General features: G+C 37.4%; 1 pseudogene; it reads left to right on the top strand.

Moving 5' to 3' along the window:
- LOC120862171 overlaps positions 1–1,092 on the top strand; it is a 1,504-nt pseudogene extending 412 nt beyond the window's left edge.
- Positions 1,093–72,089: the final 70,997 nt, after the last annotated feature.

The raw sequence follows: 72,089 nt of genomic DNA, 5'->3' as shown, positions 1-72,089 counted from the left end.
AAGCCAGCTATTACCAGTGCCATTTTTGTGACAAGGCCTTTATGAACCAAGCTTTCCTACAAAGTCATATTCAGTGCTGCCACCCTGAAGATTCACATCTTGCGTATAAGACAAGGGCACAGATGGACAAGCTCCAAAGTGAGATCAACATGTTGAAGGAGCAGCTGCAGCTCACCAAGTCTCTGCTAGAGGCAGCACAGCATGTGCATGCAGTCAAGTTCTCTAAAGAATATGAAATGCAGAAAACAAGAAAGGAAGAATTTTTGAAGTTATTTGATAGGTGGAAAGAAGAAGAAAAGGAGAAACTAGTTGATTAAATGGAAAAAGTCAAGGAAATATTTATGAAGGAGTTTAAAGGACTGACTTCGAAGAACTCAACATTAGAATATCAACTGTCGGAAATAAAGAAGCCCAATATGCAGATCAAGTCTAACACAGGCATGCTAAAAGATGCACATGAGTTTAAAGAAGAACGTCCTCAGCATCCCCATGATTTCCAAAATGTGATGCAGCTATTTGACAGTCAGGAAAGCAAGTGGACAGTTCATGTTCAGGCTCTTCCTCAAGAACACAAGAAAGAAAAGAGCTGGCTCCTGTCACATAGAGAGAAACTTCGAACCTCAATGATAGATGATCAAAATGCAAGTAATGTCTTCTGCAAGAAAAGGATAGAAGAGCTAGGACAGAGATTCCAGGAGCAGAACAAACTGATCATCACTCAGAGACAGCAGATTAAAGAGTTTACCACTAAATCATTAAACAGTGACAGTGAACCCAAAGGGAAATTTTTAACCTGGCAGACTTTTGAATCTAAGCCAACTGCCCCAATGGTGTCTATGAATGCCCCAGTCCCCCAGACACTGGATGCGAAGTCAAGTCTAACAATGGCACATGTAAGGGAAAATGAACAGAAATTAAATGACAACTAGATACATACAAGGAAAACTGAAGAATAAGCCTTCCCTCACTAAGGAAATAAGAACCGTTTTGGAGCAGAATTTGGTGGAGAAACTGGAAAACTTGGGGATTAATACAAATATACATGGTATTCCGAGTGATCACTTGAATAGAGGGCTAAGAACTGTGGATTGAGAGTATCCACTGGAAATGGAAATGGCAAGCAACTTCAGTATTCTTGTCTGGAAAATCCCATGGACAGAGGAGCCTAGGGGGCTACAGTCTATGAGATCACAAAGAGTTGGAAATCACTTAATGAATAAACAACAACAGCAGCAGTACCATTTGAGTTTGATTGTTAATCTAAGATCAAAAGATGTTAAACACAGGAACTTTCTTTGTCTCCATATACCAATTTCTCCAAACTATTCTGTAGAAGTAGGTATTAATCCTATAGTTTTGCTTCATCACAATTTCTTGCTGTAACTATTATTTTTGTTTGTTTTTAGTAACAAAGAGTGCATTTACCAGATTTTCTTTGATATATTACCTATGATGATCTTATGATCTGTTCTTATTTAATAGAGCAGTTACTTTGGGCTTAAGTAATCCCAGAAAGACAGTGCATATCTTTGGGCTAATAGTTAATGTTTCTTCTATAGTCAACAAGAGTCTGAAATGCAGTACTTGGGTGCAATCTCCAAAATGACAGAATGATCTCTGCTTGTTTCCAAGGCAAATCATGCAATATCACAGTAATCCAAGTTTATGCCCTGACCAGCAAAGCTGAAGAAGCTGAAGTTGAATGGTTCTATGAAGACCTATAAGAACTTCTAGAATTAATACCCCCCCCAAAGATGTCCTTTTCATTATAGGGCACTGGAATGCAAAAGTAGAACGTCAAGAAATACCTGGAGTAACAGGCAAAATTGGCTTGGAGTACAGAATGAAGTAGGGCAAAACTAACAGAGTTTTGCCAAGAAAATGCATTGGTCTTAGCACACACCCTCTTCCAACAACAAAAGAGAAGACTCTATACATGGACAACACAAGATGGTCAATATCAAAGTCAGATTGATTATATTCTTTGCAGCCAAAGATGGAGAAGCTTTATACAGTCAGCAAAAATAAGACTGGGAGCTGACTGTAGCTCAGATCATGAAATCCTTATTGCCAAATGCATACTTAAATTGAAGAAAGTAGGGAAAAACCACTGGACCATTCAGGTATGATCTAAATCAAACCCCTTATGACTATACAGTGGAAGTGAGAAATAGATTCAAGGGATTAGATCTGAAAGACAGAGTGCCTGAAGAACTATGGATGTAGGTTCATGACATTGTACAAGAGGCAGTGATCAAGATCATCCCCAAGAAAAGGAAAACAAGAGGCAAAATGGTTGTCTGAGGAGGCCTTACAAATAGCTGTGAAAAGAAAAGTGAAAGGAAAAAGAGAAAAGGAAAGATAAACCCATTTGAATGGAGAGTTCTAAAGAATAGCAAGGAGAGAGAAGAAACTCTTCCACAGTGATCAATGTAAAGAAATAGAGGAAAACAATAGAATGGAAAAGACTAGCGATCTCTTCAAGAAAATTAGAGATATCAAGGGAATTTTTCATGCAAAGATCGGCACAATAAAGGACAGAAGTGGTAATGGTATGGACAAACAGAAGCAGAAGATATTAAGAAGAGGTGGCAAGAATACACAGAAGAACTATACAAAAAAGATCTTCACGACCCAGATAACCACAATAGTGTGATCACTCACCTAGAGCCAGACATCCTGGAATGTGAAGTCAAGTAGGCTTGAGGAAGCATCGCTATGAACAAAGCTAGTGGAGGTGATGGAATTCCAGTTGAACTATTTCAAATCCTAAAAGATGATGCTGTTAATGTGCTGCACTCAATATGCTAGCAAATATTGAAAACTCTGCAGTGGCCACAGGACTGGAAAAGGACAGCTTTCACTCAAATCCCTAAGAAAGGCAATGCCAAAGAATGCTCAAACTACCACACAGTTGCACTCATATCACATGCTAGCAAAGTAATGCACAATAGTCTCCAAGCCAGGCTTTAACAGTACATGAACTGTGAACTCTCAGATGTTCAAACTGGTTTTAGAAAAGGCAGAGAAACCAGAGATCCAGTTGCCAACATTCATTGGTTCATCAAAAAAGCAAGAGAGTTTCAGAAAAACATCTACTTCTGATTTATAGACTATGCCAAACCTTTGACTGTGTGGATCACAACATACTGGAAAATTCTGAAAGAGATGGGAATACCAGAACACCTGACCTGCCTCCTGAGAAATCTCTATGCAGGTTAAGAAACAACAGTTAAAACTGGACATGGAACAACAGACTGGTTCCAAATAGGGAAACAGTACGTCAAGGCTGTGTATGCAGAGTACATCAAGTGAAATGCTGGACTGAATGAAGCACAAGCTGGAATCAAGATTGCCAGAAGAAATATCAATAACCTCGGATATGCAGATGACAACACACTTATGGCAAAAAGCAAAGAAAAATTAAAGAGCCCCTTGATGAAAGTGAAAGAAGAAAGTGAAAAAGTTGGCTTAAAACTCAGCATTCAGAAAACTAATATTATGCCATATGTTCCCATCACTTCATGGCAAATAGATGGGGAAACAGTGGAAACAGTGACAGACTATATTTTCCATCTCCAAAATCACTGCAGATGGTGACTGCAGCCATGAAATTAAAAGACGCTTGCTCCTTGGAAGAGAAGCTATAATAAACCTTGATAGCATATTAAAAAGCAGAGGCATTACTTTGCCAACAAAGGTCCATCTAGACAAAGCTATGGTTTTTCCAGTAGTCATGTATAGATGTGAGAGTTGGACTATAAAGAAAGTCGAGCAGCAAAGAATTGATGCTTTGAACTGTGGTGTTGAAGAAGACTCTTGAGAGTCACTTGGACAGCAAGGAGACCCAACCAGTCCATCTTAAAGGAAATCTGTCCTGAATATTCATTGGAAGTATTGATGCTAAAGCTGAATCTCGAATATTTTGGCCACCTGATTTGAAGAATTTACTAATCTGAAAAGACCCTGATGATGAGAAAGACTGAAGGTGGGAGGAGAAGCAGATGACGGAGGATGAGAATATTGGATGGCATCACTGATTCAATGGACATGAGTTTGAGTAACCCCAGGAGTTGGTGAACTGTGAACTTCCAGATGTTCAACCTGGTTTCAGAAAAGGCATAGGAACCAAAGATCAAATTGCCAACATCTGCTGGATCATCAAAAAAGCAAGAGAGTTCCAGAAAAACATCTACTTCTGCTTTATTGAATATGCGAAAGCCTTTGACTGTATGGATCACAATAAACTGTGGAAAATTCTGAAAGAGATGGGAATACAAGACCACCTGACCTGCCTCTTGAGAAACCTATATGCAGTTCAGGAAGCAACAGTTAGAACTGGACATGGGACAATAGACTGGTTCCAAATAGAAAAAGGAGTACATCAAGGCTGTATATTGTCCCCCTGCTTATTTAACTTATATGCAGAGTACATCATGAGAAACGCTTGGCTGGAAGAAGCACAAGCTGGAATCAAGATTGCTGGCAGAAATATCAATAACCTCAGATATGCAGATGACACCACCCTTATGGCAGAAAGTGAAGAGGAACTAAAAAGCCTCTTGATGAAAGTGAAAGAGGAGAGTGAAAAAGTTGGCTTAAAGCTCAACATTCAGAAAACGAAGATCATGGCATCTGGTCCCATCACTTCATGGCAAATATATGGGAAAACAGTGAAAACAGTGTCAGACATTAATTTTGGGGACTCCAAAATCACTGCAGATGGTGACTGCAGCCATGAAATTAAAAGATGCTTACTCCTTGGAAGAAAAGTTATGACCAACCTAGATAGCATATTCAAAAGCAGAGACATTACTTTGCCAACAAAGTTCTGTCTAGTCAAGGCTATGGTTTTTCCAGTGGTCATGTATGGATGTGAGAGTTGGACTGTGAGGAAAGCTGAGTGCCAAAGAATTGATGCTTTTGAACTGTGGTGTTGGAGAAGACTCTTGAGAGTCCCTTGGACTGCAAGGACATCCAACCAGTCCATTCTGAAGGAGATCAGCCCTGGGATTTCTTTGGAGGAAATGATGCTGAAGCTGAAACTCCAGTACTTTGGCCACCTCACTGGAAGAGTTGACTCATTGGAAAAGACTCTGATGCTGAGAAGGATTGGGGGCAGAAGGAGCAGGGGACGACAGAGGATGAGATGGCTGGATGGCATCACTGACTCAATGGACATGAGTCTGAGTGAACTCCGGGAGTTGGTGATGGACAGGGAGGCCTGGCATGCTGCGATTCATGGGGTCGCAAAGAGTCGGACATGACTGAGCAACTGAACTGAACTGAACTGAGGGAGGCCTTGGTGCTGCAGTCCTTGGGGTTGCAAAGATTTGAACATGACTGAGCGACTGAACTGAACTAAAATGAACTATAATCTTCTGTGTACCCTCAGTTTCTTTTCTGAATTGATAGAGGAAGACAAAAAGATGTGATTTCTTCTTAACATTGTGTAACTTCATATAATAATTTACAAAGAAATCCAGAAACATTTACATGATTTTGGGTCAGTTTCTGAATAATATGGCCTAATGTCATCGTGTATGCTTTAAAAATTGGGTATTTCAATCAGTCTCATAGTTACAACTCAGGAATGATACAGACAAAATGCTTTGGTAATTTCTTATTATACTAAGATTTTGTATCAGATATTAGAGTAAAACATAAAGAACTGATATAATTTAAATTATATATATATATATATATATATATATATATATATATATAGAGAGAGAGAGAGAGAGAGAGAGAGAGAGAGTTAGATTAGCCCACATTCCTCTAATTACTATCATCCTTTGTCCAGTAAAATCAAAGAGAAAATTCAATCAAAAGGAACATTCTCTGGAGTGTAATTCATAATAAAATCTATTTTTCTGTTTCTATCTTCAAGAAAAAAAACATAGCCACAGAAGATGAGATATTCAAGTCTACTTACTGGAACGCAGTAATAGAATAAGCATGGAAACCAGATTTAAAAAGCTTTTAAAACTATAGTCATTTTTCTTCATTATTTTTTAATGTAATACCAAGGCATAGATTTAGTTTTCGCAATGGTGAATTATTAAAACTAAGGGAAGTTAAAGTTCTCTCTTGATAATGGGTGTGTGTATTCTCTTCAGCAAAATGAGTCAGACTCTGCTGCAATTTCTCCAGGTACACACCAACTTTGAAGGACCAGGTAGGTGGCTTTAATGATTTTTCCTATTCTTTTTTCATCCTATGTGCACCTTGTCTCTTTTCCTTTTTGTTTTTCTTTGGTTTTTGTCTCTATGGCATTGTAATTTTTATTAAATGGTGCTATATAAAAAGTTATACTTTTAAAAACTTAAGGAAGTCAACTGAGTAATGTTAATTGGAAGGACTGATGCTGAAGCTCCAGTGCTTTGGCCACCTGATGCAAAGAGGTGAGTCACTGGAAAGACCCTAATACTGGGAAAAAATGAAGGCAAAAGGAGTAGGGGGTGACAGAGAATGAGATGGTTAGATAGCATGACCAACTCAGTGGATGTGAGTTTGAGCAATCTCCAAGAGATAGTGGAGGAGAGAGGAGGCTGTGATGCTGTAGTCCACAGTCACAGAGTCAGAAATGACTTAGCGCCTGAAAAACAACCACAACAAAATGTAATATTGATTTTGAAGCAAGTAGAGAAAGTGAAAGAACGTGTTAGTCGTTCAGTCATGTCTGACTCTTTGTGACCCCATGGACCATAGCCACCCAGGCTCCTCTGTCCATGGAATTCTCTATGCAAGAATACTGGAATTGGTAGCCATTCCCTTCTCCAAGGGATCTTCCTGACCCAAGGATGCAACCTGTATCTCTTGGTCTCTTGTATTGGCAGGCAGATACTTTACTGTCTGAGCCACCAGGGAAGCACATAAATAAAGAATAGTGTTTCAAATAAATGTAAAATATATAAAGCACTAAGGATATTAAGTATTTGGAGAAGTAGAAATCTGACAACACATGTTCTTGAAGGAAAAGAAACTATTTAATCACATTTTTAAGTTTATACAAAAGAAGATGAAAATAAATATTCCAAAGGTCTTGCTCTTAACAATCTTAGGGTAAATATATAATAATAGAAGAGTTAATCCCCCCAGGGACACTCCTCAAGGAATGGAGAGCAGGAGCCTGTGAACAAGGGTGCCCCAGGCTCCATGCAGCATCTACCCACTGAACCCCAGCTTCCTGTTCCTTTGGACTCTTCCAATAATAAACTAAGACATTGCTAGCACTCTTAAACTTTGTTCACTGTATTATCCTTGTTGATAGATAATGTTAATTGGCATTTTGTTTTTGTTGACAGTACATACTTTACCATATTTTTTACTTCAAATCTTTACAAAAACATAGAATTTAATTTTTTATTTTTATTTATCTATAACATGATTTTTTTTCCTGACACATCCTGAGAGCTCAAAAAAGTCCAGAAATGCACTCTTAAAAGAAACTTATAATATGAATACCACACATCTATCTTATTGAAGCCTAAATCTTAAATATTTAAACTAATTATCAATCTGATTTTCAAATAAACCTGCTTGTTTATCTATACATTCATAGATTCTGTTTTGAAGGTTATCAAATTTCTGTCTGGTGAGTAAGTCTGGCAGTTACATCTATGCCTCTCAAATCGTCTCACAACTATGGACTTTTACAGGACTGTCACAAGACCAGTAAAAAGTGACCTCGGGGATATGAAATAAAGGACACTTCAAAATCTTTCTAAAGAAATGATCTTAGGACACTTGAATTATGGTATATAAGAAGACATATCACAAGTTGTTTGATAAAATAACTCCAGTGAAATGTCTCCACTTTTACAGCTGAACACTTTGTGCTTGTTTGTTAACAAGCAGTGGGAAAGCCTGATGGTTCAGTGGGTAGAGAATCTGCCTGAAATGCAGGAGAGACAGGAGACATGGGTTCAATCCTTGGGTTGGGAAGATCCTTTGGAGAAGGAAATGGCAATCCACTCCATTATTCATGCCTGAAAAATCCTATGGACAAAGGAGCCTGGCAGGCTGCAGTCTAACATGTGGCAAAGCATTGGACATGACTGAGTGACTAAGCACATACACACACAGCAAATCAGTCTGGAAGAGCAAAACCACAAATCCTGACTCAAGTAATTTTGAAAAAAACTGAATCTCAGAAAACTCCAATGATAAATAAAGAAGATTTTGTAAAACAAACAAACAAAAAAGACAACTTTATCACTCACTATAAATAGCCTTGCCAAGTTGTTTCTGTTTATTTAGTTTAGCTTTTAATATTTTTTTTATTTTTGCTATATTAAAATAAGAGATTATCATTACTAAGGTTCTTAGCAGCTAGAAAATGTAATTTTTTTCACTTGTGTAGAATATAGAGCAGCAGATGTTACCATTTGTATTATGCATGCTTAATTTTTCATATACTTAGAGTAAACTCATTCTTGCTCAAAGTGTATTATCTATTTTTTCTAGAAATTCATTATTTAAGCATATATTTATGGAACCTATTGGAAATGATGTGATAAGATGATAGGGAAAAGATAGCATTAGTGAAATTTTATCTTACCCTTAGATCATTAGTAAAAAATGAGTAGAAACTTCTTTCATTTAGTATACACTATGTTGTAACTTACTGAGTAGTATATTTTTCTTTGAATAAACTTCCATACAGAGGTTTTTCTTTCTTTAGAGGATCTTAAAAAGTCTTCCTCAATTTTCTGTAATTCTTTTCCCTAGTTTTGCCTCTTTCTTTTTTTACCAACAGTATATTAATTCAGTTCTCATGGCCTGAAACATGCACTATGTTTTTAAAATCTTTTTATTTTGTACGGGAGTATAGCTGATTAACAATGTTGTGATAGTTTCGGGTGAACAGGGAAGGGAATCAGCGATACATATACTTGGAACCATTTTCCCCAAACTCTCCTCCCGGCCAGATTGCCACATAATATTGAGCAGAGTGGAACATAGACTATTATAAAAGCTTTCAGGCAAAGTATTTGCCTTTCATCTTTTCTACTTCAGGTGTGTCATTCAGCCACTGAATAAACCTCTAAACATTGCTCTTATAATGTCAAAAAGTTTAACATTACATACAAATAAATTACTGCTTAAGAAAAAGAGTCGGACACCTCTGAGCAACAGAACTGAATGAAGAAAAAGCATTCAAGATCCTTGCCATTTAACTTTAAGTTATCATTCTTTTCTTTTCTCCTTTTAAATCTTCTAATACATATTTTTTATCTATTTAGTCATACTAGATGGTCTTTTGTTATATTTTGTATGTATTTCCACCTGCCCATAAGGTTGCCATTGCTTGTAAGCATTATCTTCTCTTTGGCTTCCCTTGTGGTTCCATGGTAAAGAAACCATGATCCTTGGGTCAGGAACATCCCCTGGAGAAGGAAATGGCAACCCACTGAAGTATTCTTGCAAGGGGGAAAATCCTATGGACATAGGAGCCTGATGGACTATTGTCTATGGGGTCCCAAAAGAGTCAGATATGACTTGCTGACTAAACAATAATCATCTTTTCATTCTTAAAATTGAAGTAATACGGCCTTGTTGACTATGTTAAAACATTTGACTGCATATATCACAACAATCTGTGGAAAATTCCTCAAGAGATGGGAAAACCAGACCACCTTACCTGTCTCCTGAAAAAGCATGTTTGCAGGTCAAGAATCAATAATTAGAACTGGATATGAAACAATGGACTGGTTCAAAATTGAGAAAGGAGTGTATCAAGGTGTATATTGTCACCTTCCTTATTTAACTTCTATGCAGAGTACATCATGTGAAATGCCAGGCTGGATGAATCACAAACTGGAATCAAGATTGCAGAAGGAACTATCAACCTTGGATATGTAGATGATACCACTCCAATGGCAGAAAGTGAAGAGCAACTGAAGGGCCTCTTGACGAGGGTGAAGGGGAGAGTGGAAAAGTTGGCTTAAAACTCAACATTCTAAAACTAAGATCATGGCATCTGGTCCCAGAACTTCAAGACAAATAGAAGGGTAAGAAGTGGAAACAGTGAGAGATTTTCTTTTCTTGGTCTCAAAAATCACTGCAGACAGTGACTGCAGCCATGAAATTAAAAACACTTGTTCCTTGAAAGGAAGGCTATGATAAACCTAGACGATGGATTCAAAAACAGAGATATCACTTTGCCAGAAATATCTGTATAGTCTAAGATGTGGTGTTTCCAGCAGTCGTGTACAGATATGAGTCGGAACAGAAGAATCAAACTTTCAAAATGTGATGCTGGAGAAGATTTTTGAGAGTCCCTTGGACGGCAAAGAGATAAAACTGTCAGTCCTAAAGAGGGAATTCAAACCTGAACAATCATTTGAATGATTGATACTGAAGCTAAAGCTCCAATATTTTGGTCACCTGATTCGAAGAGCCAACTCATTGGAAAAAACCTGATGCTGGGAAAGATTGAGGGCAGGAGGAGAAGGGGGCAACAGAAGATTAGATGGTTGGATAGAATCACCAATTCAATGAACATGAGTTTGAGCAAATTTAAGAAGATACTGAATGACAGGGAAGCCTGGTGTGCTATGGTCCATGGGGTTGGGTCATGGAGAGTCAGACATGACTTAGTAACTGAACGGCAATAAGTCTCAATCTGATTGGATGCCCTTACCTCATACTGCAGAAAGAAAAGAGATATAGTTATTAAGGACTTACCACTAACATATTTACTGACCTAAACTTTCTTTATTCCATTCATATCATTAAATATGGTGTTTCAGTTCAGTTCAGTTCAGTTCAGTCGCTCAGTCGTGGCCGACTCTTTGCAACCCCATGAATAGCATCACGCCAGGCCTCCCTGTCCATCACCAACTCCCGGAGTTCACCCAGACTCACGTCCATCGAGTCGGTGATGCCATCCAGCCATCTCATCCTCTCGTCCCCTTCTCCTCCTGCCTCCAATCCCTCCCAGCATCAGAGTCTTTTCCAATGAGTCAACTCTTCACATGAGGTGGCCAAAGTACTGGAGTTTCAGCTTTAGCATCATTCCTTCCAAAGAACATCCAGGGCTGAGCTTCTTTAGAATGGACTGGTTGGATCTCCTTGCAGTCCAAGGGACTCTCAAGAGTCTTCTCCAATACCAAAGTTCAAAAGCATCAATTCTTTGGCACCCAGCCTTCTTCACAGTCCAACTCTCACATCCATACATGACCACAGGAAAAACCATTGCCTTGATTAGAAGACCTTTGTTGGCAAAGTAATGTCTCTGCTTTTCAATATGCTATCTAGATTGGTCATAACTTTTCTTCCAAGGAGTAAGCGTCTTTTAATTTCATGGCTGCAGTCACCATCTGCAGTGATTTTGGAGCCCCCAAAATAAAGTCTGACACTGTTTCCACTGTTTCCCCATCTATTTCCCATGAAGTGATGGCACCAGATGCCATGATGTTCGTTTTCTGAGTGTTGAGCTTTAAGCCAACTTTTTCACTCTCCACTTTCACTTTCATGAAGAGGTTTTTTAGTTCCTCTTCACTTTCTGCCATAAGGGTGGTGTCATCTGCATATCTGAGGTTATTGATATTTCTGCCAGCAATCTTGATTCCAGCTTGTGCTTTTTTCAGCCCAGCATTTCTCATGATGTACTCTGCATATAAGTTAAATAAGCAGGGGGACAATATACAGCCTTGATGTACTCCTTTTCCTATGTGGAACCACTCTATTGTTCCATGTCCAGTTCTAAGTGTTGCTTCTTGACCTGCATATAGGTTTCTCAAGAGGCAGGTCAGGTGGTCTGGCATTCCCATTTCTTTCAGAATTTTCCACAGTTTATTGTGATCTGCACAGTCAATGACTTTGGCATAGTCAATAAAGCAGAAATAGGTGTTTTTCTGGAACTCTCTTGCTTTTTTGATGACCCAGCAGATGTTGGCAGTTTGATCTCTGGTTCCTCTGCCTTTTCTAAAACCAGCTTGGACATTTGGAAATTTAGGTTACTATGTAAATCCAATCCCTCTCTGTACTCTAGAGTTTATTCTTTTTCACCTTTTCAAGGTCTTTGCATCAAAGTCATTCCCTTTCTTATCTGAATAGTAAATTTCTTCCTCTTTACTGTATCATTATATCAGTGTGAAAGATAGAATCCATTTCCAGCACACAAAGTCTGCAAAGTTTTTTTCAATACTTTAATTTATTTCAATGAAGCACATGATGATTCCTGTTAACTGAAAAGAAAAATAAACAGGCATATAGCATATTTTAAACTCAGAGAGGTTATTATTATATAGAATAAGTGAATAATTATGTGGCATATACACCACAAAATTCTGTCATATAATACAAAGGTTAATGTTGACATAGAATTTTCTGATCATAAGAAGAATAAAGTGAAAGAAAGCAAAGTTGCTCAGTTGTGTTCAACTCTTTGCAACCCCATGGACTATAGCCTGCCAGGCTCCTCCATCCATGGAATTTTCCAAGCAAGAGTACTGGAAAGGGTTGCCATTTCCTTCTCTGGAAGATCTTCCCAACCCAGGAATCAAACCCAGGACTCCTGCATAGCAGGCAGACGCTTTCCCATCTGAGCCACCAGTGAAGCTCATGTAGCATTTAATGGATAGTGTGAAAAAAATGAGATCAGTTCAATTTGCCAAGCTGACTTTCTTATATACCTTTTGAAAGAACTATTTTACTTAATAACACAATGATATTCCTAATAAAATAATTTTATTCACCTGAGTGAAATTCTCAAGTTAACTTGAATATTTACAAGGAGGAAAGATATAGTGAATTCTCAACCAGACCTCTATGTTCTAAACATCTGGAGGGTAATCCATGCCCAAGGATAAAAGGTTCAACCTTTAAATTAACAAGTGATAAAGATAAAAGCATGATTCACATATAAATGCAAAATAGCCATCGGTCAAAGATTTTATTTTACTCAGTAATAGATAAGGAAACAGTAAGATGCTAAAACTGGTTTAAAAGATGTGTAAGAATAGAAATGTACAGAAGCAACCAGGAATACCAAAATAAACTTACTAATACATGCAAAATTGCTAAATATAAAAAATAAATTAAAAGATGCTATTTGGAATTCTATCTTACACTTGGGGGGTTCGGTGGAAATCAATTGCATCTCCACCAGACATAATTATCTGTGTGAACAAAAAGGACTTGAATCTTCCAAGTTAACTTCCTTTTGTACAAAGTTATATACCAGATCAGTAAAGACAGTGAAAGGTATACAATCCCAAAGAAGCAAGTTGCCCCAAGTGCCCACTAGCAACACCTAGCATTCCACAGAGAGAGAATACCTAGTAATCATTTATTCACTTCAAAGTTTTTCACTATTTTTCTAATACGAATATGTTCCACAAGGAGGCAGCATAGAGAGCCTTATTATGGAAGATTACAAGGTAACCAGATCTGGGGTTTCCTGATTTTAAAGCCCAAATAAGACTTCCCTAGTGGTTCAGTGGGAAAGAATCCAACTGCAAACAGGGGGCCCAGGAGACGGGGGTTTGATCTCTGAGTCTGGAAGATCCCCTGGAGGAGGAAATAGCAACCTACTCCAGTGTTCTTGCCTGGGAAATCCCATGGACAGAGAAGCCTGGTGGGCTACAGTCCAGTGGGTTGCAAAGAGTCTGACATGACTGAGCACACATACACAGAAATCAGAAATCCAGTTCAGATTTCTGAACTGGAACTTTCTTGATGATCCCTCTACTTCTGTTTAAATACATGCTAACAGAAATATATATTAAAAATTGACATTATAATTAAAATATAACAAAAAAACTCAATTTTAGTGGGCAGTGATACTCATTTTAATGTAAAGTCATCTGGTCCCATCACTTCATGGCAAATAGATGGGGAAACAGTGGAAACAGTGATAGACTTCATTTTGGGGGGCTCCAAAATCACTGCAGATGGTGACTGCAGCCATGAAATTAAAAGATGCTTGCTCCTTGGAAGAAAAGCTATGACCCACCTAGACAGCATATTAAAAAGCAGAGACATTATTTTGCCAACAAAAGTCCATCTAGTCAAAACTATGGTTTTCCTCGTAGTCATGTATGGGTGTGAGAGTTGGACTCTAAAGAAAGCTGAGTACCAAAGAATTGATGCTTTTGAAGTGTGGTGTTGGAAAAGAGTCTTGAGAATCTCTTGGGCTGCAAGGAGATCCAACCAGTCCATCCTAAAGGAAATCAGTCCTGAATATCTATTGGAAGGACTGATGCTGAAGCTGAAACTGCAATACTTTGGCCACCTGATGCGAAGAACTGACTCATTTGAAAACACCCTGACACTGGGAAAGATTGAAGGTAGGAGAAGGGGATGACAGAGAATGAGATGATTGAATGGCATCACAGATGCAATGGACATGAGTTTGAGTAAACTCCAGCAGTTGGTGATGGACAGAGAGGCCTGGCATGCTGCAGTCCATGGAGTCGCAAAGAGTTGGACATGACTGAGCAACTGAACTGAACTGAATACTTACTTTACATTAAAAATACTTACTTTACATTAAAATTAATGACAAGCATTACTACATTATTACATTAAAAATAAGCAAACATTATTTATGGATATATAGAAAAGTCCATAATAACTCTTGTCATCATATTTGTTTTGATATCTTCAAATCTTGAAAACATTAATTTAAATCACAAACAGTACAGATAGTAAGATCTAATTTTACTCAGAAATCAGGTGTTTTCTTTAATCTAGTTCTTTTAATACTTTTCTGATCAGAATCCAGTAAGAGAAATCTGAAAAAGTTTTATAATAAAAAAGAGAATAATTATTATTTCAGTTTTTCAAAAATTATGTCATTCATCTTCATTCCAACTGAGAACTCTTTACTCTTTTCCATGTATTTTCTTTTCAAGTCAAAGAGAAACCTTTCATTCTACTTCCCTTTTTGCCTTTTCTAGTAATGTGAACACTTTTACTGGGCATTAACCTCCCTGAAACCATTAAGCCCTTTGTATTAATTCACACTGGAAAAACCCAGACGGTTCACTGGTGAAAGGGTCCATATCTGTATTGTATTGTTTCTCCATCAGGATTATTAATACTGTAGGAAAATTGCTCACAAAGGCATTCTCCTCCTTACTGCATGTTAATAAGCTGCTTATGCTAAGCAGGTGTCTGCAATTGTTGTGCTGCTAAGAGGGGCACACACATCGATCCGGGGGACAAACAGGTGAATCTGCTTTAGCTGATTCATTTACATGTCTCTATAAAATATGTATGACCAAATTTACATATCAATGTAAATAGCAATAGTTAGATGTTTCTTTTGGCTCGTCCTGAGAGATAAAAGTAAGAAAGATACTAGGGATTTAGAAAGATTATCCTGAAATTCTCATTAAAGCTATACAATACAGGTGCAAAAGTAAAATGCATACAGATTTAAAAAAAGTATCCTAAGCATTTTGAACTCTAAAACCACTCAAAATTTCCCCCAGGAGCACACACATAATGTGTATGAATTCTGGGTCATCACTTTGAAAAAGTTTAGGCACAAATTACTTGAAAATTTTAAGATTTACATAAAATTGGTAGCAGTATTAGATTCTATTCTATAAGATTCAGACTTTGGCTTTTTTCTTTAGATTGCACAGGATTTTTACTATACTCTTGGCCTGAGAGATACCAAAATTCCTCTCCAGAATTGGAGAAGTGATTATAAACAGGGATTGGGCTTTTTAACTTGGATGTACAGAGAGCAATATACTCTCACTCAGTACTTTATGCTAAAGCTTGTGAGAATGCTGCATCTTCGACGACTCTTCCCCAGACCTAAGAATCATGATTTCCATTTAACAAGATGTCCAGGTGATCCATATGCACATTAAAGTTTGAGAATCACTGCTTTAAAGACATTCACGCCTTCTGTCTCCCATGACTTCAACTTCATCCTTCATGAAATGAGTTCTGAATGCTGAGACACTGCAATGTTATCACAATCTATTATAATATGAAAAAAATTCTCAAACAAAAACTAATTAAAAACTATGGCTCAATACTACTGCCATATTGATTTTACTAAAAGATAAGCTAGATGATCTTGCTGCTTGACTATGTATAATAGTTTCTAATATGTCTCTAAAATAAAATCCAGTCCCTGGCAAATAAGGCCTAAAATGATGAGGGCACCACCCAAACATGTCACAATCAAACATAAATTCTGTTCTCTAGGCATAAAAGAAATCAATCATGAATGTTCACTGGAAGGACTGATGCTGAAGCTGAAACGCCAATACTCTGGCTATTTGATGCAAAGAGCCGACTCATTAGAAAAGACCCTGATGCTACGAAAGACTGAAGGCAGGAGGGGAAGGGGACAACAGAGGACCAAATGGTTGCAAGGCATCATCTACTCAATGGATATGAGTTTGAGCAAGTTCAGAAAGTTGGTAATGGACAGGGAAGCCTAGCGTCCTTGAGGTCGCAAAGAGTCGAACATGACTGAGCTATTGAACAACAACAAGGCATATGGTAGACATTGGAATTTTTGGAACTCACGTTATCTTTTTTTGCCCCTGCTTTGCTTATATAAACACTCTTCTGGCAAGGTCCACCTCTGTCCCTCTTTTTCCATCTGATAAGCCTTTTACCAAGTGTATGCACTGTGAAGCCCTGACTAACTTCAGACTCTACTTGCTATAAACTTTTATTTATATTTCTATGAGAATCTCCTTTGGAACTCCAATATATATATTAATATACATGTATATGTTCAAATCTGATTCACATTATAGAGACAAAGATAGAGTTATTCATATTTACATCCCTATGCTATAGATAGTGGACTCTAATATATTAAAGAAAGCATGAAAGAATAAAAGAGTATTCCAAAGCTTCCAGTTTTTTATATTCATGTTTAGTCTTGGAATAGCATACCATGACAATTAGAAGTTCAAGTTTAGTATTTACCTCATTGATAAAGAATCTGAATATTACCTTGAAAGAAAAAAATATCTCTGCTCCCTCACTCTTTTTTGTTTAGTCTCTAAGTCATATCCAACTCTTTGTGACCCCATGGACTATAGCCTGCCAGGCTCCTCTGTACATGGAATTTCCCTGGCAAGAATACTGGAGTGGCTTGCAACTTCCTTCTCCAGGGTATCTTCCCTAACCTGGGATTGAACCCGAATCTTCTGCATTGCAGGAGGATTCTTTACCACTGAGCCGCCAGGGAAGCCCACCCCAGTCTTAGAGCCTCAAAAAAATGAGAACAGAGAGAGAAAAAATGCATATGGTTTACGTCACCATCTCTTATCGGTAGAAGAATTGGGAAGTCTATCAAGATAGAGTATTCAGTACCATCCCACTTCTGGTTTCTCTGTTATTCATAAAAGACCTAATAGTTTCATAAGCAATATAGTTATTAAAAGGAAAATCTAAGTCTGTTTACTGAAAAAAGAAAATAATTGGTGGTTAAAATCCTTTTAAGCACTCTTTCAATCTTGGTATTATATCATTCTATAATGAACTGTGGTGCTGGAGAAAACTCTTGAGAGTCCCTTGGACTGCAAGGAGATACAAGCAGTCCATCCTAAAGGAGACCAGTCCTGGGTGTTCATTGGAAGCCCTGATGCTGAGGCTGAAACTTCAATACTTTGGCCACCTCATACTAAGAGTTGACTCATTGGAAAAGACCCTGATACTGGGAGGGATTGGGGGCAGGCGGAGAAGGGGATGAAAGAGGATGTGATGGCTGGATGGCATCACCGACTCGATGCACATGAGTCTGGGTGAACTCAGGGAGTTGGTGATAGACAGGGAGGCCTGGTGTGCTGTGATTCATGGGGTAGCAAAGAGTTGGACACAACTGAATGACTGAACTGAACTGAACTGATAATGAAATTTAGGTAAGCAAGTTGCTTTGCATAAACAGAATAAATACAAAGAAAATTAAAAAGTAATGCTTATGTGACAAACAATTAAAGTAATTTATTTCTATAATATTTTAGAAATACTGGTTTAGACACAATTTTCAGTATTTCATGACAAACTATGTTATTACAATTGTCTATATCTAGTTACATTAGTACTGGTCCAATGTAAAACCCTTATGTATAATTCAGATTTTGAGATGAAACAATGGGATTTCTGCTGTTTCTTGGAACATTTAAGTCTTCACTTCAGCCTCATAGTCATTTTACATCTAAAATGCCTTCTATTTCCTTTAATAGACTCCCTGACTGTAATATTTACTTTGGTATTTGTTAATGAGTCAATTATTTATTGATTGCTTACAAGCAAAGTAAAATGGGTTGGATATGGAGTATAGATTTTACATACACATATTAAAAGTGAGAACAAAACCTGGAGAAGGAAGTTGATGGTAGATGAAAATACACAGAATAAATATTCCAGGCAGGTCTGAATTTCACAAGCATTCCTCTCTAATTAAAGAAATGATGCTTGATGGAAGCTGGCTTATCTGTCTCCATGGCTCTAATACTAAGTATGGTTCTAAGTTGTGAATCTGAGAATTATTTTTATCTGTATTTCTGACAAAGTAACAGCTGTTATTTTCAACCATTGCTTTTCTCTATTTACACCATTTCTTCTTAATAAATTTCATATTAAATGAATCCCAGAACTTCTCAAGCTGATTTTTCATCTCTCAAGTTTTTTTTTTTTTTTTTCTTTCTTCAAAATGTTTAACTGGAGTAATTTAATTGTGGTAGCATTTATTCTTAAATGGGATAGTTCTTCGTATTGATCTTCCAGCATCTTCATTTGTTTTCTGGGCATGGTAGTCTTCATTAGAGATGATATTTTTCCCTTCCTAGGTCTAAAAATAACAACATATTTACTGTAGTCTCTTCTGTTTTTTTTCCCATATGAATGAAAGTCTTTTCATTATTTCTGAGACTCCCACACGTTTTTATAGCATTTTATTGAAATATAATTGCTTTATAATGTTGTGTATAGTTTCTGCTGTAAAGCAAAGTGAATCAACTATATGTATACATATATCTCCTCTTTTTTGCACTTCCTTCCCATTTAGGACACCACAAAGCACTGAGTAGAGTTCCCTGTGCTATAGAGTAGGTTCTCAAGGTTTTTATTAGTTATCTATTTTATACATGTGCTGTGCCTCATTGCTCAGTCATGTCTGACTCCTTGTGACCCCGTGGACTGCAGCCCTCCAGGATTCTCTGTCCATGGGAATCCTCCAGGCAAGAATACTGGAGTGGGTTGCCATGCCCGCCTCCAGGGGATCTTCCTGACCCAGGAATCAAACTGGTATCTCCTGCATTGCAGGTGGATTCTTTTACCACGTGAGCAACCAGGGAAGCCCATTTTATACATCGTAGTATATATAATCAATCTCATTCAGTGATTAAGTCTTCATACTTCCACTGCAGAGGGCACATGCTTAAACCCTGGTTAGGGAACTAAGATCTCACATGCCACCAAGCATGGAAAAAAAGATAAAAACATTTTTTTAAGTACTTAAAAATGTCCCATACATGTTAACTTTAAAGCTATGATCCAATTTATTTATTAATCATCTCCTTGAGTTATACTTTACTGTCTGTTGATTATTTGTGCTTATTTTTTGAGGTCTGTTTTTTCCAAGTTGAAAATCAAGTTCTGCATCACAGTTATCTTCTGGGCCTGTTTACATTGGCTCCTGGGCTGTAGAAACACTAGCAAAGCATGTAGTTTGGGGCAGTTGAGGGTAATAGTTGGCATTCTCAGGGATAATAAGCACTATAGTTTCTGCTTCTTTTTCTAAACCTACTTTTGATTCACAGATAGTTCCTTTTCTGGTTTTAAGATCTGTTTTGAATTCAATTGCATATTAACAAAACCTGTGTTTTCTATGGGCTTTCTTGGGGATGCTTGGTGTTTCATCAAGCACTTGAAACAGCACTCAGGTATTTAGACTGACTCTATCTTAAAACTAGAAGTACATATCATTTTAAATTGTCCTTGGGAAATAATTTGTATTTTATAGTCAAGGCCAAAATGAAGTCAAAGATGGTGACTGCAGCCATGAAATTAAAAGATGCTTACTCCTTGGAAGAAAAGTTATGACCAACCTAGATAGCATATTCAAAAGCAGAGACATTACTTTGCCAACAAAGGTCTGTCTAGTCAAGGCTATGGTTTTTCCTGTGGTCATGTATGGATGTGAGAGTTGGACTGTGAAGAAAGCTGAGCGAGGAAGAATTGATGCTTTTGAACTGTGGTGTTGGAGAAGACTCTTGAGAGTCCCTTGGACTGCAAGGAGATCCAGCCAGCGCATTCTGAAGATCAGCCCTGGGATTTCTTTGGAAGGAATGATTCTAAAGCTGAAACTCCGGTACTTTGGCCACCTCATGTGAAGAGTTGATTCATTGGAAAAGACTCTGCTGCTGGGAGGGATTGGGGGCAGGAGGAGAAGGGGACGACAGAGGATGAGATGGCTGGATGGCATCACGGACTCGATGGATGTGAGTCTGAGTGAACTCTGGGAGTTGGTGATGGACAGGGAGGCCTGGAGTGCTGCGATTCATGGGGTCGCAAAGAGCCGGACACGACTGAGCAACTGAACTGAACTGAACTGAACCATCTTGGTGGGGCTTCGCTTTTCCCCTTGGATGCAGGGTATCTCCTCATAGCTGCTCCAGTGCCTACTGTCTTACTGGGGTTTTTCTGACCTTGGAAGTGGGAGTATCTCCTCACGGCACTGCTCCTGACCTTGGATATGAGGTAAACATAAAATAAAACATAAAATAAAATTATCAAATATTCACCATATAATTTTTATAAACCTATGAAATATTGACTATATAATGTTAACTTAAATTGCAAGATATTTTGGAAGTTTGAGCACATTTGTAGGAAGAAGGAAGAGTATTCCATCCCCATTCCCATATAAGAAGTAAGTCTATGATAGTAAGCAAGAACTTACTAATAGTAGTTATTTTTGGATTGTTAGTTTTTAGGCAACTTTAATTTAAAATTTTTAATTTATCTTTTTTAACATGAGAATATGTTACATTTTTATCAAGAAAAAAATAATTTTTATTAAATTTTATCATATGTGAAATGAATTGCCAGTCCAGGTTCCATGCATGATACAGAGTGCTTAGGGCCGATGTGCTGGGGTGACCCAGAGGGATGGGATGGGGAGGGTGGAGGAGGGTACAGGATGGGGAACACATGTACACCCATGGCCGATTCAAGTCAACGTATGGCAAAACCAATACAATAATGTAAAGTAATTAGCCTCCAATTAAAATAAATAAATTTATATTAAAAAAGAAAAATAATAATTTTTATATTTTGAAACATGTACACACAAATACACACATGACTGTCAAATTGTAAGAGTTCTTGTAATGAATTGAATTATCTATTCATATTTGTTCTGCTTACTTGAGAAGATGAAAGAAAATAAAACCTACATGCTTAAAACATCTATATTAAAAACTCATAATGGTTATTAATATTAGAGTATCTTGTTTTTTTCTCATTAACACAGGGCATGATCCATAAATAGTAGTGAAATTCCAATATGTTACTATTTAATCTGTTCAAACACAAAACTAAATAGACTAATAGCAATTTTCCTATGAGGGGCTCAGAATAACTATAAACTTGGTTTTTAAATGTTTTTAAAGCAGAATGTGACTTAAATTAATTAGAATTGGAGAGTTCTAAAGAATAACTTTATGAATTTTGTAAATTAAAGTCTATTGATATAATTGACAAATATGGTTTATCTTACACACAATAACAAAAATATTTAATTCTCCTGCACATAAACTTAGCAGCAAAATGTCAAATTTATATTAGATTTATTGAGCTTTCAGAATTTTGCAGCTCCACTGAGTTACATTTTATTAAATTATTTGCCAAGTGTCTTTGGTGCTGTGTTTTAAAATATTATTTTAAAAAGTAGTTAAATTTCAGGTGAACAAAGAATAACATTTTAAAATTTAAGCAGTAGCAAGAAGTAGGGAAAGTTAATTATCATGAACATTGTTCTTTACTGTCCCTGAAAAGTCTCTGAGTCATTCTAATTAGTAAATACATGTCCTTCCAAGTGTGCATTTTTAATAACACATGAAGTGCCAGAGGTCAGCCATTATTTACATAAAAATGGGAACTGAGATGGCAAGGCAAAATCAGATGTTAATACAAAAGGCAAAATGTTAATAAGAGAGACTTCTGAAACAAAAGACATTATCCTAGTACACTGAGTTCTTTTGATAATTTATTCTGTACATTTGTAAGTAGACTCAAATCACAATTACAAAAAAAGCTATCAAGGGCTTGAAACATCAGGGAGCAATAATGCTCAAACTTTGCCAGTCTTAATGACTGGAGATAAGTTAGAGGACCCATTGAGTATGAAACCTGTGATCAAGTCACTGAAAATGGTTAGGTCATAGACATATCATGCCAAGTAACATTATTGAGTTAAAGGGTCTATATATGTAAGGAATAAGTTGGAAGAATACAATGAAAAGTTCAGTAAATATCAGTTCAGTTCAGTTCAGTCGCTCAGTCGTGTCCGACTCTTTGTGACCCCATGAATCATAACACATCAGGCCTCCTTGTCCATCACCAACTCCCAGAGTTCACTGAAACTCATGTCCAAAATATAGAAACTGAAAATTTCACATGTGATATTCTATTAAGTAATAGTTTTTCTAAAATTAACATTCTCGTAGAACTTCAACAATGTCCTGACCATTTCACTGTCTCAGAATGCTGTTTTATTTTTTTATGGCTAAGCCTCTAGATTTGGGAAATACTTTGGCCACCTGATGTGAAGAGCTGACTCATTGGAAAAGACTCAGATTCTGGGAAAGATAGAAGGCAAAAGAAGAAGAGGGTGGCAGAGGATGAGATGGTTAGATAGCATCACTGACTCAGTGAACATGAATCTGAGCAAACTCAAGGAGATAATGAAAGACAGGGAAGCCTGGTGTGCTGCAGTTCATAGCAACATAAAATTTTAGTAAGTGGCTCTAAGCCACTTTTTAAATGAAAAATCTTTTTCTTCTCTAAGTCACTGTGGTGATGATCTTCTTTGATCACTGTTTTATAATAACTCCACATCCCCCCAAAAAGGTCATGGTCTAACTTAGTTATATTTCATAACTTAAAGTGATTTTACAAGTTTCATTAACACAGACTCCCCCTTATTCACATAGTGATATTCTTCAAATTCATTAAAATCTTATTTTGCTTCAATAGTAATTCTATGTTCAAAATGGTAGGTCTAGGAAATAATTATTAATGTGTGAGTATACTTATGATATTATTGTTATTATTAAAAAAAACAAACCCCAACAAGTCTCACATCAGTAAACTAAGAGTTAACACCTGACCTAATTTCAGTTCTAGCCTCTTACAGCAATGTGACCTTCAACCAGTCATTCTGGAATAACCTGGTCAGCACTAGTGAGGTCATCTGCATGACTGACCACAGCCTTTCCCCAAAAGAAGGTGACCAGCCTGAAACAATCCACTCTGCGCTACAATAATTTCCTTGCCTGTTTCCTTCTGCCTGCAAAAGTCTTCCATTTTGTGTAGTTCCTTAGACTCTTCTAGTTTTTGGTAGCTGGGGTGCTGTGCAGTTCATGAATTGTTGAATAAAACCAAATAGATCTTTACTTTTTACTCAGTTGAATTTTGTTCTTTAACATTACTAAGATTTCCTGTCAGTTCTTGAAGATATGGACTCATTGTTTTTTTCCCAGTATGCACTGAGCAATAGCTATAGCTCAGAAAGTCTCTGAAGAGTATCACATTTCTCATGTATGCCTCCATAGCAATACCAAGTGTTGACCAGTATTAGTTTTTTTCCATTTCAGATGAGAGTTCAGAAACTTTAGAGAGCGTGTCTAAGGCCTCAGAGTTGGAACTTAAATGCAGAGAATCCACTTCTGGATTTTGCATACAACACCACTGCCTTACACTATTTTTTTTTTTTAATATACACAGAGTCTAAAAGTTGTAATTAATTTACCCATTAAATTAAAGCTATCACTATTTCAGATTACTAATGGTTCAATTGTAAAATGCAGGGTTTTTTTTGCTTTTAGAACTGAATTTATTTAGAGAGAAACATACTACATAGAGTAGGGACCATCTCAGAAGGCCAGAGTGGCCTAAAACGCAGTTTTGAAATGACATTTTAAAAATAATTTTTAACTCAGAGTTTTTCCTTTATTAGTATCATTCCTTTTATTTTTGAGAATTAATACAATTGCATTATATTTTCTTGCATATCCATTAAGTTGGTTAGTGAATACAAGGTGGATTTGGATTCTGTGTCTGTCAATTAACTGCCTGTTCAAACATGACAGGTTCTATAATTTCTTTTTACATCATTTTTTTTCAGAATAATAACATTGCATACTTCATAGGGCTTGTATAAGATATCAAAGAATTAATTCATGTGTAATGTACATGAAACATACCCCAGCTCACAAAAAGTGCTAGGTACAAATTTGCTTTGTTAAGTGTTAAATGAAATTTTACATTCAGAATTTGTCAAAAACATTTTATGGAGCTAAATATGTTGTAAAGTATTATCCAAAGCATAACAAATTTAACAATGGGCCAGAGAGTCCCATATGTTCCTTTAAAATTTTTCTCTCTTTTTTCCCTCAAAACCAATATTCACAACTACCCTATCACAGCTTACCAAGGAGACTACTAGGACTAATTAAATTACATGCCTTTCCCTCTTCACGAAGGCCATATATAAAGTTCAGGACTCCTGGATCATCCCTCAGAACCTGGTGTGTGTGCTTGCTTGGTCGCTCTGTCATGTTCTACTCTTTTTGATCCCATGAACTGTAGCTCTCCAGATTCCTCTGTCCATGGAATTTTTCAGGCAATCCTTCTCCAAGGGATTTTCCCAACCCAGGTATTGAATCCTCGTTCCCTGCATCTTTGGTATTGGCAGGCGGATTCTTTACCACTGTGCCATCTGGGAAGCTCTCCTCTCACCCCATTAGAGGTCTGTGCTTCTTACAACCTGACTCCATTTCCCAATCCTTCAAAATCACTCTTCAGAAATCTCCACTCAATCTATGTCCCCAGAGAGCTGACCAACATAGGCTACACCAACTCTTTTCTTGAACATGGCTTCTGATTGGACATAGCCAGTGGGAATCACAGAAGACTGGAGAGGTCCTTCAGTCTCCCTCACTGTGGGGTCCCTATGGGGTTGGATTTTTCTAGACCAAAGGTCTTAGCTTTTCTCAGGTGGGCTTTTCATGCAATTCTCTCTCATTCTCTGGTCTCTCCTCTTGTTCCTTCGGGGAAGAAAGAATGTCTGCTATAATTCTCCCTTTCAGTCCCTTATGTCACTCTTCTCAGCTTTCCCATATAGTCCTGTCTCAGCAAAATCCCTAAGCTCCCATCTTCTGAAATATTCCTTCTGAACTCTTACATCAACTAAAAAGAGGTTCTCCCTTGAGGATGCTGTTACCTCATACAGTAGTGGCAGTTTATCAGACACAGATGCCTGGAGGCATGGTGTTTATCATCATTTTAGAGTTATGGTCACTCCATCCTGAAAATTTCAGTTTTAAGGTGATGCCACAGAAACAAACCACTGTATACTCCACTGGCAGTTGTATTACTTGCACTGCTTCCCCTCCATCAGTTCTCACCCGGGGAAGCAAAACAAAGTCTGAATAAGTCCAACTAGTGCCACTAACTTGGCAAGGAAAAAGTCACAAAGCCATGATGCCTGATCAGCATTATTGGATCACCAGCAATATTTCAGTCCAGAACTCTTTCCAGAAATCTTACTGTTTCCTCGGTTTATTATCTCTTTTACTCATGGAGTTTTCCTCTTCTTAACTTCCAATACATCCTCCTCCTTCTCACATGTAAGAAACAGAATGAACTCCTCTTACATCTCCACCTTAGTCAGTAAACTTGCACCTTCATTCATTTCCTCTGCCTTTAGTCTTGGTTCTGTAAACCACCGATTCTCATCCTCAATCACACTGCCTTTTAAAGATTTCTGTGTTTATTTTCATTTAGGAAATTATTGAGAGTGGAGTGATACTCAGTTCAGTTCAGTTCAGTCACTCAGTCGTGTCCGACTCTTTGTGACCCCATGAATCGCAGCATGCCAGACCTCCCTGTTCATCACCATCTCCCGGAGTTCACTCAGACTCATGTTCATCGAGTCAGTGACGCCATCCAGCCATCTCATCCTCTGTCGTCCCCTTCTCCTCCTGGCCCCAATCCCTCCCAGCATCAGAGTCTTTTCCAATGAGTCAACTCTTTGCATGAGGTGGCTAAGGTATTGGAGTTCAGCTTCAGCATCATTCCTTCCAAAGAAATCTCAGGGCTGATCTCCTTCAGAATGGGCTGGTTGGATCTCCTTGCAGTCCAAGGGACTCTCAGGCGTCTTCTCCAACACCACAGTTCAAAAGCATCAATTCTTCAGCGCTTAGCTTTTTCACAGTCCAACTCTCACATCCATACATGACTACTGGAAAAACCATAACCTTGACTAGACAGACCTTTGTTGACAAAGTAATGTCTCTGCTTTTCAATATGCTCTCTAGGTTGGTCATAACCTTTCTTCCAAGGAGTAAGCGTCTTTTAATTTCATGGCTGCAATCACCATCTGTAGTGATTTTGGAACCCCAAAATAAAGTCTGACTTTGAATAACATTTATGTAGGGGAAGAAAAAGTTTCTTTCAACCCTCTTAAGGGTTCCTGTCTGGGTCTGAAAATTAAACTGACAAAAGCATTAATATGAGAAAAGCAGACAAATTTCATTGAGTTTTTACATGTACATGGAGGCCTTCACAAGAGAATGAAAACCTTAAGAAGTGACTCGTTGTTGTTCAGTCACTCAGTCCGGTCCAACTCTTTGTGACACCATGGACTGCAGCACACAGGCTTCCCTGTCCTTCACCATCTCTCAGAGCTTGCTCAAACTAATGTCCATTGAGTCGGTGATGTCATCCAACCATCTCATCTTCTGTCATCCCCTTCTCCTCCTGCCTTCAATCTTTCCCAGCATCACAGTCTTTTAAAATGAGTCAGTTCTTCACATCAAGTGGCCAAAGTATTGGAGCTTCAGCTTTATCATCAGTCCTTCCAATGAATATTCAGGACTGATTTCCTTTAGGATTGACTGGATTGATCTCCTTACAATCCAAGGGGCTCTCAAGACTCTTCTTCAATACCACAGTTCAAAAGCATCAATTTTTCAGTGTTCACCCTTCCTTAAGGTTCAAAAAGTGACTAGAGGAGACAATAAATAAATAAATTTGTGAATAATTGACAAGACAAAGGAGTCTAGGCTAGGGATGGAGAAAATAGGGTTAGGTAATCCTTATCTTCCTTAAGTAGGAAGAAATAGGTTAGTTTAACAAAATTTGCTTGAAGATTCCTCTGGTGCCATCTCTGGATAATAGGGGATATCTCCGGTAAAAGGAAAATTTATTTCTTTCCTTTAGACAGAAAAGGGGGGCTTTTTCTGTGTTTACTCCTTGCTCGTTCTGCTTAAAAGAATTTTTACAACAAAAAGGCATATTTGGGGGGAACATATTCTGGTTTCCTTCATCTAGTATATAATAAGTTAGCAACATGAATAATGAGGTTGGTGCAAACATACTTTGGTTTCAAACCATTATATTAAATCATTATAACTAGGCTCAAGCACATCTTTATTAGTCAAAATAGGAACCATTACAATCAACACATTTTTGCTGAAAAATATGTTTATTCCTGTAGCATAAAAAATATCTATGCTTTGGGATTTAACAAACACCTGGAAAACACTTTCTTCCTCCTGCTGGTTGTAGAAGAATTTTCCTTGCAAAAGTTGTTGAGATGCTTAAAAGTAGTGGTAGTCGGTTGTTGACAGGTCAGATGAATATGGTGAATGAGGCAAAACTTCGTAGCCCAATTCGTTCAATTGAAGTATTGGTTGTGTGATGTGCAGTTGGGTGTTGTCATCAAGAAGAATTGGGCCCATTCTGTTGACCAATGCTATCTGCAGGCATTGCAGTTTTCTGTGCATATCATTGATTTGTTGATTATACTTAGATATATTGGGTTCATTGGGGTTCAGAAAGCTGTAGTGGATCAGCAGACCACCAGACAGTGACCATGACCTTTTTCGGGTGCAAGTTTGGCTTTGGGAAGTGCTTTGGAGCTTCTTTTCAATCCAACCAGTGAGCTGGTCATTGCCAGTTGTTGTACCCACTTTTCACTGCACATCACAATCTGATCAAGAAATAGTTTATTGTTGTTGCATAGAATAAGAGAAGATGGCATTTCAAAAGGATGATTTTTTAATTTTAGGTCAGCTCATGAGGCACCCATTTATCAAACTTTTTCACCTTTTCAATTTGCTTCAAATGCCAAATGGGAAGCAAGTCCCATTTGCTTCAAATGGGATCTTGAGATCCCATCTCAAGAGATGGGTCTAACATTCACACTGTCTGATGAATGAAAGTTCTAAGATGTGAAAGGGCCAGGCTCAGATGGAATCTGACAGTAAATGCTGTTCCTGTCAGTCAGAATGGTCAGTGTTGAGTTCTTCAGCAACTTCTTGTGTAATTTAAGAGCATCAGTTTCAATGATGACTCAATTGGTCGTTTTCAACTTGTGATGGCTGGCCACTATGCTCCTCATCTTCAAGGCTCTTGTCTCCTTTTCAAAACTTGACCCACCACTGCACTATACCTTCAATAGCAGTTCCTAGGCCAAATGCATTATTGATCTTGCAAGTTGTCTCCGATGCTCTATGGCCCATTTTGAACTGCAATAAAATTGCTCAAATTTGCTTTTGTCTAACATCATTTACATAGTCTAAAATTAAAAAATAAACAAGTAATAAACCTTAGCAAAAAAATAAGATGAGAAATGTACATTAAAATGAGGTATAACATAACCACATTTATTTAAGAATGTATTCCAAAATCAAAGGCAAATTTCAACAATGTAAAAACCGCAATTATTTTTGCACCAACCTAATATCTTTGTTCTTTTTCTTCAATTTATCTTCATCTTTAGCAGTTTGAAAGATTAAAAATTAATTTTAAGATTTATTTGTCTGAAGATTTCCCTTTTAAATTTAAGGGAAATAAAATCTGCAAGATTTAAGTATATTTGAATCTAGTATTTTATTTCTGAAACTAATACTGGAGTTCTCTAAATATTTAGCTTTTGTGAAAATCCTTTTTCTCTCCTCAGAAATAAAATAAATAAATAAATAATGCACAATTCAGAGAAATAATACCACCTTAAAAAACTGTGATTCTCAATGAAATAAAGATCAAGCTTCTAGGCAGGCTATTGCTTTAATTCCTGTGCTGGTACCCATTATAGTTCACTTGCAAAACACTTGCAAAAGCTAAGTACATCACTAGACAGAACGCTTCACTATTATTATGTGAGAGATCCCATCTCAAGAGATGGGCCTAACATTCACAGTCTGATGAATGAAAGGTCTAAGACGTGAAAGGGCCAGGCTTAGATGGAATCTGACAGTAAATGCTGTTCCTGTCAGTCAGACCCAACCAGCCAGTGAGGCTTTGGCGATCTTGATATAATTAAGCTTCATGCTTAGCATAAGAGATGGATTTAATCAGCCATAGGATTCACATTATATGTCAAGTGATCAAAAGTTGACACAGGGCACACAAATGCCTCTTCTCATTCTGAAGATCATCGTTTAGATAGCATAAAATAACGAAAAAAGATAATCTGTGAAGAATGGCCTCCCTTTATCTTTTTTAGATTCTCCTGTTTTCAAATGCAATATCTCTACATGTTCTCACGCAAGTGACTTCTAGCTGTGAAAATTTCCCATGGGGGTTAAATAACAAATTGACACTAGTTTGGGTAAAGGTTTCCTAATTAGCTGATCAAGGCTGTCAGGCCATGAGAGGAAGCAAACCACCATGATATTCTTAACACTTAACACATTCCTCCCTAGTCATCTTCCACTCCTCCCTGCTAATTCTATCTGATTAGTTCAGAGGCCTTGAAATCAGTTTAGCTTTTGAAAGGAGGCTTTTGTAAGTTGCAGTCTTTCTTTCCTAAATATGTTTGTTGTCAGCAAGCCAAAAATACGTTTAGAATCTTCTCTAAGCTTCATCTGTGGAGGATCGAGGTTTATAATAAGGTTATTTGCATATAAATTATGCTTAGAATGTACAGAGAAGTGGAGTCTGAGAAATGCTATTATTTGGAAAGAAAATAGAGGGCAATCTCTGATATAAAACCAATTTTTAAAGGTCTGTGTAACTGGATGGTTTGTATATCTTGCGGTACAACCAGCTGCAAGTTCAGGGGGAAATTTTTGGCAAACTGCAATGCTCCCAGCCAAGAGCTTTTATGACATTTAATTGGAGATCAACATTCTGTGGGATTGTACACAAAGGAATCTGTGTGATATTAGAAAGGAAAGTTCTCTGCCTATTCTAACACTAGAAATATTTAAAACACTGTGGTGCTATTTAAATATGTCTTACATGCAATTAAAAATATCAAAACTAGCAGAGCACTAACACAGCTAATATTCTATTCTTTTACAACAAATATTCCTTCACAAATATTCTAATCATTACTGTACCAGCACTGCAGAACAGTGACATTCTCAGGGACAGAAGATTTCTGACTATATACTTGGCTTTAAATGATCAGCAGTAATTTACTTCCAAGATTATGCTTGAAATGAACTCTACATAAAATATTTTTAAGTTATTTTGATGAAAAATTTTAACTGAAATGAGAAAATTTTCCACCAGGCACTGAGAGAGCAACATTCCTAGACATGCAATCCCTAATCTGTTGTGGAATACATGATGAATTTGAGCTCATCCTTCTGCCCTCCTGTCCTCAGGCTACAAACCTCAAGAAATTTATGAATTGACTACTGCAAGATGCAGCTGTAAAACAAGAAGACTAGTTGAGTAATTTGTTTCTAAGAAAAAAAGAATAAAGACACCTTCAGGGCATAAAGACACTTTGCTAATGAGATAACACCCTGGATAATTAAAAACCTCACCTAGCCTGAAGTCATTTAGATTTGTTCTTTGTTCATTTCTCTCTGTTCCTTCTTCCCTCTTCTCTCCAATATGTCAGTGATATACCTGTATTTACATTCTTTTCATGTAACAGTGAGACTTCACATGAGATGCAAAGCACTGCCTGTTTTTAAGCTACAAAGATTTACATTTTGTCTTAATATAAAAGAAAACCTTTGCCAACAGATATCTTCTTAGAAAGTATTTCCTGATGGACCAATTCTTTTAGGGAATATCTTTCATTATACCCCTGCAGCATCATTGACCCCAAAACAGACAACATGTGGGTTTCTCCTGCCTCACTTTAGTTCGTGAGAAGTGGATATGGTAGTCTGCCAGTGTAAGCCAAAGACTGAATGCAATTTCAGGGCTATGGATCTAATCAGGTTAGATCAACAGGAGAGTTTATGATTCAGATAGTTTTAGGATTCACTTCTAAAAAAGGATTTGTTCTTTTAATTGCATTAGAGGTTGTGGAATTTATGGATTTCACGCCATTTCTTCTTTCACTTGAGGAGTTATTATTTTAATAACATGAGAATCTGAGAGGATAAAAATAGTTCACAAATTAGTGAGTTATAACAAATAGCACCTGCTGTTTTTAACTTCACAAAGCACTCAAAGTTACTTAGTATAATTTAAGTCTCTTAAAGGCACCTGTCTTCTGTTCAAGTTCCCTTTTCTTTATGGTACCTTACTTAAATGCAGTGCAGCAACTGTTTATTAAGTACATGTTGCGTACAAAGCTCTGAGCTAGGTAATCAAGATGGTAAGAGCTAAGAAAAACATATAATGTTAAGAAATTTCCTGCATGCATATCTATTTATGATGGCATTTAAGGTCTTGATTCATTTTGGAGTTACTTTTTCCCTACTACACTCTATGCTGAATTTATTTATTTATTTTTAAAGTTAAGTTCTTTTAGATAACCAACCTCAACTTCACCTTGATTCTTGATTTAAAAAGGTTTGCTATTCACTCTGTAGGCTTCCCTGGTGGCTCAGAGGTTGAAGCGTCTGCCGCCAATGCGGGAGACCTGGGTTCGATCCCTGGGTCAGGAAGATCCCCTGGAGAAGGAAATGGCAACCCACTCCAGTATTCTTGCCTGGAGAATCCCATGGACTGAGGAGCCTGGTGGGCTGCAGTCCACGGGGTCACAAAGAGTCAGACACGACTGAGTAACTTTACTTTTACTATTCACTCTGTAAATCACACTGATAAATCTTCTTGGTTATTGCAGTTCTTCCTCATAAAAATCAACATTTCTTCTATCGAGTGAGTTTGATCCTTCCCAGAAGTATACTTGTTTCCAAATACTTTTATGCAGTTACGGATGTTATTGTTTTTATGGTTTGATTAACTGTTGAGTAAACCAATGAATGATACCACCCTTATGGCAGAAAGTGAAGAACTAAAAAGCCTCTTGATGAAGGTGAAGGAGGAAAGTGAAAAAGTTGGCCTAAAGCTCAACATTCAGAAAATGAAGATCATGGCATTCAGTCCCATCACTTCATGGCAAATAGATGGGGAAACAGTGGAAACAGTGGCTGACTTTATTTTTCTGGGCTCCAAAATCATTGCAGATGGCGACTGCAGCCATGAAATTAAAAGATGCTTACTTTTTGGAGGAAAGTTATGACCAACCTAGACAGCATATTAACAAGCAGAGACATCACTTTGTCAACAAAGGTCTGTCTAGTCAAGGCTATGGATTTTCCAGTGGTCATGTATGGGTGTGAGAGTAGGACTATAAAGAAAGCTGAGCACCAAAGAATTGATGCTTTTGAACTGTGGTGTTGGAGAAGACTCTTGAGAGTCCCATGGACTGCAAGGATATCCAACCAGTCCATCCTAAAGGAGATCAGTCCTGGGTGTGCATTGGAAGGACTGATGTTGAAGCTGAAACTCCAATACTTTGGCCACCTTATGCAAAGAGCTGACTCATTTGAAAAGACCCTGATGCTGGGAAGGATTGAGGGCAGGAGAAGAAGGGGACGACAGAGGATGAGATGGTTGAATGGCATCATTGACTCAGTGGACATGGGTTTGGGTGAACTCCGGGAGTTGGTGATGGACAGGAGGCCTGGCGTGCTGCGGTTCATGGGGTCGCAAAGAGTTGGACATGACTGAGCGACTGAACTGAACTGAAACCAATGAAACATGTAAAGGAAAAACCCTTTATTTCCATGAAAACTAAATTTAGAAAAAAATATAATGAAACCGAGTAAGTAAATTAAGTGAAATGGATAATACACATGTAAATCAGAGCCTATATTGCTCTACAAATGTCTATATTGATTCCCTCGTGGCTCATTCAGTAAATAATCTGCCTGCAATGCAGGAGATCCAGGTTTGATTCCTTCTGCCTGCAATGCAGGAGATCCAGGTTTGATTCCTTGGTCAGGAAGATCCCATGGAGGAGGAAATAGCAACCCACTCCAGTGTTCTTGCCTGGGAAATCTCATGGACAGAGGAGCCTGACAGGCTGCAACTCATGGTGTTGCAAGAGTCAGACACAAGATAGCAACTAAATCATCACCATCATATTGCTTTACAAATGCCTATATTGCTTTACAAATTCCACTCTGTTCTAAAGAAAAAAATTGGAGAGTGCTGATCATGAATTTTGGGTATGATTTTATTAAAAACAAACCAAAAAAGTTAACATGGAATTTGTAGCTCAGCTGTTAAAGAATCTGCCTGCAGTGCAGGAGACCCCCAGTTTGATTCCTGAGTCAGGAAGATCCCCTGGAGAAGCGATAGGCTACCCATTCCAGTATTCTTGGGCCTCCTAGGTGGCTCAGTCAGTAAAGAATCTGCCTGCAATGTGTGAGACCTAGGTTCGATCCCTACGTTGGGAAGACCTGAAGGAAGGCATGGCAACCCAGTGCAGAATTCTTGCCTGGAGAATCCCCATGGGAAGAGAAGCCTGGCGGGCTCCATGGGGTTACAAAGAGTCGGACACTACTGAGCGATTAAGCATAATTTATGGTCCCCATACTCTAAGAAAGTCTTGAATAAATGTATTTGCATACACTTGAAGTTCTAGGTATGCTTAATGTAATATTAATGTACAATTAACTTTAATGTATGCATGTCTACAATTTCTCAGTATAATTAATGGTAACCAACAAGATCCCAATAATTTAGGGTAAAGATACTCCATGCTCTCATATCTTGATGTCTTTATATGGAATACATCAAGACTGTTGTCTGTTCTTTTGGTTTGAAAGACTCAAACTTTCTTTTTGTCCTGTCAGTTAAATTACTACTTGCCCATTCTTCTCCTTCCTCTTTTCTGTCTATACTTCACTAATTTATACATGTTTTTGGTACCCACCTAAGACATATGATGTTTATGTTAACTTGGAAGAGTAAATGTGTGTGTTTGTACATCCCATGCACAGAAGATACCACTCAGGCATTTTTCTTTTTATTTAAAATTAAATTTTCTTCTATTAATTCAAATTACTAAGCCCAAAACTGTATTTTTCTTAAATGTTTATTTACACCTTATAAATATTACTCTTCTATTTATAAAACTAGCACACTTTAACTATTAGTTTAATTGGCCTTTTGATTAACATCCATTCTAATATATAAACTTAGATACATTTGCTAAAATTTTAAACTGCATTTACATATTTAATACATTTGATTTTCTTATTAAGTACACCAATAGATCCTCTCAAGTACTTAAGTAGTACTTGTGAATCTGATAAATTAAACTTATAAATATCTTTATTACTAAGTTCATTTAAGTATTCCAGTAAAGTTTATAACCTGAGTAAAATTTCAGCTTATAATAACAATTACACATATTGTAGTATCATAAAGCACTTTTCGAAGAACTGTTCCTCAGTTAAACCAAGTTTTCTCAAGAACATGTGAATAATTCTAAATATGCACAGAATATTATTTTAACTACTTGAAAGTAGTTTTTATGTGTTGAATTTATTTTATTATTTCTACATCAAACTCTAAATCTTCCTGTGAGTAAAATACATTGACTCATCAAGGAACAATTATGTCACTCTGTATTAGGCAGCATAACACTCCTTCCCCAGATGTCCACACCACAATCTCTGAAAGCTGTACATGTTTATCTTATGTGCAAAAGTGATTTTTTCAGATTAATTAAGATATGGACCTGGAGATGGAGAAGACTTCTTGGATTTTCTGCTCTAGCCTAGTCTAATCACACAAATCCCTAAAAGAAAGAACTTTTCCTGTTCTTTCCAGAGAGAAATGCAGCAACTGAAGAAGGGCAGAGATGCAATATGAGAAGGATTCAATTCACTCCTGTGGACTCTGAGGAAAATGCAGGGGAGAAAGGAACCAAAGACTGTGGGTGGCCTCTAGGAGATGGGAATGTACCTCAGCTGACAACCAGTCTGAAAACACAATAAACAGAATTCTATCAACAAGCAAAAAGACTAAGAAAACGGATTCACTTTGAAAGCCTCCAGAAAGAAATGAAGCCCTTTTAATACTTTGACTTGAGCCTGGTGACACATGTGCGGGAGTTCTAACCCACAGAATTATAATAAGTCTGTACTGGTTAAGCCAGTAAATTTGTGATAAGCAACATAAAACTAAGACAAGTAGCAAGCAAATTCTGAAGATAGTATCTCAGAGTATTTGCATTTTTGCCAGAAATTTACACCAGGTTGTGAAAACTAAAATAAATTTTTTTTTTCAATTTCTCCCATCAGTATTTGGTTAAGACTATTATCAGTAAGATTCCAAGCAGTGTGATGAAGACAGCTTACCACACTGACAGCCTTATAATCAAGAGTTCTGGCTCTAATCTGGAGAATTAATCCATAAGCCAAGCCATCAGTGTCTATCTTAGAAAGCCACATGGATTTCTCCTTAGATTTATAAACTGAACTTTCTTCTTGGCAGAAGTTATTGTTCTAAGTGCAGCAGGACATATTAGTAAGTGTACATATAACTGCCTTGGTTAATGGAGAGGAAGTTAGAGCAAGTTTTATCATTCTTAACAACACAGGTCAGTGACTTAAGGATGTCCTGACTGCCTCCAAAGGCCAGAATTATGTCATTGATTATACTGAGTAAAGTTAGGTACAGATTTAATACAATCTTTTCTAATTAATATCTTCCCTGGTGTTTCAGGTGATAAAAGTGTCTGCTTGCAATGCAGGAGACATGGGTTCGATCCCTGGGTTGGGAAGTTCCCCTGAAGAAGGAAATGGCAACCCACTCCAGTTCTCTTGATTGAAAAATTCCATGAATGGAGGAGTCTCATAGGCTACAGTCCATGGGGTCGCAAAGAGTCGGACACAACTGAGCGATTTCACTTTCACTTTCTAATTAAAGGATTCCTTTCCTTGGGATAACTGTCTCTTTTAAGAAACAGAAAATTAATGGACCATTTATCCCTCCAGGAAGCTGTTTTGAATGAGTTAGTTTTCTGTGGCTCCTGTAATAAATTACCACAAATTTGGTCACTGGAAATACCAGAAATTTATTCTTTTGGAATTATGGAGGTCAAAAGCCCAAAATAGTTTAGCCACCAGATATGAAGAGCTGCCTCTTTGGAAAAGACCCTGATACTAGGAAAGATTGAGGGCAGGAGGAAAAGGGGACAACAGAGAATGAGATGGTTGGATGGCATCACCGACTCAATGGACATGAGTTTGAGCAAACTCCAGGAGATAGTGAAGGACAGGGAAGCCTGGTGTTCTGGAGTCCACAGGGTGGCAAAGAGTATGACACAACTTAGCAAATGAACAGAGCAACAACAAGCTAGCACTCCCTCTCAGGTTTTAGGCAAGACCTGGTCCTTGCTTCTTTCAATTTTGGTGGCTCCAGGCTTTACTTTGCTTGTGGCTAAATCACTCTAATCTCTGACTCTGTGGTCACACTGCCTTCAACTTTTCAGTTTGTCAATTCTCCATCTGTCTTTCTCATATAAGAATATTATTCATTAGATTTGTCTCACCTGATAATCCAGGATAAACACATCAGCTAAATATTAACTAGATTGCATCTACAAGGACGCTTTTTCCAAATAAAGTAATATTCACAGGTTCTAAGGATTAGTATGTACATTTTGGAGGCCACTATTCTGCTAAATGCAACAAGTAACCAAGCATAGTTTCACTTTTGAGATTTCTCTACAGCCATTTGAAAGCTACAGGATTGACTATGGTATTGCCTTAAACCATTGAAAGACTTCCTTTACCACCACCAAGATACAATCGCCATGCTTCTCAGAAGCAAGTTAATTCTTGGCTTTCCACAGGAAGTACTCTTTAGGAGTGATACTCTGATGGGAAATTGTGATACCGCTGTGGGGAACTGTTGACAATCGTTCGTGATTTTTAGATTTGACTTACATCACTCAGGGAGTGCAAGCTCATGACACCTTCAACGTGGCCTCTGGCTGGCTGGAGAGCCTTAGAGTCCCAATTCACTTAGAATAATTACATTTAGTTCATGCTTATGTCAAAACTTCTAAAAGGCAGTCAATACAACTTGTCTTATTTGTCCAGTCATGGACTGGATGACATTTGCTCATCCATGGGATGACTGAATGACAGCTACAGGAATGGGAGTGAGGCAGACATCCAAGGGTTTTGGTAGATATTTGCATGGATGACACAGAAAGTGAGACCATCCTCTGTTGTGTCTAATAGATGTCCAGGCAAGATTAGGTGGACTATCTGTCTAAATACTCAGAATGGGTGCCTAAGAATTACATGGCTCAGTTTCTACCAGGGTTCAGTAGCAAAAGAATAACTACTTTTCAAAGGAGAAATTTCTGGTAGCTGTATCAGGGAGGAAACTATTAATATTAGTAGTCCAAAATTCTATGAAACACTCCAAGGTGGAGGATGCCTCAGTTTCCTAGTTTAATTTAGTGTGGTAATCAACACTAACTCTTTTTTAAATCACAATTCTTCTGTGACCAGTTTCCTAGTTTAATTTAGTGTGGTAATCAACACTAACTCTTTTTTAAATCACAATTCTTCTGTGCCCAAATATATGAGATATTCACTAACAGTCTATTCTCCAGATCTCTGGACACCAACTGAGTGTCCTCCAATTTCATTCATTTCTGACACTAACTTTCTGGAATTAGCTTGGTATGTGTGTACCTGCTCAATCATGTCTGGCTCTTTTGCAAATGCCAATCAGGTTCCAAACTTCTAGGACTTCTGACTGACCAGCTACAAATTTAGGCAATTTCCATATTCACCCCCCAACCCCAGGTTTGATAATTTGTTAAAATGGCTTACCGAATTTAGGAAAAGCACTTTACTTAAATCTACTGGTGAATTATAAAGAATATTATAAAGTACAGATGAACAGCCAGACAAAGAGATTACATAGGGTGAAGTTCAGAAGGTTCCTGAGAGTGGGAGCTTCTGTCCCATGGAGTTAGTATATGCCATGTTAGTATATGGCACATGGATGCTTTCAACAACCCCAAAGCTCTTCCAACCTTACCAATTAGGTGCTTTAATGGATATTTCACCACATAGACATGATTGCTTATTAATTTAATCTCCAGACCCTTTTTCCTCCTCAGAGGTTGGAGAGAATGGAGGTAAAATTTTGAGGTATCTAATCAAAGCTTAGTCTTTCCAGTAACAACTCCTTTCCTGAATTCATCTAGGGCCTCACCAAGAGTCACATCATTAGAACAAAAGAGGCTCCTATTACCCTGAAAATTCCTTGGGATTTTTTATGTCAGAAACAAAAGATGCTGCTGTCATCCTATCACTCAGGAAATTACACAGGGTTAGGAGGAAATTGCAACCCACACCAGTATTCTTGCCTGGAGAATCCCATGGACATGGGAGCCTGGTGGGCTGCAGTCTATAGGGTCGTAAAGAGTTGGACATGAATGAAGCTACTTAGCACAGCACAGTAGAAGCTCTCAGGACCCTGAAACAAAGATCAAATGTATATTTCATAATATGCCATTATCAGTCACAGGATTTGTAGTTCAAAATATTCTTTAGGGTTGTGAGACCACAAAGATAGTAGCACTTCTCTACATGAAGTGTTCCCCAGTTGGGATAATGTGCAAAATGGGGAAATCCATGCATTGTTGTTGTTGTTCAGTTGCTCAGTCATGTCCGACTCTTTGCGACCCCATGGACTGCAGCATGTCAGGCTTCCCTGTCCATCACTGACTCCCAGAGCTTGTTCAAACTCATGTCCACCCAGCTGATGATGTAATTCAACCATCTCATCCTCTGTCATCTTCTCCTCCTGCCTTCTATCTTTCCCATCATCAAGATCTTTTCCAATGAGTCAGCTGTTTGCATCAGGTAGTCAAAGTATTGGAGATTCAGCTTTCAGCATCAGCCCTTCCGTTGAATACTCAGGACCAATTTCCTTTAGGATTGACTGGTTTGATCTCCTTTCAGTCAAGGGACTCTCAAGAGTCTTCTCCAACACCACAGTTTGAAAGCATCATTTTTTTTTGGCGTTCAGTGTTCTTTATAGTCCAACTCTCACATCCATACATGACTATTGGAAAAACCATAGCTTTAACTATACTGACCTTTGTTGGCAAAATAATGTTTCTGCTTCTTAATACACTGTCTAGGTTTGTCATAACTTTTCTTACAAGGAGCAAGGGTCTTTTAATTTCAGGGCTGCAGTCACAATCTGCCATGATTTTGGAGCCCAAGAAAATAAAGCCTTTCACTGTTACCATTGTTTCCCCGTCTATTTGCCATGAAGTGATGGGGCCAGATGCCAAGACCTTAGTTTTTTAAATGTTTATTTTTAAGTCAGTTTTTCCAATCTCTTCTTTCACCTTCATCAAGAGGCTCTTTTGTTCCTCTTTGCTTTCCAGCATGAGGGTGGTGTCATCTGCATATTTGAGACTGTTGATATTTCTCCTGGCAATCTTGATTCTAGCTTGTGCTGGATTTGAAATGCCAAATCCTACCTGCCATTTACATGATGTATTCTGCATATAAGTTAAATAAGCAGGGTGACAATATACAGCTTTGATGTACTTCCTTTCCCAATTTGGAACCAGTCCACTGTTTCATGTCTGGCTCTAACTGTTGCTTCTGGACCTGCATACAGGTTTCTCAGGAGGCAGGTAAGGTGGTCTAGAATATCCATGCATATAACTCAGTGATTTCTACTATACATTTGGGTGTTAAGAAAGTAATTATAATACATTAAGTTGCTCCAAAGGGCTCTACTCACAATGTTAATTATCTTGCCTTCCCTGTTAGGACTCCTTTCTGTGGAAGGTAGAATCATGGCTTTCCCTAAAAGGTCCACATCTTAAACCCCCAAATCTGTGACTGTGTTATGCTACATGGCAGAGGGAATAAAGGTAGCCAGTGGAATTAGAGTTGCTATTGAATCAGCTAACCGTTAGATAGAGAGAATATCATGGATTATCTGGATGGGCCCAGTGTAATTGAAAGGACTGATAAATGTGGAAGAAGGGGGTATAAGAATAGCGCCAAAGTGATGTGGTATGAGAAATACTCCACTAATGGTTGCTGACTTTGGGGATGGAAGAGGGCTACAAGCCAAGGAATGCAGGCAGCTTCTAAAATCTGGAAAAGGCAAGAAAGTAAATTCTTACCTAAAGCTTCCAGAAATGAATTTAGTCTTAGCAACACCTTGCTTTTTGCCCATTTGAAGCCTATTTCAGACTCCTGACCTTTCAGAGCTGTAAGAAAATAAATTTGCTTTTAAGGCACTAAACTTGTAATTTGTTACAGGAGCAATTGGAAATTAATGCATTGCCTAAGTCCTATTGGTTTAAGTCAAAAGTCTTTTATCCCAAATGACAAAGTAGCATGTTAACATGGAGATCTCTATTCAAAAAGCCATAAAATGTTTGAGACTCTGTCTTCAAGTTAGAGAGTTTTCTACCAAAACTGTATTAATTCTTTTGTCAAATGTTATTTTCACCATTTATGAGCCAGGAACTGTGGTAAACAATAGGAATTAAAAAAAAAAAATTTCTGGAAAATTTACTACAATCTTCTTTTATATCAATTTTGATGAATGCTGCATTTTTATATCAATCTGCTCTTTCTGATTTCTACTCTAGCCCATTTTCATATATAAAAGATTTCTATAATTATTAATTCATGGACTGACTAAAAGTCCTTTTCTGAAGATTATCTCATGAATTTGTCTCTGAATCAAAAGTGTTATTATGAATTAGTTGAAGCAAAATTCCAAATTTAAATGTGGTATAAAGCAATTAAGTCTGCATCTAAGCCATTTTCCTTATGATTTTGATCATCCTAATGGGAATAAATAGAAGAGGCATTACATAATTCTTATGTAATCTCTAAAAACTAGATCACTGGACCCATGTACTATGGTAATTGAACAGATCAGATAAAAATCCAAGAACTGTCCTCCCCACCAAATTTTTTCACCACCACATGAACACATTCCTTATACTAATGCATCTTATGCAATAATGTTCTTAAAGTTCACCAGAAGATCCTGAGAAAATGCAGATCCTGATTCAGTAGACCTGGAATGAGAATCTCCAACATCTTGATGATGTTGGTGCTGCCCATCCTTGGACTACACCTTGAGAAACAAGGTTCCATATCAAATTCCACTTCCTATACATGGCTTTACAACTAAAGTCACATTTTGTTAATATTTTTCAACATTTTGGAGTTCTTAGAGGAAGCAATATTACAATTTGTTTCACTTGTTCTTCAGTTCAGTTCAGTTCAGTTCAGTCTCTCAGTCGTACCGACTCTTTGCAACCCCATGAATCGTAGCACGCCAGGCCTCCCTGTCCATCACCATCTCACGGAGTTCACTCAGACTCACGTCCATCAGTCCGTGATGCCATCCAGCCATCTCATGCTTGGTTGTCCCCTTCTCCTCCTGCCCCCATTCCCTCCTAGCATCAGAGTTTTTTCCAATGAGTCCACTATTCGCATGAGGTGACCAAAGTACTGGAGTTTCAGCTTTAGCATCATTCCTTCCAAAGAAATCCCAGGGCTGATCTCCTTCAGAATGGACTGGTTGGATCTCCTTGCCGTCCAAGGGACTCTCAAGAGTCTTCTCCAACACCACAGTTCAAAAGCATCAATTCTTTGGCACCCAGCCTTCTTCACAGTCCAACTCTCACATCCATACATGACTACTGGGAAAACCATAACCTTGACTAGATGGACCTTAGTCGGCAAAGTAATGTCTCTGCTTTTGAATATACTATCTAGGTTGTCATAACTTTTCTTCCAAGGAGTAAGCGTCTTTTAATTTCATGGCTGCAGTCACCATCTGCAGTGATTTTGTAGCCCCCCAAAATAAAGTCTGACACTGTTTCCACTGTTTCCCCATCTATTTCCCATGAAGTGATGGGACCAGATGCCATGATCTTCGTTTTCTGAACATTGAGCTTTAAACCAACTTTTTCACTCTCCTCTTTCACTTTCATCAAGAGGCTTTTTAGCTCGTCTTCACTTTCTGCCATAAGGGTGGTGTCATCTGCATATCTGAGGTGATTGATATTTCTCCTGGCAATCTTGATTCCAGCTTGTGTTTCTTCCAGTCCAGCGTTTCTCATGATGTACTCTGCATAGAAGTTAAATAAGCAGGGTGACAATATACAGCCTTGACGTGCTCCTTTTCCTATTTGGAACCAGTCTGTTGTTCCATGGCCAGTTCTAACTGTTGCTTCCTGACCTGCATACAGATTTCTCAAGAGGCAGGTTAGGTGGTCTGGTATTCCCATCTCTCTCAGAATTTTCCACAGTTTATTGTGATCCACACAGTCAAAGGCTTTGGCATAGTCAATAAAACAGAAATAGATGTTTTTCTGGAACTCTCTTGCCTTTTCCATGATCCAGCGGATGTTGGCAATTTGATCTCTTGTTCCTGTGCCTTTTCTAAAACCAGCTTGAACATCAGGGAGTTCAGGGTTCATGTATTGCTGAAGTCTGGCCTGGAGAATTTTGAGCATTACTTTACTAGCATGTGAGATGAGTGCAACTTGTTCTTCAGTGGTGCATATTTTCCCATACCCTACAATGTAAAAAATGAAGCAGCAGTTTCTAATGCAGTTATTCTATATGAGAACATATTCAGTTGGCAGTGAATCTTACCTCCAAAATTTTAATAGTAAGGTATAAATACTTATAAATAAAGTATAAGACTAGAAAATAGTCCATTTTATTAGTTCTTTAAATCTAGTTTTTGTATTATTTACATTTTATAACAGTCTAGGCATCAATTGTTCAAAAGACCATAGACTTCTTTTCAGCTTAGGTCACCACAGTTAAGTGTTTTTAGATCTTGTATTAATGGGGTTATAAGATATTTTAAACCTGATTGAAAATAAAATCAGTATCAGTTCAGTTGCTCAGTCATGTTGGACTTTTTGTGACCTCAATGAACTGCAGCATGCCAGGCCTCCCTGTACATCACCAACTCCCGGAGTCCACCCAAACCCATGTCCATTGAGTCGGTGATGCCATCCAACCATCTCATCCTCTGTCATCCCCTTCTCCTCCTGTCTTCAATCTTTCCCAGCATCAGGGTCTTTTCAAATGAGTCAGCTCTTCGTATCAGGTCGCCAAAGTATGGGGGTTTCAGCCTCAACATCAGTCCTTCCAATGAACACCCAGGACTGATTTCCTTTAGGAGGGACTGGTTAGATCTCCTTAAGGTCCAAGGGATCTCAAGAGTCTTCTCCAACACCACAGTTCAAAAGCATCAATTCTTTGGCACTTAGCTTTCTTTATAGTTCAATTCTCCCATCCATACATGACCACTGGAAAAACCATAGCCTTGACTAGACAGACCCTTGTTGACAAAGTGATGTCTCTACTTTTTAATATGCTGTCTAGGCTGGTCATAACTTTCCTTCCAAGGAGTAAACATCTTTTAATTTCATGGCTGCAGTCACCATCTGCAGTGATTTTGGAGCCCAGAAAAATAAAGTCAGCCACTGTTTCCCCATCTATTTGCCATGAGGTGATGAAAATAAAATAGGTTGAACCAATATAAAGTTTAAATTTCTAGAAAAAAAAATTTTGGCATAGTATTGAATATTATATGCTTGTATACTTTTGTGTTGGGGACTAAACTATGTCCCTCCAAAATTTACATGTTGAATCTTAACCTCCAATGTGACAATTAATAAAGACTTTATAGAGGTAATTACGGTTAAGAAGATTATTTCAAGGGTGATAGAACTGTTGTCCTTATAATAAGAAGCGGAGATAAGAGCAACCTCTTTCTAGGTGCACACAGAGGAAAGGCAAGGTGAGGAAGCAGAGAGACAGTGCCTCCCTGCCAGCTGAGGAGAGAGGCTTACAGGAAGCCAACCAGATCATGCTGGCTCCCTGAGCTCAGATTTCCATCGTCCAGAATTGTGAAAAATATGTTTCTGTTGTTTAAATTCTATAGCTTGTGACATTTTGTGTAGGCAGCCTGAGAAGACTAATATATACTTATTTTCATACTAAGAAGCAGGTTCGTGACTAAAGCCAGAATTCATAAGATCAAGTTTTGCTCTTATACTTAGTTGTTGGACTGGGAACAAGTGACTTAACTCCTCTGTGCTTCCATGTCCTCATCCATAATAAGAGTAACTCTAGCATCTACATCATAGGGTTATTGTAAGGATTAAATAATATACAATAACTAAAGACCTTGGAAAAGTTCTAGAAAATAGAATAATTAGTCCTGATGACAACAGTGGTGGTAGTTATACAGACCAGCTGGAGAACCACAAGCTCTAAAAAATTCATTTAAGGCAGTTTAATAATGTTCTTAATAAAATACTATGGCCGTATCTCAGAATATAAAATAGTTAAAACAATACGTGTTTATGTTTGGGGCATCTCCAAAATCCTTAGTAGCACTCAAGGATCTCCAGAGAGAAACAAGTGTTGACAATCTTTAATATATAGTTAGTACGTAGCGTACATCTGCTATTTAAGCAGCTGCTCTATATTTTGAGATCTCAGGAGCTATGGAAGTACAGCATCAAATGAACATGACTTAGGTTAGTAGAATAATTTTACATAATTATTGCTAGTAAAAACTTGGCACACAAATTTTCTGATATCTTTTTCTCTGAACGTAAGTGTTTTGAGACCCATCTTTCTGTTTCTGGCATGTGTTAAGGTACAGCGACCTGATGATTATGCCAGCATTGCTCTTGGCTCTCCAACTTCTGCGGCATTCCAAGCTTACCAACTGCAAAAGACAAATAAAAATGACATTTCACCAATCTGACCCATTTTTTCGAAATAGACCATGAGGGTCAACTGCAGGTTTATCAGAAGAAACAGTTCCCTTAACTGTGTCTCTCAAGAGCCACAGGCTGACATTTCTTTGTTTTTGGAAAAGACTGAAGTCATCCAACACTATTGTTTAACTGAAGAGAAAAAAAATCTTCCTGGATGTCCCTCAACCTCCACATACTAAAGAAAGACAGAAAACAATAAATCCTATTCCTCTAAATTATAAAATATTTAGAAAATAAACTTTCATGAATGTATGTGATATATCATTTTGAATCAGAATATCAGACTTTGTGTGACCTAAGTTGAATAAATAAAACAAATTAATATGTAAACAATGGATGAATACTGTGACAGTTAAGATAAAACATTGGCATTCCTTTATTTTAAGCAATTTGGAAACACACATACACAAATCCAAAACAATGACACTGAACAACTGAAAGTGTTCTTTTTGTAAGACTCTAGGTAAATTAGAAGAAATCCTGTTAGTGACCACAAGAGGTTAGATCCTCTGACACTTTCTTACTTTTATTCCTATGAAAGATATATTTACCAAAAAGAAATTGAAATCTTATTGATTTTTTTGAAATGCAATACATTTCAAGGTTGACATTTAAACAAAGACTCAAGTTTTAATAATGTTCTTAAACCAAAATGTCGTTCTTTTGCAGACAAAATGCTTCAGAACTGGAATTTTAAAAAGTGTTTTATAACTGAACATACTGAAAAATATTTCTACTAGTGGATTAGAAAGACAGATACTGTAGGATTTCAAATTATCATTATTTTAATTACTTTATTTTTTGAAAATCTTGCTAGCAGCCTATATCATAGGTCATTGATTTCATTTGGAACACCAAGAAGAAGTTATCTCAAGTATTGTAACATCAAAAAAGTCTTGCATGAAATATTTACATACTGAAGTACTAAATGCTGACCAAAGTAAATGACGTTTTCAGATTTTGCCTGCTCAGTGACTTGTGACCAAGACTGACATCAGAGAAAGAATTCAAGTCTTAAATCAACCATGAACTTTGCAAAATACATCATTTTGTTTTAAAAAAAGAATTATTTTAATTTGGTTGCTTAGTCAATTTACCAGTGAAAAATATGAATGAGACATATTAGAAAACAAAAATATAGAGAGAATATTCTAGCTTGAATAGTGTCCTCACATATGCTCATATATACGTCTATATAGACACATGTACACACAAAAGAAAAATATTTGTGAGCCATTTCAAACTGTACTGGATATATATCCCTCTTGACAGATATTGAGTGCCTGCTATGTGTCTAGTACTATCCAAGGTGCTGGAAATATGGCAGTTAGCAAAATACAGGACACTCTCTGCCCCATGGCACTTACATTCCAAAAGGGAGAAGCAGAGAGTGGATGAGTGAGAAGTTTCCTCCAGTCAGAGGGCTGGGATTTAGAATCAGACTTCTTCAAAAATTAAATGTTCTCAGGATGTACCTTGGGATGCTGGGTGACCTTGAAGAAGTTATTTAATCCCTTAAAGTAACAAATTTTATCTTTAGAATTATGATAAGCTGATTGTTTAAGAGAATTTTAGCCAATATTAAGGAAGTTGCATTTTAACTTGTCAAGGATTCTACTAAAAAAAACCTTTTTTTTTTTTTGGTCAGTTTTAACTTTGTGATATTGAAAAGTTAAGAGGCAGATCAGTCAGAGGCAACAGTGTTTGCTAAGGTGTTTTCTTTCTCCCCTACCAAAGCTAACATGGGCTAATAAATACAATAACTGACACTTGCTTCCTTGTCTTCTAATGATGAAGTATTTTTCCTTGACAGTTTTGGTTATTGACCTTAGATTCCAAACCCTATGTCTGAAGAAGGGTAGACAAAGAGGTTGTGTTTCCATGGACACAATCTGAACACATTGCTTCTCCCCCTTGAGATAACCTCCCTCCCTCCTTTATGTCTAAGATGATTGACTGTGATGACATCTAATTACAACTTTTCCATTCTCATTTGCATCACTAAGGGACTGGCTTCTCTATTCACCATCAGAGATATCACAATGTGGCAGGCATGAAAGAATTTCTCATGACATAATGTGGGAAACAAAGACAAAGGGACACTGTGTGCTTTCATTCTATTTCCTTGTTATAAGTGACTTAAATTGCCTCATGGAAGTGGAATGGCTTAAGCCTGGTTCTATCAGGTTTTCTTTGAGACAGTTTACCAATTCCAAGTATTTCTAGATAACAAAGAATTGTCACATGGATAAGGCCTGAAATCCTCCAAACTACTAGAGACAGGGTTGTTCAAACAAACCTGGCTATCTTTATCTCTAATCATATGCACACACAAATACATAAACCCCAGATTTGAAACATATATTAATGAGAAAGTAGATGTATTAGGGTTTTCTGGTGAAATGAAACTAATAGGACATGGGTAAATGTAGAAAAAATAAAATTGCCAATATCCACTGGATCATAGAAATAGCAAGAGAATTCCAGAAAAACATCTACTTCTGCTTCATTGACTACACTAAGGCCTTTCACTGTGTGGATCACAACAAACTATGGAAAATTCTTAAAGAGATGGGAATACTAGACTACTTAACCAATCTCCTGTGAAATCTCTGTGGAGGTCAAGAAACAGTTAGAACCAGACATGGAACAATGGACTGGTTCACAACTAGAAAGGAGTATGTCAAAAAAAAAAAAAAAAAAAGACAAGAGTATGTCAATGCTGTGTATTGTCATCCTGCTGATTTAACTTACAAGCAGAATATATCATGTGAAATGCTGGGCTGGATGAAGCTCAAGCTGGAAACAAGATTGAAGGGAGAAATAACAATAACCTCAGATGTGCAGCTAACACCACCATTATGGCAGAAAGAGAAGAGGAACTAAAAAGCCTTTTGATGAAAGTGATAGAGAGTGAAAAAGCTGTCTTAAAACTCAACATTCATAAACTTAAGATCATGGCATCTGGTCCCATCATTTCATAGCAAATAGATGGGGAAACATTGGAAACAGTGACAGACTTTATTTTCTTGGGCTCCAAATTCACTGTGGATGGTGACTGAACCCATGAAATTAAAAGACACTTGCTCCTTATAACAAAAACTATGACAAATCTAGACAGTATATTAAAAAGCAGAGTTATTACTTTTCAACAAGTGTCCATATAGTCAAAGCTGTGATTTTTCCAGTAGTCATGTACGGATGTGAGAGTTGAACCATAAGAAGACTGATTGTCAAAGTACTGATGCTTTCGAACTGTGGTGTTGGAGAAGACTCTTGAGCATCCCTTGGATAGCAAGGAGATCAAACCAGTCAATCCTAAAGGAAATCAACACTGACTATTTATTGGAAGGACTGATTCTGAAGTTGAAACTCCAATACTTTGACCACCTGTTGCAAAGAGCCAACTCATTGGAAAAGACCCTGGTTCTGGGAAAGACTGAAGGCCAGAGGAGGAGACAACAGAGAATGAGATAGTTGGATGGCATCAATGGACTTGAGTTTGCACAAGCTCTAGGATATGGTGAAGGACAAGGAAGCCTGTCATGCTGCAGTCCATAGGGTCACAAAGAGTGGGACACGACTGAGTGACCAAACAACAATATGTAGAAATATATTTATTATAAAGAACTGACTCATGTAACTATGGAAGTTGTCTATCCCAAACTTTGGGCTCTGAAGACTCAAAGCTCTGAAGCCTGAAGAGCTGATGTTTCAGCCCCAAGGCAAAGGCCAGAAGCTTGGAGACCTAAAAGAGCTGATTGAGCACATGAAGGCTGAAGGCAATCTGCTGGAGGGTTCCCTCTTGCTCAGAGAGCCTGTGACTTAAGGAGCAATATGAAGGTTAGTATAATTTTCCCATCACCATGATCACCTTTGCACCAACGGAATTTATGAATACATGTTTAGATCATTCTACTGTATTCATTTTAAATTTTCAGTGAAAAAATTGCCCTCCCTTGAATATTACATATGGAATAACAAATACAAAAAGATATGGAGGAAATTTAAGTGCATATTGATAGTGAATGAAATCAACATATAAAGCCTATATACTGTATTATTCCAACTATAGACCATTCCAGAAAAGGCAAAACTATGGAAACAGTAAAAACATCAGTTGTTGTCAGGGTTGGGGTGAAGAGCTGGGAGGGACAAATAGATGAAATACATAGGAGCTGAGAGTAGTAAAAATACTCTGTATGATACTGTAATGATGAATGTATTTGTACAGACCCATAGACTGTGTGATGCCAGAGTGAGTCTAAATGTAAACTATGACTCTAAGTGATAATGATGTATCACTGTAAGTTCATCGATTTTAACACATATACTCCTTTGTTAAGAGATATTTTTAATGGGGGAGGCTATGTGTATGTAGGAGGATGGCAGTCTATAAAAAAATCTCTGTACCTTCTCTTAATTTTTCTGTGGAAATAAAATTGCTCCAAAAAGTTAAAATGAAAAGATACTTCTTTTTAAAGCCACAATCATTCTTATAATCTTTCAGAACAATGGATCCATTCCAGTTTTACTTGTTATATATCTGGTATTATTTCTGAGCACTTTCAGTGTTGTCCTTTCCAAAATTTTCAAGTCAGAGCAAAATTGACAAGATATCAAAGACAATAATGGCTGAAATATGTCCATTTAAATTAGCAGCAAGTAAGTCACCGGTGAGGGCTTCCCTGGTGGCTCAGTGGTAAAGAATTCACCTGCCAATTGAGGAGATGCTGATTAACTAACCAAGATGGTAATTATAGGTGAAAGCAATGAAAACAGATGCTAACAGAAAAAAAATTAATAAATATTTAGTTTAAAACCTTCTTCATCTTACTTAATTATGCACAGATTTCAACTCACTGAAAATTTTTCTTAATTTCAATATTAATTTCTAAAAGTCATGTAATGTAGACATTATACATATTCTACATGTAAAAACATAGATAAATCAAAAACTGTTTCAAAAGGCTTTTTCACAATCAGTGGAAATTATTAGTATAAAGAATTTTTGAGAAACCCTAATTCTTTCAATTTTATAATTTCAACTAACTACAAAGAAATCCAAAAAGATAATTTCATATCCCTTTGATTGCAATCTATGGAGAAAATAAAATTTAGGACTTAAAACCTTCTTTTATGGGCTACAGAAAACATTCCTTTGGGCATATGTGACAAAATAAGTTGTCAGCCAATTTGCAAAGTCACTATAAATTCACACTATCCATTTCCTGTGAATTATACTCTTACAAGTGGCATTCATACCATATGCACATTGAATTTTCCACATACAAACCAAATTATTGATTCACAAGCCAACAAGTGATGATGGTTCCAAACCATAATTTTATACATAAACAGGTTTGCTACAATCCAGAAGTTAATCACACTCAAATGAATTCATTAGCTAACCAACATATTTGTAATAAAACTCCAATCTGTTAGGTACACAAAATTGTCTTGAATTGGATTTTGTTGTTGTTATAACCATATGGTAATTTTTTTTTTCCCAAAAGCACATTTGGAAAACCACTTACTGTGAATTTTCATTTGATAATTTTGATTAAAAAAATTATTTCTAAATTTGACTGCCCATTCCAAATATGTACAATTAAAGAGTACTTAACAAAATGAATAAAGTTGTTGTCAAATATTGTTAGTAGTAAATCCATAGTGAAAGATAGTGAAAGTGAAGTTGCTCAGTCGTGTCTGACTCTTTGCGACCCATGGACTGTAGCCTACCAGGCTCCTCCCTCCATGGGATTCTCCAGGCAAGAGCACTGGACTGGGTTGCCATTTCCTTTGAAGGGGATCTTCCCGACCCAGGGATCAAGTCCTGGTCTCCTGCATTCCAGGCAGACACTTTAACCTCTGAGCCACCAGGGAAGTCCAGTAAATCCATTAGAAACATATAAGAAGAGTGTCAGCAAATAATATTGATTAGGAACCATTTAAAAAGCCATTTATAATTACAGCCTTTTACTAATTACTGAGAGGATGTTGTTGTTCAGTTGCTCAGTGTGTCTGACTCTTTGCTGGACTGCAGCATGACAGGATTCCTTGTCCTTCACTGTCTCCTGGAATTTGCTCAAATTCATGTCCCTTGAATTGGTGATGCCATCCAACTTTCTCATTCTCTGTTGCCCCCTTCTCCTCTGCCTTCAGTCTTTCCCAGCATCAGAGTCTTTTCCAGTGAGTCAGCTCATTGCATCAGGTGGCCAAACTATTGGAGCTTCAGGTTCAACATCAATCTTTCCAATGAACATTCAGAGTTGATATCCATCCTTTAGGACTAACTGGTTTGATCTCTCTGCTGTCCAAGGGACTCTCAAGAGCCTTCCTTAGCCCCACAGTTCAAAAGCATCAATTCTTCAGTGCTCAGCCTTCTTTATGGTTCAACCCTCACACCCATACATGACTACTGAAAAATTCATAGCTTAAATTATAAGAACCTTTGTCAGCAAAGTGATGTCTTTATATTCTAATATGCCGTCTAGGTTTTTCATAACTTTTGTTTCAAGGAACAAGCATCTTTTCATTTCATGGCTGCAGTCACTGTCCACAGTGATTTTACTAGCCCAAGAAAATAGCCTGTCAACAACAATGTTTACATTGTTTCCTCTTTTATTTGCCAAGAAGTGATGGGACTGCATGCCATGATCTTAGTTTTTTGAATGTTGAGTTTTAAGCCAGCTTTTTCACTCTCTTCTTTCACCTTCATCAAGAAGCTCTTTAGTTCCTTTTCACTTTCTTCCATTAGGATGTTGTCATCTGCATATCTGAGGTTATTGATATTTCTCCCTTCAATCTTGTTTCCAGCTTGAGCTTCATCCAACCTGGCATTTCACATGATGTATGCTGCATAGAATCTAAACAAGCAGGGTGACAATATATAGGCTTAATGTACTCCTTTTCCTATTTGAAACCGGTCTGTTGATTCATGTCCAGTTCTAACTGTTGCTTCTTGACCTGCATACAGATTTCTCATGTTGATTCATGTCCAGTTCTAACTGTTGCTTCTTGACCTGCATACAGATTTCTCAGGAGGCAGGTGAGGTGGTCTGGTATTACCATCTCTTTAACTATTTTCCATAGTTTGTTGTGATCCACACAGTCAAAGGCTTTAATGTACTCAATGAAGCAGAAGTAGAGGCTTTTCTGGAATTCCCTTGCTTTTTTTATGATCAATGGTTGTTGGCAACTTGACCTCTTGTTCCTCTGCCTTTTCTAAATCCAACTTGTTCATCTGTAAATGTAAATGTAAAAAGTAATTACCTCCAAAAATTCCATTTAGGAGCTTCTACCAAGGTAGAGAGAGGAGAAACTGAATACAAAGTAGAAAAATGGTAAAGGTACATGTAATTAAGTAATCAAAGGAATAATAAAGAAAATAAATCCTATAGAATTATTAAGGTTACTGATGAATTTTGATAAAGGATGCTAGAGAGTGAGAATTTTGATTGTCTTTGAGAAAATATTGATATATTGCTTTATTATAGATAATTGGCTTCCCTGGTGGCTCAGATGGTAAAGAACCCTCCTGCAATGCAGGAGACTGGGGTTTGATCTCTGGGTGAGGAAGATCCCTTAGAGAAGGAAATGCCAACCCACTCCAGTACTCTGGCCAGGAAGATTCCATGGTCAGAGGAGCCTGGTGGGCTATTGTCTATGGGGTCACATGAGTCAGACATGACTTAGTGACTAAACCATTATCACCAAAGAAAATAGAAGAAAGAGTCCCCAGACTGGAGAATATATTCTCTTTTTGTTAGGGGTAATGAATAATAAATGAGAAGAAAGATTAATAACACATGAGAAGAAATGTACTTGGGAAGTAAGTTTTAACTGGGGAAAAGTGGTTATTGTCTTCTTGCAGTCAGGTCTAATATTTTTTCTCGCCTCAAGGCACGTAGGCTCTTAGTTCCCTGATCAGGGATGGAACCCAGGCCCCCTGCAGTGAAAGAGAAGAGCTTTAACGCCAACCACCAGGGAAGTCCCAAGTCAGGACTGATTTTGGAAAATTTTATAAGAAGGCTGAAACTGTCAGGTATTAAATAATCGATAAGACTGAAACATCAAAAGTTTAAAAATAGAAAACAAACTTTTTGTTTTTAATTTTAAGAATAAATCTTGTAGCAGTGTATATATGCATTGGGCAACTATGGGAGGACTCTAATTTAAGACAGACAGTAAAAATTTTAAAACAGAAGTAAATAGGTATTTTAAAAGGAAATATTTAAGGCATAATGTGCTGAGGATACGTATATGTGTATGTGCGTTTGTGAGTGTGTGTGTTACTTACTCAGTCATGTCTGACTCTTTGCAACTCCATGGATTGTAGCCAATCAGGCTCCATGGAATTTTCCAGGCGGGAATACTGGAGTGGGTTGCCATTTCTTTCCAAGGGATTTTCCTGACCCAGGGATTCAACCTGGGTCTCCTGCATTGCAGGCAGATTCTATACTGTGTGAGCCATTAGGTAAACACATATGAGGATACATATAGCTCTTTGTTAAATTAAAATAAATACAAACATATACATATAAAAATAGAAATACACAAGGATGGTGTACTGGATAACAGTATATGAAGGAAAGGGTGGAAAATAGATAATTGGATTGATTCAAATTGAAAATAATGGAAAAAGTGAAAGTAGCTCAGTCATGTCCGACTCTTTGGGACCCCATGGACTATACATTCCATGGAAATCTCCAGGCCAGAACACTGGAGGGGGTAGCCTTTCCCTTCTCCAGGGGATGTTTCCAAACCCAGGGATCAAACCCAGGTCTTTAGCATTGCAGGTGGATTCTTTACCAGCTGAGCTACAAGGGAGACCAAGAATACTGGAGAGGGTAGCCTATCCTTTCTCCAGTGGGTCTTCCCAACCCAGGAATGGAACCGGGGTCTCCTTCATTGCAGGTGGCTTCTTTGCCAACTGAGCTATCAGGGAATCCCTGAAAATAACGGAGTTACCTTGTTTAGTAGAGAAAAGTCATTATGGATGGTATAAGATAGGAATGACTTAGAGAAGAGGGTATTGTGTTTGGTCACAGAGTTATTTCAGTTACAGGAACTGGTGTGAATTTATTTACCTGACACTTAAAGGACAGAAAAGCTGTCCTTTTAATGAGGCATAATGAGTATTCTCACTAGTGATAATCATAACAACCCAGTGCATGACCTCCCCCTTCTTTTGAAATCACTTCACTAGTTCTTTTGAGATAGAGTATGATATTCATGTATATATTTATATATTAAATTATCCCCAAAAGGATTTAATGTGAATTGCATCATTAAATGTACAAATGTATAAATCCAAGTAGACCCCAAAATAAAGGGTAGTAAAATAAATTATACTGGTAATGGAGCTAACTTATAAACTTGTACTAATTAATGGTTTAAAAAAATTTTAAAAATTGAAGTATAGTTGGTTTACAGTCTTTCAGGTGTATAGCAAAGTGATTCAGTTTGAATATATTGTATATTTTTTAATATTCTTTCTCATTATAGATTATTATAAGGTATTGAATATAGTTTTCTGTGTCATATGGTCGTTCCTTGTTTATCTATTTTATATATAGTAGTGTGCATCTACTGGGCTTCTGTGATGGCTCAGATAGTAAAGAATCTACCTCCAATGCTGAAGACCTAGGTGGGATCTCTGGGTCAACCAGCAACATTTCAGTCTTCATTTTTCTACTATTTTGGGGGGGTTTGTCTATTTTTTAAATAATCACTTAATGAATGGATATATAACTTGGCATATTTTTCTCCTTTACTTTTGGCCTGTTTTGTAATAGTTCTCCAAATAATTTTATTCATTAAGTTGCAGTTTTGTTTCAAAGAACACTTTTAAGAAATGAAATATCTTAACAAGTGACACCTTTATCTTTTGTTTTTTTCTATTTCAAGAAAACAGAAGATAGGTTTCAAAAAATTTTAAAAAGAATTAATATTCACTTCCAAATCACTTTTTCAAAATAATGTCACTGATTTTGATATTTTTGTTCATTTTGATTTATTTTAAAATATAAATCTTGTCTTTAATTATTATCTAAAAAGAATTTCTTTTAAGAGTATAAAATTCTTAACAAGTAACAAAAAGTTAAATCCATCTTACAGTCACATATCAAGATTCCATAGAAAATTATGAAGCAATTTGAACTTTAATATTTTAAGATAAATTTAAGGTTGATATGTAGTATTTTCTTTTTGTGATTTTCAAAATACATGCAAGATTTATGGCAGAGTAAAGGTTTATAACAGAAGTTCAACTACTTTTGACAAATAAGTACTTTGGTTTCAATGTTTCTAGTGATTTGGATCCAACAGGAAAACAGAAACCACACCAGGTATTTCAACAAAATATATTTAATATAAAAATTTTGTTTTAAAGAACTTGGAAGGCTCCCTGAGTAAAAAGAGAGCACAGAAATAAATCAGAGATAATAACTGCAAAAAAGCAGAACTAGGAGAACAAAAGGAAGAAATTAGATTGTTTGATCAAGAATCTCTGAAAAGGGCAACAATGACTTAGAACTTAGCTTCTGAAGAAAAAAAAATGTAATTTGTGTGTGGCTGGTCCCACTAAGGCAGAATGATGAGACTCATTCTAAAAGTGTCAAAAGAAGCAGGAGGAGAATCACCTGCAGCTGTTGGAAGAAAAAACTCTGGCTGGACAATACCATGAGGGACAGCAAGAAGTAAATACATCCTTCTCTTCTCATTCCAGTTTCTTTCTCAGTTCAATTCAGTCACTCAGTTGTATCTGATTCTTTGTGACCCCATGGACTGCAGCATGCCGGGGTTTCTTGTCCATCACCAACTCCTGGAGCTTGCTCAAACTCATGTCCATTGAGTCGGTGATACCATCTAACCATCTCATCCTCTGTCACCACCTTCTCCTTCCTTCAATCTTTTCCATCACCAGGGCCTTTTCCATTGAGTCAGTTCTTCATATCAGGTGGCCAAAGTATTGGAGCCTTAGCTTAGGCATCAGTCCTTTGAATGAATATTCAGGACTGATTTCCTTTAGGATTGACTGGTTGGATCTCCTTGCAGTCCAAGGGACTCTCAAGAATCTTCTCCAACACCACATTCAAAAGCATCAATTCTTTGGTGCTTAGACTTCTTTATGGTCCATTTCTCACATCAATACATTGCTACTGGAAAAAACCATAGCTTTGACTAGACAGACCTTTGTCAACAAAGTAATGTCTCTGTTTTTTAATATGCTATCAAGGTTGGTCATAGCTTTTCTTCCAAGGAGCAAGCCTCTTTTAATTTCATGGCTGCAGTCACCATCTTCAGTGATTTTGGAACCCAAGAAATAAAGTCTGTCACAGTTTCCATTGTGTCCCCATCTATTTGCCATGAAGTAATGGGACCAGATACCATGATCTTAGTTTTTTGAATTTGAGTCTTAAGTGAACTTTTTCACTCTCCTCTTTCACTTTCATCAAGAGGCTCTTTACTTCTTTTATTTGGAGTTGAGAGAAAATTGGCAAATTACCTGCACATTACTCATAGCTTGAATATATCATCCTATAAATATGTTATGACAAATGCAAACTATATGCTTCCATCTAATAAAGTGTACTTCTCCTTGGTACAAATTAAGTCTCTCTCACTCTCACTCCATAAAGGGTAGATGCAAATCCCAAAGGATTGTGGTTTTCATCTCTTGATCTCAGCCATAGTATCCCACTTCTTATTTAGTATGATATTCTAAATATTCTAAACTTCTTGTTTAGTATGACATTTAGTTTTGTTTAGTATGATATTCACCTGAATATCATACAACCTAAGGGGGGAATGTAAAATTAACCAGCAATCCTCATATAAATTAGTAAGGGAAATGGAGCAAGGATAGAAAAAGTATTGGAGCTGAGAAACAAGAGATAAAATAATTGGCACAATATTATTTTTGGATAAATGTTGATTCAAAATAGATCCTTAAAAGGTTGTGACCAAAACACCAAATGACTAAAGATGAGTAAGAAAGTTGTATGACAAAAGTAAGTACTTGTGTTCTATTATTGTTAATAATTTCTAATTTAGTTTTTAATTTGATGAGAAGTTTATACTGTTGTAAAATCAAGACATAGTTTACTATATGAATTCCAATATTGCTAATATTTTATGTTACTTGCAATTTGTATTTCCCATTGCAGAAGTTTGCAGGAGATACATCTGTAATCTTTAACCATGATGTGATGGTTTTTGAAGAATAATACTTTGATGAAACAATACTTTGTTTTGCTTTGTGTTTTTTTCTTAGAATAAAGTTTTTGGAATTGCCTAAAAGGTATACTTTTTTTTCACTCACTATTTAATTTATTATGAAGATATTTCCAAGTTCCCTGTTATTTTTATTAAACATTCTACATAAACTGGCTGTTTGTCATGTCCATGAGTGTGTGTTCAGTCATTTTGGTCGTGTCCGACTCTTTGCGACCCTATGAATTGTAGCCTTCCAATTTCCTCTGTTTATGGGATTCTCCAGGCAAGAATATTGGAGTGGGGAGCCATTCCCTCCTCCAAGGGATCTTCCTGACCCAGGGAAAGAACCAGAGACTCCTGCATACCTGGCATCACAGGCAGATTCTTTACACACTGAGCCACCTGGGAAGTCTGCCATTTGCCATTGTTTCTAATAATATATTTAGGAAGTTTTTATATATGCTGAGGAGCATGAATATAATAATGACAAAACAGAAAACTAGATAGTAACATATATGGACTAACCTCATGGTAATTTCTGTTTTAATTTTATGGGCTTCTGAGTAACACAATGATATAAGAAATTATTAATAACCCATAATAGTGAGTTATGTTCCACAGTAATACAGATATCCTACCAGTATGGTCTTTTCAGTTTTTTTCTGTTTTTCTCTCCAGAAGATAAACAGAAAAAAAAAAAAAAAAGCATTTCACACTTTTGAACTCAGTTTAATTTCAAACCACACAACCATGAACTCTTCAATCTTAGGAAGTGATGATCACAGAGGGAGTTCATCCTTTCATCCCAGAGTTGAAGAATCATTTTGCTTTGTGCAATTCTACTGGATACATCATGACAGATCTTCAATTTCCATTTATTTTCTAATCAAAAAGAATCATTTCCTTGGCACTGGTACTGGTCTGAGAAGCTCATAGAAAGACATATAGTCAGCAGAGGCTAAGTGTATGATATTTAAAATATCATTCTCTTTATCTTGTTTTGAAAATTAAAATGGAAGATAATTTATTAATCTATTATCATATTTAAAACCATGTATATTAAAAAATGTTCAGTGGCTAGCCAAGCTTATGTTTTGGAGTTTAATGCTTTTTAGTTGCTACTAGCAACATTCATGAGTAAGACTGATAGGTCATTGTTATGTAATAGATGTAAAGGGAAAAGGAGGACTAGAAAGTGAGAAGAAATAAAATATGGATAGAAAGTAAAGAAAAAATATAAGAAGTTAAGAAAAATGGTCATCTAGTGTAAAATAACTTATTCTAAATCCAGTGTATCAGATATATTAATAGTTCATGTTTGTGATTGTCTGATTCAGTTCAGTTCAGTCGCTCAGTCACGTGCGACTCTTTGTGACCCCATGAATCGCAGCACACCAGGCCTCAGTGTCCATCACCAACTCCTGGAGCCTACCCAAACTTATGTCCATTGAGTCGGTGGTGCCATCCAACCATCTTATCCTCTGTCATCCCCTTCTCCTCCTGCCCTCAATCTTTCCCAGCATCAGGGTCTTTTCAAATGAGTCAGCTCTTTGCATCAGGTGGCCAAAGTATTGGAGTTTCAGCTTCAACATAGTCCTTCCAATGAACACCCAGGACTGATCTCCTTTAGGATGGACTGGTTGGATCTCCTTGCAGCCCAAGGGACTCTCAAGAGTCTTCTCCAACACCACAGTTCAAAAGCATCAATTCTTTGGCACTCAGCTTTTTTTATTTTCCAACTCTCCCATACATGACTACTGGAAAAACCATAGCTTTGACTAGACAGACCTTTGTTGGCAAAGTAATGTCTTTGGTTTTTAATATGCTGTCTAGGTTGGTGATAACTTTCGTTCCAAGGAGTAAGCATCTTTTAATTTCGTGGCTGCAATCACCATCTGTAGTGATTTTGGAGCCCCCCAAAATAAATTCGGCCACTGTTTCCACTGTTTTCCCATCTATTTGACATGAAGTGATGGGACCAGATGCCATGATCTTAGTCCCATATCTCAGTATATTTTCTCTTTTTTTCTTTCTAATTTTCATAGTGTTAGACTTCAACTTGGAAGGATATTGGAGTTGGAAACCACTCTTATCCATGTTTTCTTCCCATTTTCATCTTTTCTAGTAATGACAATACCATTTATTGTGTTCTGCCTACCCAGTACCATAGTCTTGCCTGGGGAATTCCATGGACAAAGGATCCTGGTGGGCTACTGTTCATCGGGTTGCAAAAACTTGTACATGACTGAATGACTTTCATTGCCTAGTTATGAAGCAAATTATAGGAGTTATTTCATACATTCCTCACAACACTATGTGATAGTTACTATTATAATGTACATTTTAGATAATCGAGGGATAATGAAGTCAAGTCACTAAACCAACATCTGGTCTGTCTTTAGCCCCTATTGTGCCTGTGAATTAGAAAATGTATACTCTAAGCAGCTACAGGTATTTCCATGGCCTGCAGATTGTTAAGTAGAGCTTTGGTTGGTTTTCACCACGACTTGCTCCTTTGATGAGAGATCATGTTATAATGGACACCTTGCATTCTGCCAAGTTTATATAACCTATTGTTGGTAGAAGTGAGATTCAATTACTTCAAAGTGTGTGCCTGTTGACACTACACTCTTCAGACTCTCATCTTGTTAATACTTTAGATCTCAGTTGTGTTGTCTTTCCTTCCTCCAGATTCCTTCTCTAAGTGCCCCTCTGAATTGGGAATCATTACCATAGGCTTCTATCATGTCTTGTAGATATATCTGACATGAAGTACCTGTGTGAACTTGTACATTTTTGTCAGTGGAAACATTTCTATAGTAGGAACTATTTCAGAACCCAGCACAGAGACGGTCAGTTAGTCAAGTTTCAATAAACATATGTTGCATGAATAAAGGGAGTTCCATTACTCATGGAAATGTGGTAAATGTATGTAAGGAGCTCCTGGAGCCAGAATCTGAATCTGAAACTTGACTCTGAAAGTGTCGAATACTATTAAAAAATTGAAGACATACCAAAGAACAGTGGCTTCTACCTGGCTATCCAGTTGAATATACGTTGGAGAACTGATGCAGGGGTTGAATGGTGCAGAATTGGAGGCAGTAATCTCTCTCATCTCACTGTCAGCATCTTTAGATTTTTCCCTCTTATGCTATATTTCAACTTGTTTGCATTCTAGGTTTCATTGAAATAAGGTTGTATCATATAAATGAAACCAAAACACATACTGACTTCAACATACAAAAACTTTAGTCTGAGAACAACTCATAATACTCTCTGTCCCACATATATCTTGCTCTTTGGTATGACATTTAAAAGAAAGATAAGAAAATAGAGTCTTTTTTTTTTTTAAGTTACCGCTCAGTTGACATTTCTAATAGCACAGGATTATAAACAATATTAGATATAACTTGACTAATCATCTTATATTTGACCTCAGTTTGTGAGCATATTAGTAATCATATGTGATCAAATCCTATTTACTTTATCAGAGTTTTAAAATACCACTCAATAATAACATCAGAAATTAAAGGTTCTATACCAGTGTTTACATATGCTATGAAAAAAAAGTGTAAGTGATTTGGCCTGTCATTTCAAAAGTCAACCTATCACAGGTTAAGTGGTTAAAGTGCATGGAAATATGGACCATGAGCTATTTGTTTGAAGTATTTAAATATATTTGATTCTTGGTATCTGTGTACATTAATCAAAAGGTTAAAAAACTCCATCAAAATTTCCAATATCTCATTGGTAGTTTTCTCTCAGAAACATTTATAACTTAGCAGGTATGATTCCCACATGATTAGAAAAAGATCTGTCATCTGGGTGGAATTACACAGAGTAAGATTTATCACAAACACAGAGAAATTTGTATTATATTCCTGTCTTAAGTCTTTACCTTTTATCTGGCTTCTTGTCAACAGTATAAGGGTAAGTGGATATAATAATTCATTTATTGTTGCTTTACTATACTTATCAGATTTAGGTAACAAACTGTGCACTTCTAGAATTATAAAGAAGTATGAATAATAATTGTTGAATAATTAGCAAGGTTCAAACTACAATACTGGAGAAGGAAATGGCAACCCGCTCCAGTACTCTTGCTTGGAAAATCCCATGGACAGAGGAACCTGGTAGGCTACAGAGGAACCTGGTAGGCTACATGGGGTCACAAAAGAGTCGGACATGACTGAGCGACTTCACTTTCTAAACTACAATGTAGAATGGCAGCAGGCTTTACAAATATACAACATATACTCTGACATAATGCCTACCACATCCTAGACAGTATTTAGGTGCTGTACACACTTTAAATAATTTGATTAGTACCCTATAAAGTAAATTTTATTGTTTCCCTATTTTACATTTTGGAAAATTGAGACAAAAAAAGGGTAAACTTGCCTAAGGTCACGTAAAATGTGGCATATATGGACTCATAAACAGATAGATCAGTGCGAAATCCACACACTTAAAATCTATTCTATGCTATTTGCCTCAGTTCAGTCAGTTCAGTCACTCAGTCATGTCTGACTCTTTGTGAACCCATGGATTACAGAACACTAGGCTGCCTTGTCCATCACCAACTCCCAGAGCTTGCTCAAACTCATGACAATCTAGTCAGTGATGCCATCCGACCATCTCCTACTCTGTCGACCCCTTCTCCTCCTGCCTTCAAACTTTCCCAGCATCAGGGTCTTTTTCAGTGAGTCAGTTCTTCACATCAGGTGGCCAAAGTATTGGAGTTTCAGCTTCAACATCAGTCCTTCCAATGAATATTCAGGACTGATTTCCTTTAGGATTGACTGGGTGGATCTCCTTGCAGTCCAAGGGACTCTCAAGAGTCTTCTCCAACACCACTGTTCAAAGACATAATTTCTTTAGTGTTCAGCTTTCTTTATGTTCCAACTCTCACATCCATACATGACTATGGGAAAAAAAAACACAGATTTGACTATACAGACTTCTGTTGACAAAGTAATGCCACTGCTTAATATGCTATGAAGGTTGGTCATAGCTTTTCTTCCAAGGAGAAAGTGTCTTTTAATTTCATGGCTGTAGTCACCATCTGCAGTGAATTTGGAGACCCTTAAAAAAAGTCTGTCTCTGTTTCCATTGTTTCCCCATCTGTTTGCCATTAAGTGATAGGACTGGATATCATCATCTTAGTTTTTTGAATGTTGAGTTTTAAGCCAGCGTTTTCACTCTCCTCTTTCACTTTAATCAAGAAGCTGTTTAGTTACTCTTTGCTTTCTTCCATAAGAGTGGTGTCATCTGCATATATGAGGTTATTGATATTCCTCCCAGGAAGCTTGATTCCAGCTTGTGCTTCATCCAACCCAACACTTCACATGATACAGTCTGTATATACATTAAATAAGCAGGGTGACAAAATTCAGCCTTGATGTACTCCTTTCGCAATTTGGAACCAGTCCTTTGGTCCATATCTGCTTTTAACTGTTGCTTTTTGACCTGCATACAAATTTCTCAGGAGACAAGTAACATTGTCTGTTATTCCTATCACAATTTGTTGTGATACACACAGTCAAAGGCTTTAGTATGTCAATGAAGCAGAAGTAGATGTTTTTCTGGAATTCTATTACTTTTTCTATGATCCAGTGGATATTGGCAATTTTATCTCTGGTTCTTCTGCCTTTTCTAATCCAACTTGAATATCTGGAAGTTCTTGGTTCAAATACTGCTGAAGCCTAGCTTGGAGAATTTTGAACAATGCTTTGATAGCATATGAGATGAGTGCAATTGTGCAGTAGTTTGAACATTCTTTGGCATTGCTTTTCTTTGGGACTGAAATGAAGACTGACATTTTCCATTCCTGTGGCCACTACTGAGTTTCCCAAATTTGCTGGTATATTGAGTCCAGCACTTTCACAGCATCATCTTTTAGGATTTGAAATAACTCAACTGGAATTCCATCCCCTCCACTAGCTTTGTTCATAGTGATGCTTCCTAAAGCCCACTTGACTTCACATTCCAGGATGTCTGGCTCTAGGTGAGTGATTACACTGTCATGGTTATCTGGGTCTTGAAGATCTTTTTTGTAGAGTTTTTCTGTGTATTCTTGCCACCTCTTCTTAATATTTTTTGCTTCAGTTAGGTCCATACTGTTTCTATCCTTTGTTGTGCCCATCTTTGCATGAAATGTTCCCTTGATATCTCTAATTTTCTTCAAGAGATCTCTAGTCTTTTCCATTCTGTTGTTTTTCTCTATTTCTTTGCTTTGATCACTGAGGAAGGCTATCTTATCTATCCTTGCTATTCTTTGGAACTCTGCATTCACATGGGTGTGTCTTTCCTTTTCTCCTTTGCCTTTTGCTTCTCTTCTTTTCTCAGCTATTTGTAAGGCCTCCTCAGACAACTATTTTGTCTTTTTCATTTTTTTCCCTTGGGGACTGTTTTGATCATGGCCTCTTGTACAACGTTATGAATCTCTGTCCATAGTTCTTTAGGCACTGCATCAGATCTAATCCCTGGAATCTGTTTGTCAATTCCACTGTACAAACATAAGATTTGATATAGGTCATACCTGAACAGTTTAGTGGTTTTCACTACTTCCTTCAATTTCAGTCTGAATTTGGCAAATAGGAGTTTATAATCTGAGCCACAGTCAGCTCCTGGTCTTGTTTTTGCTGACTGTATAAAGCTTCTTCATCTTTGGCTGCAAAGAATATAGTCAAGAATTATAATAATTCTTAAATTATAATATAATAATACACCAATAACATTAATAAATGATATATAAATAGACCTTCTAGAACTAACACTAAAAAAGTTGTCCTTTCCATCATAGGGGCTACTTGCTTGGCATTGTACAAAAACAAGATAATATGATTAGAAGAGGAATATTCAGAAATAAAAGGAAAGATGGGAATATGCACTTTAGCAATTGCCTAAGCTTTGAAACAAAAGGATAAGGATTGATGAATATGTGTATTCAGTTTCATATGACTGAAGCCAAATCGAGGGCATGATGTCTCTGTAGCGGGCTGCAGTTTCAGACAAATATGGAATGTGGATCAGGTTTACCAGGTGTATATTTACATGAGATACTGAGTCACTTTCCATGAGGACAGAGGCAGACTGCTTCACTGGAGCTATTAATAGCACAGAGCCAGCATGCCTGAGTTTGAAGCTTGACTCTTTCTTTCATTCATTGTGTGACCTTGAACTAGTTAACCTTTCTCTACTGCTGTTTCTTCATCTGTGGAATGAGGCTAATAAGAGTAATTCATTCTTAGATTTGGAGTAAGAATTAGAGGGATTAAAGTTAATAAAGTATTTAGAATAGCATTGGTACAGATTGTGGTTTCCTTGGTGGCTCAGATAATCAGGAATCTGCCTGCAATGCAGGAGACCCAGGTTTGACCCCTGGGTCAGGAAGATCCCCTAGAGAAGGAAATGGCTACCCACTCCAGTATTCTTGCCTAAAGAATTCCATGAACAGAGGAGCCTAGCCAGTTACCATCCACAGGATCACAAAGAGAGACACGACTGAGTGACTTTCAATTTTCTTTGGCACAAAGTAAGTGCTTTATAAATGTTTTAAGTAAAGATAAGTTTTGTGGGATCAAACTTGACTCCATAAGAGAGTGTTAAGTTTGGAGAGAAGAAATTATTTTACTGTGTGGGATATGATACCTAAATCCTTCACCAGCTCACCTCATGCACTCATCTGTAGTTACTGGAATGGGGTGGAATCTGTAATTTAAATCTATGACAGTGACTTTACCAAAAATTTGGTAGAATTAGGGGGAGAGTAAAAATTAGCTTTACCAAGGAATAAAGGAAAAGATGGGCTTCCATGGTAGGGCAGATGGTAAAGAATCCGAAGACCAGGGTTTGATCCTTAGGTTAGGAATATCCCCTGGAGAAGGGAAAGGCAACCCACTCTAGTATTTTTGCCAGAATTCCATGGACAGAGGAGCCTGGTGGGCTACAGTCTATAGCGTTGCAAAAAGTCGAACACGACTGAGTGACTAACACACACACACACACACACACACACAGAGGAAAACATGAGTAATCCTTAGCTTCTGGATCCAATGTACCACATATGTGTCCAGTATATTGAGATGTGGAGTGCTGTGGAAGGGCTTATGTGGAGCTAGTTGAGGTGACAGAGATGGCACTTTAAGATGAGTGGCAGCATCAGCAGTGCACAGAGAGGTACTAACTCTATTGTATATACTAGAAAGATAATGTGTAAACATGGATTAAAAACAATATTCCTCCCTTTATGTAGCTTTCAGGTGCTGGGGTATAGGGATACATGGTTATTTAATATTTTCATTTAAAATCATCATTGAGCTTCCCAGGTGATGCTGGTGGAAGGACTTGCCTGAAATATAGGAGACATAAAAGACACAGTTTGGATCGCTGGGTTGGGAAGATCCCCTGGAGGAGGGCATGGCTACCTACTCCAATATTCTTGCCTGGAGATTCCTATGGACAGAGAAACCTGGTGGGCTAGAGTCCATGGAGTCACAGAGAGTCAGGTTGGACATGACTGAAGCAGCTTAGCACAAGATTATAGTCGCCATAATCATTCTCATCAGATTTCTGTAATTGTGAATTATATCCCTTTTAAAGTTTAGTATTAACCAATTTTCTGACTTATTTTAGTGTTGTCACTCAAATACTGGATGCTGACATATTAAAGGTCTCATTTTGTAGTTTAGTTTAGACGATTTTGTAGGCTATTTCAATGTATTCCTTAACATTTAAGTAGGAAAACATCTGAAGAGAATAGTGTTGCAAAAAAAGGAAATGTCAAGAATATGAAGTCGTCTTTTTAAGCACAAAGGGAAGAAATAAGGAGGTGAAAAGGAGCAATATGAACAAATGTGAACCTCTTTCGAAAGACTTTAGAAGGTGAAAGCATATATGGTTAACAAAAGCTTCACAAAATAATCATTAAGTGGAATTTTTGAAAAGCTACGGTTTGATCCTCAGATCTTCTACATAAAAGCCACTACAGCGTGATAGTTTTTATTCATCTTTACCTATAAATGTTCTTTATGTTTAAGCTTTATATTATATATCTCATATATTAAATTTTATAGTTTGATGACACTCATTTTCTCAACTAGAATTGAAACAGGAGGGAAGGGGTAAAGACACAATCTTTAAAGAAAGTGTCCTTGGTGGCTCAGAGTTTAGAATACACCTGCAGTAAAGACCTGGGTTCGATCCCTGGGTTGAGAAGATCCCTTGGAGAAGGGAATGGCAACCCACTCCAGTATTCTTGCCTGGAGAATTCCATGGAAAGAGGAGCTTGACAGGCTCTAGTCCATGGGGTCTCAAAGAGTCAGATATGACTGAACGATTAAGCATGCACACACATGTATATCCTTCAGTTCAGTTCAGTCGCTCACTTGTGTCCGACTCTTTGCAACCCCATGAATCGCAGCATGCCAGGCCTCTCTGTCCATCACCACCTTCCAGAGTTCACCCAAACTCATGTGCATTGAGTCGGTGATGCCATCCAGCCATCTCATCCTCTGTTGTCCCCTTCTTTTTGTTGTTGTTGTTGTCCCCTTCTTCTCCTGAGCCCAATCCCTCCCCAAATCAGGGTCTTTTCCAATGAGTCACTCTTCTATGAGGTGGCCAAAGTATTGGAGTTTCAGCTTCAGCATCAGTCCTTCCAATGAACATCCAGAACTGGTCTCCTTTAGGAAGGATTTGTTGGATCTCCTTGCAGTCCAAGGGACTCTCAAGAGTCTTCTCCAACACCACAGTTCAAAAGCATCAATTCTTTGGCACTCAACTTTCTTCAGAGTCCAATTCTCACATCCATACATGACACTGGAAAAACCACAGCCTTGACTAGATGGACTTTTCTTGTCAAAGTGATGTCTCTGCTTTTTAATATGCTATCTAGGTTGGTCATAACTTTCCTTCCAAGGAGTAAGTGTTTTTTAATTTCATGGCTGCAATCACCATCTGAAGTGATTTTGGAGCCCAAAAACTAAAGTCAGCCACTGTTTCCACTGTTTCCCTATCTATCTACCATGAAGTGATGGGACTGGATGCCATGATCTTCATTTTCTGAATGTTGAGCTTTAAGCCAACTTTTTCACTCTCCTCTTTCACTTTCATCACGAGGCTTTGTAATTCCTTTTCACTTTCTGCCATAACGGTGGTGTCATCTGCATATCTGAGATTATTGATATTTCTCCTGGTAATCTTGATTCCAGCTTGTGCTTCTTCCAGCCCAGCGTTTCTCATGATGTATTCTGCATATAAGTTAAATAAGCAGGGTGACAATATACAGCCTTGAGGTACTCATTTTCCTATTTGGAAACAGTCTGTTGTTCCATCTCCAGTTCTAACTGTTGCTTCCTGACCTACATACAGGTTTCTCAAAAGGCATGTTAGGTGGTCTGGTATTCCCATGTCTTTCAGAATTGTCCACAGTTTATTGTGATCCACACAGTCAAAGGCTTTGGCATAGTCAATAAAGGAGAAATAGAGGTTTTTCTGCAACCCTCTTGCTTTTTCCATGATCCAGCAGATGTTGGCAATTTGATCTCTGGTTTCTCTGCCTTTTCAAAAACCAGCTTGAACATCAGGAAGTTCACGGTTCACGTATTGCTGAAGCCTGGCTTGGAGAATTTTGAGCATTACTTTTCTACCGTGTGAGATGAGTGCAATTGTGCGGTAGTTTGAACATTCTTTGGCATTGCCTTTCTTTGGGATTGGAATGAAAACTGACCTTTTCCAGTCCTGTGGCCACTGCTGAGTTTTCCAAATTTGCTGGCATATTGACTGCAGCACTTTCACAGCATCATCGTTCAGGATTTGAAATAGCTCAACTGGAATTCCATCACCTCCACTAGGTTTGTTTGTAGTGAAGCTTTCTAAGGCCCACTTGACTTCACATTCCAGGATGTCTGGCTCTAGGTGAGTGATCACACCATGCTGATTATCTGGGTCATGAAGAACTTTTTTTGTACAGTTCTTATTGTGTTCTTGTGTATTCTCTTCTTAATATCTTCTGCTTCTGTTAGGTCCATACCATTTCAATTTTTATTGAGCCCTTATTTGCATGAAATGTTCCCTTGGTATCTCTAATTTTCATGAAGAGATCTCTAGTCTTTCCCATTCTGTTGTTTTCCTCTATTTCTTTGCATTGATCACTGAAGAAGGCTTTCTTATCTCTCCTTGCTATTCTTTGGAACTCTGCATTCAGATGCTTATATCTTTCCTTTTCTCCTTTGCCCCTCCCTTCTCTTAGGATCTGACAAATACTGGCTAGAACCAACTAGGTCCAAGATGGTAGCAGATTTGACTTCTAGTAGATCTTGGGCCTCATTGTATGCTCATTGCAATATATTAGCATGAATTAAGTGACTCACCCTCCAGCACCATGACAGTTCTAAAGGTAACTGTAAAAGGTCAAATTGTGTGCAGTGGCTCAATTCTTGGAATCCCTGCCCCTTCCTGGAAATAATCAAAATAATCCACCCACTCATTAGCCTATGAGATTACCCATCTCATAAAAACTAATCATGCCATATTTGGGGGCTTTCTCACCTTCTGAAATGGTCCACGCTCTGTCTGTTGAGTGTGTTTCTCTCTAAATAAATCCATTTCTTACCAACCATTCTGTCTTTCACTGTATTCTTTCTGTGATGTTCAGAACCTCAGATTTACAGGGAAACAAATGACAGTGGATCTTTTCTAGGTTACAGAGAATTCTTTGTTTTATTATTTCTGGATATTGTAAATGACTGTTTGCCAAATATATTAATTAATCATTTTAAATATGTTCCACTTGACTTTTTTTCCTGATGATCAAAGGATTTGAAAAGTAAGAAAATTTAACAACAAAAACAAAAAGAAACAAATCAGAAATGTTATCCATGAATCCACCTTTCACAGGTAAAAATATTTTCTACTTTGACATTTCCCTCCAGCTTATTACTTTTAAGATGACAAATAACAGTACAGGTCTCTCGTTTAAAAACAAATAAAATATGATGTAGACAATTGGAATTCAGGTGTTATAATTCAAGGCCAAAAGGCTGGCAGTGATAGCTGCATATTTGAATCCTGGGTCATAAATGTATGTAACAGAGATATATATTAAGCTAACTGAAAACATTCAGCAACCAGAAGGCTGGCAGGTCAGGATGGTTGGGGGCTGGCAGTTCGAGAGCTATTCCTCCTGCTAGTTTATCATCTACACTTCAATGATTTTTATGGAAATGACCAATAAGCCAGACTGGTACAAATAAGTCCACTGAGGTAGTTCTTAATACCCATTCTTATCAAATTGAATCACCATGGAACTAATCTTCTGCAAATTATTTCAGAGAGTTGACATTTTATGTGCACATTAAAGCTTCCTGGAAAGGGCCCATCAATCTGGAGAGGGGCACAGCTGATTCCTGTCAGGTTTGAATTTGGTATTTATTAAGCTAAGTCTGTGTATATACTTTAGTGCTGAGTGAAACACGGCTGTCCTTAACTGACTCAAGGTAGAGAAGTAGGAGAAAGCAAAACAACTAGGAAAGATGAGAAAATACAGTTGTATTTTAAAGTTAGAACACATAAGTATGTTTAATAAGTTTGTCAGCATTTTGACTTCAGATAAATGTGGAAACAACACTGATTCAACAGGGTTTTTAAAAATGCAAATGTCAATTCTGACTGCTTTGCTTTGTAATTATTTACTTCAATTAATTACACTTTCTAAAAGCCAGTGGAAAAAAAATTACTGTGTGAACACAATAAGACATGACAGCAGTGAAGCAGAATCTCTCAAGGTATGTCTGAATATATAGCAAACAGTAAATGTATCTAACATTTTTTTTTGAGATTTAAATAATACATCTGAGTTTAAATATGTGAAAAATATTACCTTGGGCATTGTGGTGGTCGTGGTTTAGTCAATGAGTCATGTCTAAGTCTTGCAACCCAAAGTATGGTATCTCACCCGGCTCCTCTGTCCATGGGATTTTCCAGGCAAGAAAACTGGGGTAGGTAGCCATTTCCTTCTCCAGGGGATCTTGTTGACTCAGGGATCAAACCCAGGCTCCTGTATTGCAGGTGGATTCTTTACCAACTGAGCCACTAAAGAAGCCTTGGTCACTGTAGGGAGACACAAAACTATAAGACATAGATATTATGTTAAGCACTAGAACTTCAGAGGGGAGAACATAGCAGGGATAACACGGGGTACCAGTTAGAGGGTAGAATCCTGGCTAACAAGACCTGTCTAGGATGCCATTACACACAATCAGAGCAATCTATTTCTGATTTATTTATATAAGCTTTATAGATTATATCCTATATATTTTCCTTCTCTTTTCTTTTCTGAATCTCCAAAGCAATCCTTATGTATGTTAGTGATTACCATTAAATCTATCATTTGGGAAGATACTGAGGTTCACAAAAGATGCATGCTTTTAGCCACATGAAGTTTTGCTTTGACTCAGTGTGTTACAACTTCAGGGCCAAGGTTCTTACTGACATTCAACACTGTTACCCATGTAAAACTGTGTCCCTAGAATGCTTGAGTGAGTGAGTGAAGTCGTTCAGTCATGTCTGACTCTTTGCGACCCCTTGCTCCTCTGTCCCTGGGATTCTCTGTGCAAGAATACTGGAGTGGATTGCCATTTCCTTCTCCAGGAAATGCTTAAGTATTGCCAATTTTAAATAGTAAACATATAAAGAACGGTTTTTTTGGCTGATGAGGTGGAACACTTTCCCACTTTACATTGTACTTCATATTATACAGTGTGCATGTGTGTGTTAAATTGCTTCATTTATGTGCAACTCTTTGTGACCTCCATGGACTGTAGCCCGCCAGACTTTCTGTCTATGGGATTGCCCAGGCAAGAATACAGGAATGGGTTGCTATGCCCACCTTCCTGACTGAGGGATTGAACCCACATCTCTTATGTCTCCTGCATTGGCATACAGGTTCTTTATCACTAGTGCCACCTGGGAAGTCCATTATATAGTAACTGCATTAATTCTCTGAACCTAATGTTTATATTAAACATACTCAGACTAACACTTTGGTGTATGTAGTTTTCATTTCCACTTCTTACTATTTCAAAACTGCTAAGCTAACTATGATCTCTCTAACATTAAATTCTAAGGATATTTTTCATGCCCTATTATTTGTGAGTGTGTGCTTAGTTGTGTCTCACTCTTTGCGACTCCATGGACTGTAGCCCGCCAGGCTCCCTTGTTCATGGGATTTTCTAGGCAATAATACTAGAGTGGGTTACTGTTTCTTCCTCCTGACCTAGGGATCAAACCCATGTCTCTTGCCTCTCTTACATTGGCAGGCATGATTTTTACCATAATTTTACCACTGCACCAACTGGGAAGCCTTATTATAATCCCAAACATCACCAACTATACTCATCAATTTTCTTTCTGCAACACTTCCTTCTCCTGGTTTTCTCCTACTTCTTAAATTATGTCCATTCATCTCTTTTTCCAGTTAGTCTCTTCCTCTCAATGTCTGGGTTCCTTAAGTGAGTCCTATAACATTTGCCCCTATAATTCCTCTTCTGGGAATCTAATCATTACTGACAGCTTTAGTTATCAA

Source organism: Oryx dammah, unplaced genomic scaffold (genome assembly GCF_014754425.2).
Source record: "Oryx dammah isolate SB20612 unplaced genomic scaffold, SCBI_Odam_1.1 HiC_scaffold_3, whole genome shotgun sequence".
Taxonomy (NCBI): domain Eukaryota; kingdom Metazoa; phylum Chordata; class Mammalia; order Artiodactyla; family Bovidae; genus Oryx; species Oryx dammah.
The sequence above is the reverse complement of the archived record's forward strand: the minus strand, read 5'-3'. Positions and strand labels throughout refer to the sequence as shown.